This window comes from Lactuca virosa, chromosome 1 (genome assembly GCF_052849685.1).
Source record: "Lactuca virosa cultivar CGN04683 chromosome 1, Lactuca_virosa_CGN04683_v6, whole genome shotgun sequence".
In the NCBI taxonomy this organism is placed as follows: Eukaryota; Viridiplantae; Streptophyta; class Magnoliopsida; order Asterales; family Asteraceae; genus Lactuca; species Lactuca virosa.
In genome coordinates, this window is record NC_136426.1 from 124,195,137 (window position 1) to 124,267,225 (window position 72,089).

Below are 72,089 nucleotides of genomic sequence, written 5' to 3' on the forward strand. Positions count from 1 at the left end.
CTAAACTAATAATTAGTCGCAATAAATATTAGACTAATAATTAATAATAATGATACTAGGTTTCGTCAAAGGAAAAGACAATTGTTAGAAGCGAACTGCTGCCCGAATTTCGAGTCGTCACTTTAACAAGTGAGTGTATACTTACTTTCATATTACACATAGATATGAAGTATTTAATATTAATAGATGCTATATGTTCTTATTATCTGTGCTTATGATATCTATGCTAGATGAACGATTTATACAGGTCTTACTTGATTTAAACTATATATGTATTTTTATACATATAAATATATTGGGGAAAGATGGGTATATGAAAGATAATATGGATGAAAGATTATATAGATGATGAAAGGTGAAAGATGATGAAAAGCCTTGACTTTAAAGTTGATCCAGTCATCTAGTAGAGTATAGATGACGACCACAAACTATTTTAGACAGCGTAGTGGAATGTTAGCAGGCTCACAACCTGTAGGTGTTTTTAAACTACATGTTCACCAGATGTACTCTAAAAACCCTGGCAGCTATGGACTTAGTACCTTATAAATGAACATTGGCAGCTATGGACTTAGTGCCTAGTAGTTAATATTGGCAGTTGTACCTAATAGATAACATCGGCAACTATGGACTTAGTGTCTGTTAGATAAACCCTGGCAGCGATGGACTTCGTGCCTATTCCTTAGGAAAATCCTTAAGAATAACTATTGAAGAATATATGATTCTTAGGGTAGATCCTACAGAATAAAGAAGATAATGGGGATGGGTAATCGGGTTAATTGTTTGACATGAAGTATGTGAAGAAACGAATTAACTATATTATTGTGGGTTGAAAACCCTATGTACTCACCAGGTTTCCTAACCTGACTCACTCAGTTTATTTGTATCACATGTATCGATACGAATAGACATTACACTGAGAGATTAATGGAGATGTAAATCACTAGTGTAAATGAATGTAAGGTCTGTTTATGCTTATGTTTCTGTATTGACGATGACATCCCAATGTTTTAATATAAATAAAATACATTTCTTCGGAAATGCTTTGATAATATATTTATCATATTTTTGGGGACAAATTCCGCAATAATATTCTTCAAAAAGGATACTCTGATTTTAAAATAAACATAAATAATTTTTTTAAAACGACCATGAATTTGGGAATGCCAGAGTTACATCAATGCTATAATTTTGTATAATAAAGATAATATAGCAACAACATTCAAATAAAAGACCCTCAAAATCGATTACATCAAACAAGAAGTTGGTTCGGTTGAGAATTTCTCCTTAACCCAGAAGAGATCGATATTATCTTGATTGGAGAAAAGAAGAAGGCATCCAAACCATTAAACCAATGATATCGAGGTTCTTGGAAGGATAGAAATAACGGTGGGGTTAACCGAGTTGATTTTTTTCCAGGCAATTAAATGGAGCAACTTATCTTCTCAGCGGTTTTTAGAGAAAGAAGGGGAGAAATTGAGGTGAAGAAGAACCATCATGGGATAAAAGAGAGAGATTAGGTCAAAATTTTAATTTTGTTTTCTTAATTGCACAGATTTAATAAAATGATCCTATTAAATGAAAATGCAAAAATCTAAAAATACACTTAATGATTTAGTAAATTATTTAATTTTTGTTAATTTGTAATTGGTCCATTCATCTACACAATAATTATATAGAACATTTGAATCTAACTCTCTCTCTCTCTCTCTCTATATATATATATATATATATATATATATATATATATATATAGGGCTAGGTTATTTTGTTTCTTACATTTATTGTGTGCTAGAATGCACCAATAGAAATTTAGTAAATTAAATAATTATTTAATTAAATAAATATAGATATTAAATGATTTCCATAATTATATGTATATTAAATGATATCCATAATTATAATTCTCTTTTTATGGAAACTAATTAAATCCGTCATTAATGTCAGCAATAACATTCTTTCAAAATGAATTCGCATCTAGGTTTTTATATATGAGTTCGTATTTTGTTTCAGAACTCATTCACTTAAAATACAATAAAGTTGCATGGAATATGAAGAACGAGAGTGTATTCTACTCGAATACACTCTCATTCTGCTGGATTACACTCTCATTCTTCTAGATATAAATTCATTCTGAAAGAATATTATTGTTGACATTAATGACGAATTTAATTAGTTTCCATAAAAATGAGTTATAAGTATGGATAGCATTTAATATACATATAATTATTACTAAATTCTCATTGGTGCATTCTAGCAGACAATAGATGTGAGAAACAATTGAACCTACCTCTCTCTCTCTCTCTCTCTCTCTCTATATATATATATATATATATATATATATATATATATATATATATATATATATATATATATATAGAGAGAGAGAGAGAGTCAAGATCAAATAAGAAGGAAATTTTTGGTAGGAAGGTAAGAAGTTTTTTTTCTACATATTTTTTTCGCGAACAAACAAAATGAATCATTAGATGATTCGTTTGTAAGATGATTCACAAGAAACAATTCTCAAAAAAACATCTCGATGATTCATTTATACAATGATTTGGTTGTTATTCACTAAAATTGTCATAAAAGTGAATTTTTTCTTAATTTACTTAAAAATGAATCATAAAGATGTTTTTTTGGGAATTTTTTCTTGTAAATCATCTTACAAATGAATCATCTAGTGATTCATTTATTTTGTTCGTCAAAAAAATATGTAGAAAAAAAACTTCTTACCTTCCTACCAAAAAAAATTTCTTACCGGATCTATATCCTATATATATATATATATATATATATATATATATATATATATATATATATATATACATACTAGCCGTCTACCTGTGATAAGCGTCGGGTACAAATATTTTTTTCAAAAATAAGTTTCTAAAGACGATTAGTTCTTTTGCGCAAATAGCTTACTACATCTAAACAATTATCAATAAGAGTTATGCTAGAAGAAACGAAATCAATAAAAGTTAAAAATAAAAAGTTAGGATTCTTTACAAATACACATGAACACATGATTGGTTGTACATTATTAACCCTACAAAACTTCTTTATACACCATATTTTATGTATAGACTTCAGTGTCGTTGAATTGTTCGTCATGGTTCACTAATACTTTCGTATTAGCACGTGATATCCTTTTGGGTAATGCCACATAAAGTTGGCATTGCGGAAAAACCGATTTTGGAAGATAAATAAATACATTTGAAATTGTTTGCAATACTTCTTTATACACCTCGTTTGATGTATAGACTGCACTGTCGTTGAATTGTTTGTTAGGGTTCACTAATTCTTTTATATTGACACGTGATATCCCTTTGGATAATACCACATAAATTTGGCCTTGCAAGAAAACCGATTCTGGAAAATAAATACATACATTTGGAATTGTTTGTCCTAAGCTTTATTGATTGTCATCGCAAAACATTATCGAATTAGAAACTGTTTTCTCTGCCACATTAATGAGAACATGTCATCTTCAGACATACATAGAGAAATCTTTGGCAAAAATACTCTCTTTCCAGCATGCATGTTGACCAAGAACTATTTCAGCATCAATGACATTGTATCCTTAAAAATAGGTATATTAAGTAAAATAAAAATTATAAATGTGCTTTTTAAGGAAAATAACAATTTTTTTATTTTGTGATAAATGGTCATTTACTCGTAAATGCCTTATTCCGAATTTGATCCTCGAATTTCGGAGTTTTTTTTTCCTGCTTTTTTTCATATTTTTGTTTCCAAATAAACATCTTTACTTTACTTATGTCGAAATATCCATTTTAAAGTGTTTAATGTCACCATTTTTCCATCAAATGTCTAATTTCACTCCATAATATCATATATAGTTCGTATTTATTATGTTTGTTTAGGTTTTGTTTGACTTAAGTAAAAAACAATTTTTTCTCGATATTTAGAAATTGTTAATCGGATGTAAGACTCGTTTTGAAATTGTAACATGCACGTTCGGTTATCGTGTTATGTAATTTTAAAAGTGAATAATATTATGAAATATTATATAATTATGAGTATTGAGTTCTAACAGATAGTTTTTACTAGAAATGAAGTAAAACTATGTTTAGAATCACTCGGAAAATATTGGAAGACTTATGAGATTCCAATCTAATATTAAAATTTAACGAAGATATAAAATTTGAAATAAGTAAAATTTTATTATTGAAAGCTGTAGAGAATCTCGTTAGAAATATTTAGGCGAAAACCTCATCGAAATCCGAGTTATAACGATGAAGTTATGACCAATCGAAGATCCACGACAGAACCGGCACGGCACCGAATGACGTAAAAAGTGAGTTTTTGATAAACTACTTTTTAGCCTTGTTGATCTAAATGAAAGTCGTAGTATTTGTTAAACCGAGAATTTTGATAAAAAAAGACGCCAAAATCTGACTTCGTATGAGGAAGTTATGATTTTTCTAAGTTTCAGCTTAGCAGTAGACAACTAAAAACTCGAAGTTTAGATCAAGTGATTTATAGCCGACACAACCTAAACGAGAATCGAAGGTCTCTTCAATAATAGTACAACGGTAAAAAGACAGACGAAAACGGACATCGGATGAAGAAGTTATGAAATTTTAACGGATTTTCCTGTCCCGGTCTGTTAAAAATAATAATATTAAAAATAAAGTCAAATTTAGCCGACGAAGTCTAAACGAAAGTTGTAGAGCATAATTTTCCCTATGCGTGCATATAAAGAACGTCAAAAACGGAGGCCGTATGCAAAATTTATGGATTTTAGAAGTTCGGGGCACAAAAATCAAGAAAAATCTGAAATCCGAGGAATTTCGCATGGCTGGTGTTCGGCCACGTCACCCTCGTCCGGATCTCGTGTAACACCCCAAATTTCGAGGCCAAAAATTTCGTTTTTAAATTACTTAATTCACAAATCAGTTTACCAAAACATCATCAATCTCATATTACTTGTAAAAACATAATGTCATGTCTCAAAACCATATAATCAAGAACAGTGTAAATCAGAGTACAATCCCATAAATCTGGTGCAGAAACCATGTATGTGTGTGATGCGCTGCTACACCGCCGACTCCTTCCCCTTAGACGAAGAGGTACCTGAAACCAAAACTGAAACTGTAAGCACGAAGCTTAGTGAGTTCCCCCATCATACCCATAGCACATAATCTTTAGTATTTTTCAACCGGTAACCGGGAGCTACCCTCCCCTTCGGTATCTTTCAACCGGTAATTGGGAACTATCCTCCCTTTCGGTATCTTTCAACCGGTAACCAGGAGCTACCCTCCCCTTCGGTATCTTCCAACCGGTACCCAGGAGCTAACCCCCCCTTCGATATCTTCCAACCAGTATCTGGGGACTATTCCCCCCCCCCCCCCCTTATCCCTATCACATAATCCATAGCATAAACATATTGGTTTCATGATCATAACATAAGCATACTGAATCATACAATAACAACATATATGCATGCGTGGGTTTTGTCCACCCCTTCGGTATCTTTCAACCGGTAACTAGGGACTAGTGCGCCCTACTACTACTAGCACATATCTCAGCACGATCATATCAACCAGATAATTATCACAAAGATAATCATCTCAACCATAATCACCTACTGGTGGGTCGGCATTGGTGCCGTAGACCCACCCCTACTGGAAGGTAACTCACCTCGTAAGGCTGACTGCTGAAATGCTGATCGGGAAATGTCTGACTGCTGCTCCGGTAACTCCCGGGCTGCAATTCCCATAAAGACACTTAGTCAAACACTACTAACTAATCTTTGGGTAAAGTGACTAATTTACCCCTGATCAAGGTCAAAGCCTTGGTCAAAGTCAACTTCCAATTGACCTGACTCGCCAAGTTGGGCCGCCAACTCGTCGAGTCCCTTTCGTTTCATCTGACCCCCTCCCGACTCTACTCGTCGAGTTTAGCAAAGACTCGACGAGTACCCTTCTATAATATCATCGAATGAACCTTCATCCGACTTGCCGAGTTGTATGAACAACTCGTCGAGTTATCCTTCATCCTATGAACATGTCCAGTCTGCGACTCGCCGAGTTGTATGAACAACTCGTCAAGTTCATCTTCAAAAGTTGGGAGATTGCCTTGGACTCGCCGAGTCTGTTCATACACTCACCGAGTCCTATGATTCCCAGGTCCATGGTTAAGTCTAATATGTTGAGTCACTCCCCTGGACCCCTCTAAGACCCTTCTAACACTCAAATGGGTCCCTTTGAACCTCAACAGACTGGGGACTCAAGCCCTGGACTAGCCGAGTTCCAAGAACAACTCGCCGAGTCGATGTTGTTCAAGTCTTATTTCTCCATTTCTGATGTACAACACTTATCCAAAAGATAGATCTGGGCTTCTAAGATCGATCTAGCACGTAAAGTTACGAACTTTACGTGCATGCATGGGAGTATAAGCTTAATGGACCCAAAAATGAGGTCTAAAGGTGCATGTGGCTCTTTATGGCTACAAAGTTGGCCACTTTACTCCATGTAGTCCCCTAAGGACCCTGGATCTGGAGTCTTAACCCCCAACCATGCTTGCACTCATGATTGACCACCAAAAGTGGTTCCTAAAAGCCCTAATTCACTCCAAAAAGGGATCTAGAACATGAATGAACAAGGTATAAGCTTTATACCTCTAAGGAACTGTAGATGCTGCACAAACTCAAAATCTTCTGGTTTCCTCTGGGCTCCTCAAGCTTTTCCTTCTTCCTTGTGATCACAAACCACCAAAATCACCAAAAATGGCCTTAGATCTCACAAAACAATTAGGGTTTCAGTATGAGGTGTTCTGGGAGCATAAAGGGACGATGGAGGCTGCATTAAGACGTTTAAATAGGGTGCAATCCCTCAGATTTAGGGTTTTGTCCAAACAGCGCCTACTCACCGAGTCAGTCTCCGACTCGTCGAGTAGGTCACTTAAACTTTTCCGCGGATCCCGTCTCTACTCGACGAGTTGGGCTATCAACTCGTTGAGTCCCAGAGAAAATACATCCAATTCTTAAATAAAATACATACCAGAAACCCGGTGTTACATCTCGCCCCGTGTCTGCCTCGTGTCCGAAGCAGCTTAGTCCCCGATGCGCTGTGCAGCCGAGACTCCGATGCGTGTCCGGTGACTCCTCACATCCGAGGCGTTGGACCAGTCCGAAGCCGACGCGTGTTGCGCCGGTGTCCGAACCTCGCACTCTCCACCTGGCCTTCGCTGCTGCTGCCACCTGCCCTCCTCCGGATCCGACCTTCGCCTATAAAAGGGAGGCTACGAGATCTCCCGGGTAATTTTTAGGAAATTGCCACTTTTTACCCCAAAATCAATATTTTAGCTATTTCGACTTCCCCCGAAGCCCCATAATCATTTTCAATACCTGAAACACGCCCCGAAGTGCCCAAGAAGCCCGAGAAATTTATCTTTTCGGTTTGAAGCTCAACCCTCGCATGGCCCGGTTTTCAATAAAGCTCCCGGTTTTCATTGAAGAAAGTCAATTATAGTAACGAAGTGTTGCCCAAATTACTATTTTAACCCCCGATTAATTCACGGTGAGTTCAATATATAGGAACAATTGTATGTTATGTGTTATATGTGCTATGTGCTTTTCAGTGTTATTATTTCGGGTTATTTTCCCGTGTTATTTTTATTCGCTATTTTAATAGCAAAGTAATACCTTTGACCATGTGATCAGTGAAAGGACTTAGATTCACATTGGTACTGGTATGTAGCCTCTGGCCATGTAGAGCATGTCTCCGTAAGAGAATGACTTCTATTCTATGGCATTGGCAGAAGGTTAGACAGGGTGTGAAAACCTGAAATCTACCAAATTGTTTAATCAGAAATTGAATATGTTCTGTGCCATTTGGGCTGAAGTTTTATTGATGTATATCAAGTATTGAAATCGTTATGTCTCATTGATCGTATATTTTTGAATCAAGTCATTGATTGTTGTGGAAATCTTATCACATGATTCACATATGTCTTTGTTGTTCCTTGTTCCTCTTTGCTTCTGCCATATTGAAGTATATATATATGGCATAACGTTATATTGTATCTATTATTGAACTCACTAAGCGTCACCGCTTACCCCTCTCAATGTTTAACAATTGCAGGAGATAAGTAACCAGTATAGTCTTATACTGTTGCAAGATTTAGAATAGTTAAGACTACTTCTTTGTATTTAGTATTCATGTATGTATATGAATAATAGATTCATGGGTAGTTATGTAATATATTAAACTTAAATAGTCGGTTTGAATCCAGTCCTTTGTAATCAAATTATCAATGTAAAATATTATTTATGAATATGCATGTAGCATGTTTTTGGAGCAACAATATTGTGAAGTATGAAAGTTTGGGTCTTTTAGAAATATGAAAGTTTAGAAAGGGGTTCTTTCAGAAATTCTCGGGGGTTTTTTTTCAAACTCACAAATTTCAGAACATTGGTCTGGAATTTAGGTCCGTTCCAGAAATGTTAGTCTGATTTTTAAAAAAAAAAACAATTTTTTTGGTTATTTTTCTTTAAATACACATTACATTACATTTAGATTATTAAAATTCAGTTAAAAATAAGACACAATGTATTGACAACTATCACTAAACATTAATTCTAGTTTAATAATTCGTTATATTTTCGACGAACAATGTATTTAGTTGAAATCTATATAATTAATATTTACTTTATTATAATTATATAAACTTTTGTTAAATATTTAAATATATATCATACTAAAAAAATTAGTTTGAAAGTTTAAAAGAAACTACCATGATTTAATACTCTATCCGTCCCAAAATTATAGTCCATCATTCCTTTTTGGTTTGTCCCAAAATAATAGTCCACTTCTAAAAATAAATAATATTTTTACCAAAATACCTCCTCATTATTACTTAACCAACTAAGCATTTAATGGAAACCTTAAATGCAAAGTAAGGACAAAACTGTCATTTTATTATATAAAGTTAATGGTAATTAATATTTCATTAATTTGTGTGTTTTTTGTCTGTGGACAATAATTTTGGGACGGAGGGAGTATGAAAAATGTAAAAATAAAATATAATCATATATTATTTTGATGTTATAATGGAAATGCTATTATAAAAAATTGATTTATTCTATGTAAAAATTGTAAAATTTTCAACGAAAAATGTTTGAGAATTTTTAGTCGATTAATATTAAAAATAATAGCATGATAGCCATTAGATGATATATCTTTTTATGGACTTTATAGTAAAAATCCTAAGTAAGAAAAGTTCTTTTATCATTTATCTTAATATTGAAGGGTAAATAAGATACTTAAATATAAGAAAAAAAATTAATGAAAAACTTGGACTTTTAACATGCTCTTTTTGGCCAAAACAAAAAAAGAAAAAAAAAAAGAAAAAAGATAATGACTTTTCCATTGGAATTTCTAAGGTATAAGTATTTTTGTAACAGTTTATTCTTAAAGCAATAACAAATAATATATATTTTATTTGATGGCATTCCAACAATTTGATATATTTTTCAAATTTTTATAAATAGTACTAATCATATAAGATGTAATAAACAAAAATAATTCACCCCAAATCCCCAAAATATATAACAAATCGCAATAAAGTGATGTTGAAACATTTTTTCCACATCAACCCTTTGCTGCCATTTCATCTATATAACCTTTAAAATGTTAAATCACTTTAAAGAACAACAAAGCTAAGATGAAAAAGAATATAATCACAATACATAGTAATGTACTTTTTGCATGAAATAGCAATGCACTTTTATTTTCTGCATTAAACAACAATGTATTTTCTACATGAAATAACAATTAAATGAGAGTTTTTTAATTTATAAAATGGCGGATTTGTTAGCTTTCGAATGACATTTAAAATGGCAGCTTTACAAGCTTTAAATTGATAGTTTCTAAGCTTTAAAATGACAGTTTTGTAAGCATTAAAATGACGGATTTTTAGCTTAAAAATGACAGATTTTTAACCTTTCAGAATGACATCTTTATGAGCTTCAAATTGACAGGTTTTAAAGCTTGAAAATGACAGTTTTGTAAGCTTTAAACTGGCAGATTTTTAGCTTAAAAACGACATATTCTTACCATCTAAAATGACATTTTTTAAGCTTTAATATGGTAGTTTTTTGTGGTTTATAATACCAAAATTTTAGTTTTGTAGATATTTTACCTTAAAACTACTGTCTTTAAGCCTGAAAAATGGAAAAGACTTGATTTTGGTGCTGGAGAGTCTATATTAGTTAATGTCTGCTGGCCAATCAAGACACACATCACCATTTTTGAAAAAAAATCACAATTGTATCATTTCCCCCTTCTTTGATTTCCCCACAACCTATAATTACATCAATCAAGATCTTCCAAGTAACTAACTATTAACATTCGTACATATGTGGCTTAGATTTTTTGGGGTTTTCGACAATTTTGCCCCTTGCACTTTATATTGATTGGGGAATTGGTGTTCTCTGTATAATGTATTTGCCTTTCCAGACTGTTTCTCCTTTTGGTTGGTTGTCTTTTGCTAAGGTCTCTTATGGTGGTTTTCTATTTTTTTTTCCTGTTTTGGACGTTTTTGCCCCTGGTGCTCCTGTTCCCTTGGAGCTGCTCTCTTACAACTTAGTGGTTTGGTCATTTGACATAATCCCTTTAGCATACTTTCCTTAGCCATCACAAGTTGTATAGAGCTAAAAAAAGGGAACCAAGATCAAAGCAAGATTTAAGAAAAGAAAAGGAAAAGATACTATGCAAGATTAGAGTGAAAAACCCAAACCATCAACTTCAACTTTAGTTGATCATGCACAAGCCACACGCATGTAATTAGTAGTATCTAAAAAAAATCCTATAAACTGAAACTTGATGTACAAAGTTAAATTAACATAATTTCCCATATTGAAAAACAATTGTCATAATATCTCTTGATTTACAAACTTGTAAACCTGAGAAAGTATAGTACAAATGATACAGTTCAGTTTTGTTATATCATAAGACGTTTAGGACAAATGATGAAATTCCTACAAATATATCCACAAGAAGATGATATACCTGAGTTGTGAAATAACGAACAATCCAGGTAATGATTTTTGCTCAGTGACATCTCACATTCAATCTAAATAAAGAGTGAATGTGTCTAAAGTTGCTTAATCGAACTAATAAACATAAAAAAAAAAGATATCTAAAAAGGAATTCTTACCCGTTGCTGATGGTGGTTCTGGAGAAAGAAGCTTGTAACATACCTGATCAAAAATCACAAAATCAAAAAACAAAATACCTTTAATTTCTTAAATGTGGTATTTAAAAGGAGATAGACATACCATAACCATGACGAGGCTGAGAGTAGCATGTTACTAAAGGAGGTGGTGCAGTTTTTGTGGTGGTGAACATACGGTGGTCTAGAGAGTGATAGAGAAGAAGGGTAATGGTTTTAAAAAAAAGATAAAGAGGGAGGAAGAGAGATAGATGGTGCAGACCAATCATCAATTCAAAATCAAGTAATCATTCGAAAGCTGACGAAAATCTTGTGCAAAATCAGGTTGATAGCAGACCAACAATCAATTCAATAGCAGAACAAAATCAGTTCAATAAATTAAATTAAATGTTAAATCTTGTGCAAAATAGAAGTGTGTGTTTGTATGTGATTAAAAACCAGAAATAGGAGAGATACCTATTTCAAGTTTATATGTGATAGCAAACGGGAGAAGAAGAGAGGCTTGGAAGTGAACCATCCAATGGAGGTAGTACAACTTACAAAGGGTCGACATGACGGTAGGATTAAGTGGTGGCGGCAGTGGACTGTAGGGTTTATGGTGAACGGGGGAGCATAAGGGAGGCGAGACACGATATATAGGAAAAGGAGGCGAGATTGGATAGGAGAAGCTAGAACTCAAAATTCGATTATTATAACAAAATGGGCGAAATATTGGGGAATTATTGGAGGAACGTGATGAATGCCTCTTTGACCAATTCAATTGGCTGAATTTAGGGAATGTTTGTTTAATTTTAACTAAATAAGATTTCATTTTTCTGCAATGCATAAAATAGGTGTGGCTGATGTATTAAGGGTTATACCTTTTAAAATTTAGCATTTTAAAATTTAGCATTTGAGGCTAAATGCTTTTTTATATATATATATATATATATATATATATATATATATATATATATATATATATATATATATATATAAAAAAGTTAATCTAAACAATTTTTTTAAATGAGTTATTAGGTTATACCATTTTTCCACCACATAAATAATCCAAACATTTGAAAAAATGATGGTTCAACTTATAGGTTCTTTCCACCGCATACACGAATACAATTATTATTATTATTATTTTTTAAATTGGCACTACATAAAATAATAAACAATTTTATAAAAACAAAACTTAAATAAACAATCTCAAACACCCTTACCATGTCTATAATTTCAAAAAATATTAATCTCTTTACAAGATATTAATTATATTATTTAATTTGACCTGTCACTAAAGTAATTTTACTAATAAAAATTTTTGTAAACTATTTACGAAATCATTTCTTATGTAAAAATTCAGTTTCGTAAATTATATAATTTCAAAAAAATACATCTAGCTATTAAATATATTATTATTATTATCTTATAATAAATATATAAAATATGATCATTTTATATGGAACATCTCAACTTTTTGATATTTTTGTGTTCATCTTTTTCTCAAACATTCTGAAATTGCAAAACGTTTGTATTATTTTGAAAAATAACATCACATATGCACTATGCAAGAAAAGGTCATTGTTTAATTTTACGTCTTCTTTCCGGTTGGCTGATTGTATCATTGTATGTTTCCTGCCGTGTATGTGGGTTTCCTTTGATTGACATGATACCAAAGAAAAATCAAAGGAAATGGTCAACAATTGTCATTACAAGGAAAGGAACCATAAAGACCAATCTGTATTTTCTGCCCACATGAGACTTTTTGCATTATTTGTAGACTCAAAAAGTCTTTCTGTTGACCTTAAAGCAACATCTTATTATTCATTACATCCTCATTTCATCATTGTTGTCCATCATTCCACTAATTTCATATGGCTCCAGCCCAATTGCGACTCGTCTTCCTAACTATTGTCCTACGTTTAGTAGCTGCACAACAGAATGATGGTTCTGTATCTGTTGGTGCATCACTCACAGCCACATCCAATCTTAAACCATGGCTTTCATCTTCCGGTGAATTTGCCTTTGGGTTCCAACAAGTTCAAGGGACCGATAATTTCTTGTTATCCATATGGTACGAGAAGATACTTGACAAGACCATCGTCTGGTATCCAGAAGATGGTCGGATGGTGCCTACAGGATCCAAAGTTGAGCTACTTGGTGAAAGTGGACTCGTACTCACGGATCCTCAGGGCAGAGAGGTATGGAGATCTGGATCCATTTCCGGTGTTGCATCAGGTTTTATGAATGATACAGGTAACTTCGTGGTTTTTGGTAGCAATTCTCGCATCTTATGGGGTAGTTTTGATTTTCCAGCAAACACCCTGTTGCCTACTCAGGTTATGAAGACAGGTGGAGGGATGAATTCAACAATCAGTGCAACAAACTTCTCTGGTGGACGATTCCAGTTACGTCTGCTTCAAGATGGGAATCTTGTTCTTAACACTCGAGATACACTTTCCGGAAATGCTTACGGTGCTTACTATATCAGTGGCACTTACGATCCCTCCAATTCAACAAATTCCGGTGAACAAGTGATCTTCGATGCAGCGGGATACATGTATATATTGAGAAGAAATGGCCAACGATTTGATCTTACTCCAAGAGACTCATTTCCTTCTGGAGATTATTATCACAGAGCTACTCTAGACTCTGATGGGGTTTTTCGTCAATATTACATCCCCAAGAATCCCACCTCCAATACAAATTGGGAAGTTATATGGTTCGTGCCAGATAACATATGTGTGGATATAAATGATCCTTCGAACACTGGAGCTTGTGGGTTTAACAACGTTTGCGGTTTTGATGGTAACCGGCCAAACTGTGAATGCCCACAGGGTTTCTCATTGCTTGATCCAAATAGACCCAGTGGTGATTGCAAGCCTGATTTCACTCCAACATGTGATGAAGTTGACTCCAATAATGGGGGAGACATGTTTGATTTCATCGAGCTCCATAATATTGATTGGCCATTTTCAGACTACATGCACATGAACCCGAGTAATGAACAGACCTGTAAAAGTTCCTGCTTGGAAGATTGTTTCTGTGCTGTTGCAATATATAGGGACACCCAATGTTGGAAGAAGAAGCTTCCACTCTCTAACGGGAGGAAGGTTGCTTCAGCTAATGTTAAGGCGTTCATTAAATACCGTATAGGTGATCAACCTCTTAAAAACCCTCTAGTACCCTAGTATCCTAAGTGTACTCATAGTACGCCCCGCGTACTAGCCGGCGGATCCAAAGCAAACATTAACCGGGGTCATGATAAAAATATTGAAAATAAGAAAAATAAGAAAAAAAAATCTTAAATTTGAGGTCTTGTTAAGGTTTTTTAAGCAAAAACAATGGTGTCCAAGGTTTTTAAGTGGAGTGTCACTATATAATTCTATAAAAAAAATATATTTTTCTATTAAAAATTAGGATGGGCCCACCATCAAGTGGGGCCATGCACCCCACTTGTTATATATTGCCTCCGCCACTGGTACCAGCTAGGGACCAAAAGATAAAGATTTTGCATTAAAGGGCTAAAAGTGAAACATACCAAATTAGGAATGTTATATATATATATATATATATATATATATATATATATATATATATATATATATATATATATATATATATTATGTTATGGATGATGTTATTTTGGATTTATTAGATAGTTTATGTATTGTGGTATTTTATGTTTTATATAATGTGGTATGTATTGTTTTATGTTATTTGATGTTTTATGTAATGTGGTATGTATTGATTTTTGTATTTCTATTAAATATGTATTTTATAATATATAAACAAATATCATATATAAATCGTTTAAAAAAAAGTATTAGCAGCGACACATTTAACGACGTCGTGCACCAATTGCGACGAAGCCTGCCTCCGAGGAGCCTTGTCGAAAAAACTTCGACCGTGGCCAAAATATCAATAGAGACGATGCTAATAGCGACGTCTGAGGCTTTTAGCGACGACACTTATTAGAGACGACATTAAGTGCAACGACAATTGAGTATTAGGTATGAGGTAATAGCGATGACTTTAGCCATCAATTGCGATGTTTTTTGTCGTCGCCAAAGGTAAGTTTTTTTTGTTATGAATGTTAAATGGTGAATAGTACCAAACCTCGATTGTGACCGAGGTGACACGCAATATACATGCAAGCATACAATACACCACAATATACATGCAAGCATACAAACATTGTCTTTCAGTCCACGACTGGTTCGCCCTATTGTCTTTAGCATAAAGCTAGTCTGCACCTAGCTTTTAGCATAGCGTTGGCCCGCATGAGTATCTTGGCCTACCGCACAAAAGATAACCACCATCAACTCGCTATGAAATATGTCGACAAATATAACAAATAGACACACAAACAATCCGACAACACATGCAACTGACTAAACTGTAACGACCTGAAAATTCATTCGTCAATGAGGTTAGTTTTCCGTTACATAGATAGTTCTGCTTAAATTTATTTATGTTATAATAAAGTTTTAAAATGAAATAAACAAAATAAAATAAGGATTTATGTGCCACTTAAGTGAATTATAAAGTTTTAATTAAACCATAAAGAGAAAAATACAATTAAGTTAGTGATGGAATTTATGTGATAGTTAATTTAAACTAAAGTGGTTAAGATGTTATAAAGGGAGCTACAATACAATGTAAGTCTTAAATCTACTTTAATAAATGAATATTCATTTTGTCACATGTCAATCTCTTATAAATTTTGACATTTGTCATTTTATGGTATTTTAAAAATAAATAATATTCACATGTCAATTTGTATGTTTTTTAATTTTTAAATTTAAAAAGCCAAATAATACATATAGTTATATAAGTAAAGTATTAAATATAATAAATATGTTTTTTCCTTTCTTATTTTAAAATTTAATTTTAAAAAATACTTAATGTTTACATTTTGATATTTAATTTTTTATTTAACTCATGTAATACATGAGTCTGACACCTAGTTAATTAAAATAAAACACATGAAATTATAGGAGTTCGGGGGGGGGGGGGGGGGGAATGGAACTAAGAGTATAACACATATAAAAAGAAATGTTGTTGGAGTGATAATGGAGCAATCAGTATAACACAGAGACCAAAGTTGTAACTTTGTGTTATAAACGTCGATGGGACAGAAGTTTGGTTTATCTTCCGTTTCTCGCATATTTACGTAACGTATACGACTTTGTAATCATCGTATATAGGTATCATTAGGGTTAGGAAGGAATAGTATCTTTGTGTGACAGTGTGAGTGCGGCTGTAACCGGGAGAGAAATTAGAGAACGGCGAGAGATAGACTAGATGAAGATTTCGTGAATCGACACCAATGAAACCACAAATATTGGAAAAGATGTTAGCCGGATTCGCGCCTTGCTGGTTTTCTAGCACAAGGGTTGCACAATAGCAAGAGATCACACAAGTCGGTGGTTCAAACCCTGGCCTCTCCGTTAGCCACAACCGTTGTGTGAGCCATTAAGCGCCCGTCCAATTCGCCCCTTGGAGGCTGGGGTTAGGAGGGCCCAGTTAGAGTTGCCGGTATCAACCTTTTTTCAAGATGTAAAAATTCACTTTTGTAGATTATGTAATTTCGAAAAGATACTTTTATAAAATACTTTATTATCGTATACAATAGTAAATATATAAAATATGATCATTATATATATATATATATATATATATATATATATATATATATATATAGAGAGAGAGAGAGAGAGAGAGAGAGAGTGGTAGGTTCAAATGTTTCTCACATCTATTGTGTGTTAGAATGCACCAATAGGAATTTAGTATTAATTATATGTATATTAAATGCTATCCATACTTATAACTCATTTTTATGGAAACTAATTAAATTCGTCATTAATGTCAACAATAATATTCTTTCAGAATTAATTCATATCTAGAAGAATGAGAGTGTATTCCAGCAAAATGAGAGTGTATTCTAGTAGAATACACTCTCGTTCTTCATATTCCATTCAACTTTATTGTATTTTAAGTGAGTGAGTCCTTAAACAAAATATGAACTCATATATAAAAACCTAGATGCGAATTCATTCTGAAAGAATGTTATTGCTGACATTAATGACGGATTTAATTAGTTTTCATAAAAAGAGAATTATATTTATGGATATCATTTAATATACATATAATTATGGAAATCATTTAATATTTATATTTATTTAATTAAATAATTATTTAATTTACTAAATTTCTATTGGTGCATTCTAGCACACAATAAATGTAAGAAACAAAATAACCTAGCTTATATATATATATATATATATATATATATATATATATATATATATATATATATAACATCTCGGTTTTTTTATGTTTTTGTGGTTATCCTTTTTCCCTTTTCCCTTTTTTTAAACATTATGAAATCAAAACGCCTTTCAAGTTTGCTGATTGTATGTATCCTGCCGTGTATTTTTTTTTTTTTTAGATTTTTTGTTGTTCCGTTGTTGACATGACACCAAAGAAAAATCAAAGGAAATGGTCAACAATTGTCATTACGAGGAAAGGATCCACAAGAGACTTGTTGCAGTCTTTCTATTGACCTTAAAACAACGATCTTATTATTCATTAAATCCTCATTTCTTCATTGTTGTCCATCATTTTTCTATTGACCTTTAAGCAATGATTTTATTATTTATTACATCCTAATTTCCTCAATGTTGCCTATCATTCCACTAATTACATATGGCTCTAATCCTACTGCGTCTCGTCTTGCTAACTATTTTCCCACGTTTCATAGCTGCACAGCAGAAAACGAGTTCTGTATCTGTTGGTGCATCACTCACCGCCACAACCGATGTCAAACCATGGCTTTCATCTTCTGGTGAATTTGCCTTTGGGTTCCATCAAGTTCAAGGGAGCGATAATTTCTTATTATCCATATGGTATGACAAGATACCTGACAAGTGACAAGACGATCATTTGGTATCCAAAAGAAGGTCGAATGGTGCCTAGAGGATCCAAAGTTGAGCTACTTCGTGAAAGTGGACTCGTACTCACTGATCCTCAGGGTACACAAGTATGGAGATCTGGGTCCATTTCCGCTGTTGCATCAGGTTTTATGAATGATACAGGTAACTTGGTAATTTTTGGTAGCAATTCTCGCAAGATATGGGATAGTTTTGATTATCCGGCAGACACACTGTTGCCTAGTCAGGTTATAGAGAGAGGTGGAGGGATGAATTCAATAATCAGTGCAACAAACTTCTCTGGTGGACGATTCCAGTTACGTCTGCTTCAAGATGGAAATCTTCTTCTTAATACTCAAAATATACTTTCAGGTAATCCTTTAGTTGATTACTATCGTAGTGGTACTAGTGATGACTCCAACTCAACAAATTCTGGCGAACGAGTGATCTTTGATGCAATGAGATACATGTATATTTTGAGAAGAAATGGCGAAAGGTTGTATGTTAAATGCCATTTTATGCATCTTATAGGGTAGTTTTTATCATCATTTTAGCATCATATTTTGTACATTTGCATGTCATTTAGATAAATAATGTTCAGCTCATGTCTTTCGTTAGAATTCTCATACTGCTCATGTTTTTATGTCACTTTCAGATAGTTCGAGTGGAGCAGTGCTTTGGGAGCAGTTGGATGCGTGTTTGGAGCTTAAAATGGAGCTTGGGACTTATGGAGTATGTTGAGGAATGTTTGGAAGATGCTTTGGTCAAGAAACATTCGATCGAATTGATCACACAAAGAAAGAATCTACAATCTACGGTTAAAAGGATGTTTCTGGCAGCTTTGACCCCCTGTCAGTATTTTGACCATATCTCGAGAACCGTAACTCCGATTGACGCGATTCAAAATGATCTGAAAAGTAGATGAAATTTCGGACGTCATAGGCACAACCTGTGATCGCAGGTTGTCTCCTTGCGATCGTAGGTGACCATTTTTGCGATCGCAGGTTTGGTTGCAGGTTGCCTTCGAGGTTCTTTTGTGCCCAAAATTCATCTGGGAGTGAAAACTCAATACCTGCGATCGCAGGTTGTGTACATGTGATCTTAGGTTGGCCAAAAAGTGTCAAAATAGCATCCTACTTCATTAAAAAGGCACCAGACGCGTTTTCTTCAAAACCTGCGATCACAGCTTTGATACATGCGATCGCAGGTGCGTCGTTTTTGCTGCTGGACGTATAAATATACCCTGATAACCTTCCAGTAACCTAAGTTGGCGATTCCAGAGGTACCAGACGACGAAAATACGATTTTGGAGGTGTTTCTTCTCCGATTTCATCAATTTCTGGAGATCTGAAGACTGTGGATCATCTCCTACGTTTAGTTTAGTAAGATTTAGTAGTTTAATGTTTCTTTTTATTGTTTTAGATCAGATTTTAGCCATGTCTGGCTAAACCCTAGTTTTCAGTTCTGCAAAGACAAGTACTTTTCATGTGATTGATCATTAGATCTGGTTTTTGATTTGTGTTTCTATCTAGATTCTTCAGTTTTGAGCTTAATGAATGTTTGATTTGAATTCTTGTTAGTCTGATCACCTAGCTAGGGTTTTATCATTCCAGTTAATCAGTTAATAGAATCTGTAATTGTTCTAATTAATTGGTAATAAGTAACAAGTAATAAATCGGTTCCGTGTTTGGGATTTGACTTTATTATAAACTGTAAAAATCATACCTTTACGCTTCCGAGCTTGTGAGAAGTATTGGGTATTGCTGGGAATTTTACAAAGAACTTAATGCAACTTTTCTGATCTTAATTAAGAGCTTGTTTGATTAGACAGTAAAAAGTTAGGGTTAATTGAAGAGCTTGTTTTGGTTAACTAAATAAGGTAAAAGATAAATTACTAGAGCTTGTTAGTTTTTCTCAGTACCAGCTTAGATAGAACGCATTTCAAATAACCAGGTCAATGTTGATTGCATGACTAGGAAAGTCACAGCAGAGCCGAAACCATTTTTATTATTGATTTTCGTTTACTTTATTATCACTGCATTTCTAGTTATTAGTTTTAATCAAAAACCCCCCTTTTATATTCTGTTTCTTGACTAGATGTGTCTGATGCGAAAAGACATTGACTTTTAGGCTGTGTCCCTGAGGATTCGACCCTGCTTCCCTGTGCTATATTTTTAGTGCAACCAGCAGTAATAAATTTATTTGTTTAATACGTGCGCGACAGCGTGTTAACATTGTATCTTACTCGAAGAGGCTCAGTTCCTTCTGGAGATTATTATCACAGGGCTACTCTCGATTCTGATGGGGTCCTTAGACAATAACTACCCTCAGAATTCTACTGGCAATGCAAGCTGGGAAGTTGTATTGTATATACCAGATAACATATGTGAGGACATCCGTGGGCTTATAGATAGTGGAGCTTGTGGGTTTAACAATGTTTGCAACCTCCAAGATGGGCGGCCAAACTATAAATGTCCACAGGGGTTCTCAGTTGTTAATCCAGATGATCCAAATGGTGATTGCAAGCCAGATTTTACTCCAAGCTGTTATCATGAAGGTAAGTCTGATAATGGAGGAGACGTACTTGGTTTCATCGAGCTGAATAATACTGATTGGGTATTTTCAGACTATGGAAACTTGGATCCAAGTAGTGAACAGACCTGCAAAAGTATCTGCTTGGAAGATTGTTTTTGTGCTGTTGCAATATACAGGGACGCCAAATGCTGGAAGAAGAGACTTCCACTCTCTAATGAGATTATGGGTGCTACAGATAACGTGAAGGCGTTCGTGAAATACCGGATAGCTGATGGTCCTTTTCAAAACCCTCATCGGCTTCCCAGAGAAAGAAAAGATAAAAGAAGTTTGATACTTGTGGTATCGGTCCTTTTAGGTACGTCTGTGTTTGTAATCTTTGTATTGATTGGTGTGATTTGTGTGGGTTTTTTTTGTAATCTACAAAAAGAAGCCCAGAAACACATATCCAATTAGTAAAGCAGTTGAAACCAATCTGCCTCATTTTACATATCAAGAACTAGTTGAAGCTACCTATGGGTTCAAGGATGAATTGGGAAAGGGGGCTTTCGGGATAGTCTATAAAGGTGTGATAGGGAAAAAGATGGTGGCAGTGAAGAAGTTGAATACAGTGGTTCATGATGGTGAAAAGGAATTCAAAACCGAGGTTGACAGCATTGCGAAAACTCATCATAAAAATTTAGTGCAACTTCTTGGGTATTGCGATGATGGTGATCAGCGGCTATTGATTTATGAGTACATGAGAAATGGCACTTTGGCGATGTTCCTTTTTGGGGACACAAGACCTACATGGAGACAGAGGAGTTATATTGCTGTTGGGATTGGTAAGGGACTTGTATACCTTCATGAAGAATGTAGCACCCAAATCATTCACTGTGACATAAAGCCTCAGAATATACTTCTTGATGACTACTTCAATGCTAAGATTTCTGACTTTGGATTGGCAAAACTTTTGATGATTAATCAAAGTCATACGAACACTGGAATAAGAGGAACAAAAGGATATGTTGCTCCTGAATGGTTTAGGAACATGCCTGTTACAGTAAAGGTTGATGTCTATAGCTTTGGTGTGTTGCTGCTAGAGATCGTTTCATGCCGAAAGAGCTTGGCTTTTGAGAGTGATAATGAAGGGATGGCGGTTTTAACTGATCTTGCATGGGATTGCTATCAAGAAGGTTGACTGGATACATTTATTGAGAACGATCTGGAGGCATTAGATGGCTACGAAAAACTTGCAACTTTTGTAATGGTTGGCCTGTGGTGTGTACAAGAGAACTCATCCTTGAGGCCAACCATGAGGAAGGTCATCCAGATGCTTGAAGGAGTAATTGACGTGGCCGAACCTCCATGTCCATGCTCTTTCTCTGTTACCAGTTATTGATCTCTAGTTACTCTGCTATATATGTAGGTTGATGTTGAGAAATATGTTTATTTCTTAATACGATTCAATCATAAACTTGGAATTTTATGAAGTAGACTACCTAATTTGGTGTGTTTCGTTGTAGGTTGAAGTAATCAAAAAATGTTGCTGTTGGAGTCATATCTAGTAAAGTTGAAGGATAGCTGTGAAGATTAAATAAAGTTCAAGGGCAAAAATGAATAGGTTGAAACTATGGATGATGCTGTTGCTGGCTGTACTATTGCAGTTACTGATTGTACTCTTTCCTAGATACAAATATACTAGTAATACAAATGTGTTGTATATATTAGTTTATGTCTTTGAGTCTCACATCGGGTACTTCATAGAATTGGTGAAATAAGTATTCTCTATATAAGTTGGTCCTATGTACTTAATAGGATTGGTGAAGTAAGTATGCACTCTATATAAGTTGGTCCTATGAGAGTAAAAAGCATATAAAATAACTTTCTTGTTTCTTTTTATATATTTTTTCCTTCTTAGTACACTAGGTTCTTTTTGTATGTTTTGAGTGTTGACGGAAGTGTAGGAAAATATAGTGAGATTTCTATATGTTAGTATTAGTTGTGTTTAATAAATGTCTAGTTTTGTTTTTAATAGTTGATTATGTCAAATATATGAATATGTTATTTAACCAAAGGGAATAATTTATTGGGATGATAAATAAAATAGTCGAAAAGATTTGGTTATATATCGGGTCGGGTTATCAATAATATCATATAAATCAATTATAATTTTAACTTTTAATACCAAATATCAAACATAAGTTAAAAAAAATAAAACACAATTTAAAAACTATCAATCTAAAATAAATATAATTCAAAAGTGATGGTCCATATAATTTGCCTATCATTATTTTTTTCAATATTTTTTTCATGAGCCCTGATTAAAATTATTGTATCCATATATGAATTACTTAGTTAAGGTGATTGAAATTAGATATATCAAATTGTTTTACGGAAAATCAGAATGGATTTATTTTGGGAAAATGAAAGGGAAAATGAAACTCACCATTCTTTTATATATATATATATATATATATATATATATATATATATATATATATATATATTAAAGATGACCATCTTTATGAATAGTGAACATTCTGATTTTTTTTTAAAAATGGTCCATAAGTTTTTATATTTTGAGTGGTTCAGATTTTTGGCACTAAAGTTTGTGGTATTGACAATTTGGTCTTTAAATTATTAAGCAGTAACTGAACATTCCACGTCTCCCCCACCGGTTCTGCCTTATCTTCCACTTTCACCGCCTTATCAATACAGGATCTCTCCCAAATCCGAAATCGCGACGGATCTTCGTTGAATGGTCGAAACGGCCTCAGGACGGAGGCGTATTACCGGTGGCGGGGGGGGGGGAGGCGTTGCCGAGGTCAGCTTCTGCTCTCTCTCACCGGTCAGCTTCTGCTCGCGACGGATCTTCGTTGAATGGTCGAAACGGCCTCAGGACGGAGGCGTATTACCGGTGGCGGGGGGGGGGGAGGCGTTGCCGAGGTCAGCTTCTGCTCTCTCTCACCGGATCATGAAGCATCAGTTACTGCTTCCGGCGGTACAATAATACTTGCAATCGACTGAGAGAGGGGCGAAAAATGATGCACCGGTACCACCGGTCAGCTTGCTGATTGTCGACCGTCGCCGCTAAGGTTACGACTTTCAAAATCCATCGAATATCTTTAGTTATTTTTGTTTTTTTTTGAAAGATATTTTCTCTTCTTCTGTGACATAGGGTGATTAAGCAACAGCGTACACCGGCGACGCTGCTACTGGTGGCACAAATTATCAGGTTCTTTTTATCAAAGCCTGACGCCTGGCCCTAAAATTATGCAGAAGAACACTGTGATTCTGGAAATAAGTTAATTTCATAATTATGTTCTTCGATGCTGCAGCTAATACACTAATAGAAGAAGATGATTTCTTTTAAATTGCATCCACATCTGGTTTAATTCTAGAAATTTTAGGCACCAAAACCAATACGCCATTATCTAAAAAAACCCTATCACATTACTTCTAGCACCACCATAACTGACGATGGTTTATGACAGCTGAGTTGCAGAGCATCACCGGTGAACCACTACCGATTTTGGGTCGGTTCTTCTCCTCCGACTCCTCCGAAATTTCTGTGTACATGAGGAACGTTGGGTCCTACTTCAAACTCATCAGGTTAATGTTCAGTTCCATCTGGGCTTTCTTGAAATTGCAAAATTTGACTTTAAGTTCTTTCATTTTTGTGGGTTATGCAGCGTTTCGCGATGTGAAGTCTTGATTTCTCCCATCAGCTTTGTTTATGTGTTTTTTTTTTTTTTTTAATTATTGTATTTGGGTTTTTTAGGGTTTGTTGTTTCACTTCTTTGCTTTGTTTGTTTCTGCTGAGAGAAAGGTGGAATAAGATAGGGATAAACAACAGATGGCATTGAGATGGAGTATAAGACATGGTATGTTGCATCAAAGCCGGTCATGGACCGTTTTGTTTACCTCTTTGATTCTGTATCCTATCTCCATAATGTTCAGAGATGTCAAATTCTCCTCCTGTATAATCGATCTTCTTATTAGTAGGTTAGTATTTACTGTTTGTTGTTCAACACTTATTTCGCGCACGCTGCTTTAATGTTTCTTACATTTTTTTGGTTTAGGATTGATTTTCTTGGTGAGCCTGAATCGAATCAAGAAGAGGATGGTCAGGGTTAGTGTGTTGAATAATCCTCTAAAGGTTTTCTCTTATCACCTTTTATTTCAACAATTACAACATCTTCTTCACTCTCTATATCAATCTTGATGATTGTTTTATGAACCTCTATTTTTGTTAATGCAGATAATGCTGGTGTTATCGTCAATCCCAAGTGAGAAATTAGTAGGAGGAAATGATTTCTATAGCTGGTAATTAATCTAATTTGTTGTTGGTTGGGTTGTGCAGGAATTAAACCGAAAACTCAAATCCTATGAAAGGTGACTGTACCTGTATTAGCAGCTAAACAAACATTTCAGGTTCTGCAGTTTTAAAACTCAAAACTTGATGTTTTTTTTGTTCATTATTAATTGAAAGTAGATACTTAATTGCAACATTTGAATGTGGAATTCTTTGTGCTGATTTTAAAGAGTTGTTTCTTCTTGATGTCACTCTTCTTTCTCTTCATATTGAGACACTTGGTGGGATCTTCACTAAGATCATTGGTAGAAACACCACAATTCCAACAAAGAAAAGTCAGGTAAAATCATCATATCATTTATCTGAGATTGTGTTTTGTTGGTGGATTCCGATTCCGATGGAATCCTTTGAAATTGGAATTCAATATTCCATCACGGGCATGTTGTGTTAGATTCTTTTGGATTTGTCACCCCGTTCTTATAAATGTGTAGAAGGAATTTTAATTCCATTCATCGTTTATTATTAAAAGACAAAAACACCCTCCTTATATATTAAAAAATGATTTACAAGTAAAGGCATTCTCAATTATTAAAAAACTAGAAGTAGTAACTGTTCGAAAAAAAAAATAAACAGAATAGAGGTAGTACGCCATGTTCTGCAAAAATTGTGTCACTATAATATAGCATACATAATTTATAGTAATTAATATTATATTTAATTATATAAAAGAATGTATTTCTGGGTTTTGAAAACTAATATTATCCACTCTTATGTAAAAAAAATAATAATAAGGTTTTTTGCGTGTGACTATAATTCTAGCATGAAAAATGAAAATGTATACAAATAAAAAAAATAAAAAACTTATTTATGAAAATGGAAAAATATTTAAAAAAAAAATCATGCAGAGGATGTAAAAATTATGTTTTGAAAAAATTATAAAAAATTGGAAAACAATTGTTGAATATTTGTGATTTTTTTTTATAAAATTGGTTAAAATAAAAAGTTTGGCCAAGATTATACATATGGGAAAAATATTATGGTGAGGGATCTATGTCAACCGACGTGTTAACCTGATGACCAGACAAAAATAGAGGGATGAAGTGTCGAAGAGGATCCATAGTTTACTTTTAAAACCATTTTGAAATGCTCATATGGATTGTTTGCTTGTGGGATCACACACACATGCATACAGACTCGAAATTTATGCACCATTATTGACAAATTCAATTGTGTCTTCTTTTGATATTGATGAACATGTATACATATAGGTTGGATAAGTAAATTCTTTGGCATATGCGAAATCAGGGAATTTTTTTTTGCTGGAGTTGAATAACAAAAAATGACCATTTTACCATTTGTTTGAAATTACAGTGAAAAATAAATGACAATAGCTAAAAATAGCCCGTAATTGAACATTTATGGATAGATCATGTTGTTGAACCAAATGAACTGTGTGAGCAAACAATTAATGCCCATTTTACCCTTTTCTCTGGAATTAAACTTAAATACAACTGACAATAAAACTGACCCATAAAGTGCATATATGACATCCGTCCCGAGCAAGTCTTGAATAAACGAACACAGTTACCTTTTGTATTTGAATAATAGTATATGCCCATTTTACCCTTTGTCTGGATTTATTGCAACAATAGCTAAACTTAACCAATGTTTCCATATTTATTTCAGCCTGCTTTGATTGATCTTGCTGCTCATGCTACTGATCACACAGAATCCAAACGACTCAAATTTCTTGCATCTCCAGCTGACAAGGTTTGGAAATTTCTTTCATAATCTCATTAAATCAAACTTTATATTAAAATTAATCTCATTCTTATTCCTTCAGGATGAATACTCTCAGTGGATTGTTTCAAGTCAAAGAAGTCTTCTACAAGTCATGGAAAAGCTTTCCTTGCATACTTTTTCTATACTTAAAAGAAATTTGATTTTAAGTTTTTTGGAACAAACTGCCCCTGCATACTGTTTTTAAGCTTAAAAAAAAAAATCCATTTTAACAATTTTGGACCAAACTGCCCCTGCATACTATTTTATAGCTAAATTTTTTTTTTGATTTTAACAGTTTTGGATTGAAATGCCCCTGCATAATGTTTTTATACATAAAAACAATTTGAATTTAACAATTTTGGATGAAACTATCCTTACATACTGTTTTTATAGTTAATTTTTTTTTAACAGTTCTGGACAAAACTATCCCTACATACTGTTAATTTGGTTAGGACCAAAATTTTTTTTACAAATCCGGACCCCGCAACGCGGGGTTACCTATCTAGTTAATATTAATTAAAGTGCGAGACAATTTATTCATAAATAATTAATAAGTGGTAACATGTGTCCATTTTATGTGCTTAGTTAGAGGAGCTTTTTCCATATGTAGAGTAACCTTATATCTCTTTTCTATTAGACAAAATTGCAAGAATGGTCCATGTGGTTAGGTGGAAATTGTCACTTTGAGCCAAAAAGGTTTGAGCTAACACTCATGGTTCAAAGGTTTACATTTTGTTGTCACTTTCGTTCAAAACCTTAACTGCAGTTACTTTTCCCCCGTTACCATCCATTTGACTTGTCAAAGGGAGGGTATTTTCATCATTCCCTGTTTTACTCATTTTATTCAATTAATAAAACCCTCTTATAAGATCGATGGTACTATGGTCTTCAAGCTTTTATCCCCTTGTTGTCTTCTTCACAAGCCCTAACACAATCACTATTCACGCTTTCATCCGAAGAAATTGATAGTGGTGTTGTGTTTATGTGGTAAAATGGCTATTGTCCACACTTCATGGACCAACAAAAACCCAAGTCGACGTTTCTGGGGATGACCTACTGAAATAAACAAATGGATTTTGTATTTTCATCATTATTCTCCTATTGCATGTTAAGATCTGTATTAGCCTTTTTTTTTTATTTTTGAAGGGATCCAAGTGTCGCTTTAGTGGGTGGTATGATGGTTTAATGTGTGTGTAACGCCCTGTTCCGAATCGATTCCTAATTTGAGGTTGCGGCCTGAAGAGCGATCATCATAAGGATTAGGGCCTTTAAAAATGTAAGATTTAGGCCCATTTGGATGTGGGTAATGTAGATATGTGACCTAATAGTTTGGTTTGCACTTTGGAGTCAAAGGGTAAAATGAGAATGTAGTGTTTCAGACTTCTTTTATGAATTATGGATTTTAGTTCGATGTGTTTTAAGTTAAAATTAATTAGATAAGGTTGTAGAGCTCCTCAATACCTTTCCGTGAATATAAAGAACGTCGAAAACGGAGTTATAACGAAGAAGTTATGACCGTTTGAAGTTTGGGTGGTTTTGGGCCAAGCTGAGTACGTTGGGCGTAAAAAAAGGTGTACGCTGGGCGTAATAATGGAATCCTGAGTACGCTGAGCATACCAGGAGTACACGTACGCAATCAGTGCTCAAACCCTATTTTCGTGGTTTAAGCCCTATTTAAGCTCCTTAATTCCCCCAAACCCACTCCATTCTCAGCCTCCACCCCTCCAACACCCCTTTCATGAAATACTAACCTTAGATGTGTTGGGTTTTGAGCATTCTAACACTCCTATGGTGTACATGCAACCCTATAAACATTGGATCTATGTTTTCTCTATTATACATGCAAATATTAACTATTCCAAGGTTTCATCCTAACTAGCATATTATGAAGCACCTATACTACAAAGTTCTAGTTAGATGACATACCTTTTGATGTAGCTTGATGTCTTCAAGCTTTAAGAGCTTAGCCCAAATAGTGTGGAAGCCTCAAATGGAATCACAAATCACCAAAACACCTTGGAAGAACTTGAGAGAATATGTATGCACACTAAAATCGGCCCACTCTTATTTTCACACACTTGTGCCAATTTTGTGAGCCAAGGACCCCTTTATATATTATGGAGGATTAGGGTTACATCCATGTAAACCCTAATACCCATGACCTTTCATTTACATAGGATCCATGGGTTAAAAGCTCCATGGACCATCCATGAAAGCTTAGCCCAACCTAAATGAACTTGGCCCATTCCATATATATAAGAGTCCATATTTAATTAGTTCTTTTTGATCACTTAATTAATTCTAAATTAATTCTTGATCAATACTAATTAAATAATATGATTCCATATTAGTATATTAGAACTTATAATATATTAATATAAATCATAAATATACTATTCTCAAAAGACTATCCATATAAATTATGCCGGTGAAGTGCAACCCAAATGGACCATGTCGGGTCGGGTCAAGTACATACCAAATATAGTTATGGACTTAGACATTAATCCAACAAGATGAACCTTGTGAGCTAAAAGAAGGTGATTTTGAGTGCTTTGGAGTATGAAGGGTGCACCTTGGAAAAGAAGGAACTTCTTGTAGAAGTGTTGGTTGCATTGGAGCTTGTAGATCTGGACTTTGTTCACCTTGATCTATCTTCTAGAGGTATAAAGTTTGAATCTTGATGATGCATTTGTTAGATCTAGCTAGTTTTGGATGTTATGAGCTTTTGGTCATTTTAGTGCATAAAGTTTAGATCTTGAAAGTTTGTGACCTTGTTATGAATAAAGTTGGAAACTTTATCCATGTAAACATCATTGTGATTCAGATCTGAGGGTTTGAGACTTGGACTTAATGGATTAAGTTGAAAAAGATGCACTTTTGGTCCCATTTGATGCTTAAATGCTAGATCTTGGTGATTTGGACCATTCTAATGGATAAAGTTGGAAACTTTATCCATTATGGAGCTTTTAGGATCCATAATAATATAATCTTGATCCTTCTATACCTTCCATGAGAGTATCATGATGTCTTAATGGATTAACAAATTAAGGTTTTTTGCTTTTGGACCTTTTCTAGACATGGAAAGTCATAAAGGTGGAAACTTTATGACTTAGAATGATGTTGTGGGACTAGCTCTAAGTGTTGGATGAAAGGACTTAAGAGATTAAGCACTTAATGGAAAAGTGCCATTTGGCCGGGTACATCGGGCGTACCTTCGAGTACGCTGCGCGTACTCGTATGGGGTCCCGATTCTGGTTGGTAAGTACGCCATGCGTACGAGCTGAGTACGCCGGGCGTATTCAACCTGAAGTTTGATTTGTTGACTTTGACTTCCGTTGACCATTGACTTTTAACCAAGTTTAACCTTGGGCCAAACTTGAGGGTTTTGGCCTATTAACTAAGATTTTATATGGTTCTGGTATTGATAGTTTGAGGAGTTGCCAAGGCAGCAGCTGAGGATTTCTTACAGTGAACTCCAACAGTGTGAGGTGAGTTACCTTCTTAGTATAAGTGGGTCGAAGGCACCGATGTCGATCCACTAGTAGTTGTTTACAGTAGAGATGATTGTCTTTGTGATAATTGTCTGGTTTGCCCCTATCTGTTGAGATTTATGTGCTTGTATGTTATACTATTACGTGGTAGTGGTAGGGGTGAAGTAGACCCCGTAACCGGTTGAAAGAGACCGAAGGGGTAGGCCAGCACCCAAATATGCTAGGCAGTTACCGGTTGAAAGAGACAGAAGGGGTAGGCTAGCACCCTGATATGCTAGGCGGTTACCGGTTGAAAGAGACCGAAGGGGTAGGCCAACACCCGAATATGCTAGGTAGTATGTTTATCGTATGGTATGTGGTATGATGGGGGAACTCACTAAACTCCGTGCTTACGGTTTTCAGTTTTGGTTTCAGGTACTTCTTCTTCAAAAGGAAAGGAGCTGACATGATCGCAGTGCATCACACTATGATTTCCGCATTATGAGATCTTTGGGAGTTGTACAATGATATTACTTTTCTATGACATGTTTTGGGTTATTTGAAATACTGGTTTTTGATTATGAAATGAGTTGACACTATTGATGTTTCATACTACTGGCTTTTATAATTACTTATTCAAAAATGAAATTTTTGGCTCTAAATTTTGGGATGTTACAGTGTGAACGTTCAAAAGCCATCATGCCTGGATTGCTGAGGACAATCATCAAATTGGCCTACTGCACATAGCAGGACCTGCCTCAACCCTTTCCCCAAACCAATAACATGTGCACATATAACAGATAATCACATAACAGTCTATAGGCAAACAAACCGATCTAACAGATCATATAGCATAGCAACATCCTATAACCAGGATACCGACCTAACCGGTCACTAACATAGCATCATCCTATATACCAGGATATCGACCTAAACCAGGTCACTAAACATAATACCGTCCTAACTACCAGGACGCAGATCTACAGATCAGTAAGCATATCATGCAAATACCCGGATACAAATCCGATAAAGGGCCGGCCTTGGTGCCGTAGACCCTGTTGATATAGTGAGGATAACTCACATTGCAATGCCGGACTGAACCACGAAATCACGCTCCCGAAACACTTCCCCAAACTCCAACACCTATAACCATCAATGATCCAATTCATAAATACCCGCTTACCAATTATCCTCAAAAGTCAAAACGGTCAACCCTTGGTCAAAGTCAAAGTCAACTATCAAGGTCAACAGTCCATGTTGACCTCAACTAGTCGAGTACCCTCAGCTACTCGCCGAGTTCCTTGCATAAATTGCCAACTCGCCGAGTCACAATGCCACTCGCCGAGTCCAAGGCAATCTTCATCGGACTCGCCGAGTTGTTCATCCAACGCGTCGAGTTCATGACCATCTTCATATGACTCGCCGAGTCTACCATGCGACTCGCCGAGTCCCTTCAGTCCTTCATCCATACAAATGCTTTTCAAGCCATGCTAAGGCTCCACACTGCAGATCCAACTTCCCAATGCATGCTTATCACGTAAAGTTGCAAACTTCACGTGCATGCAAGGCTCTAATGACTCAAAATGCCAAAACCAAGCTTGAAATTTGGTTTTACACTTAAGGAGGGGTTCATACTTGCCAATGCTGATAGCTTTATGGACTTACAAATCAAAGAGAGTTCAAATCTGAAGTTACAACTTCAGATCTGAGCTCATACCTAAGAATAGCTTCATAACCAAGCCAAGAAGCCCTAAACTTCATCCAAATAGACCTAGAAAGGAATGAGGCCAAGATTATGAATTGATACCTCAAATGAAGGTAGTTGAGATAGACTTCAGATCCACAAACGTTCTTGCCTCCAACTTCTTGATCTTCAAGCTTCTTGCATCAAGGTCTTCTTTCCAAGCTTGAAATTTACACTAATATGGAGCACACACACGAATTAGGGTTTCTGGACTCTCAAGAGGCTGTAAAGGAACTAAGGGAGGCCAATGATCCCTTAAATAGGGTGCACCAAACCACGGAAATTAGGGTTTCACCCTCCAGCTCCAACTCGTCGAGTCACTCTTCCGACTCGGCGAGTTGGTCACTTAAACATGTGGCCCAAACCCGCTACTACTCGATGAGTCAGGCAACCAACTCGTCGAGCAGATCTTGAATTCGTGAGAATTTATAACCATAATTTGGTATTCGAGAATCGGGGCGTTACACCAAAAGCCCAAGACATTCATTCAGCATGCGTACGCGCGACGTACTTGGCACGTACGCCCAGCGTACGCTGGTCTTGACCAGAACGGGGAGTTGACCCAGTACACGCGGCGTACAAGGGAGTACGCCCAGCGTACTAGCCAACTTCTTTGGGACTTCGTTCATGATTTAATCCGTTAAGTCCTTACGTCTAAAACGCAGATCCAGGTCCTTTAAGACCTCCTAAACCATAAAGTCACGAACTTTATGTGCTTGCATGCATGGTTGGGGTCAAAACATGATTTTGGTCCTTTTAACAAACTTTAAGACCCACTAACACTTGCATGGTTGTGGCTTAACCACCAAGGGACAGCTATTATGGTATGAAATTATTAAGATGCAAGAAGCCTCAACAATGGAGTCCAAAAGTAACCTTAAACACCCCCATAAACAAATCTAAGAATATAATGGCCAAGGTTGGAACTTGATACGTCAAATAAGTCAGAAATGGTGCTAATCTTCTGGATCTACAAGCTCTTGGTGGAACCTTGCTCCTTCTTCAAGTTCCTTTCTCTTCCAAAGCACCAAAACTACACCAAAATACTCTCAAATGGCTTCCAAATCACAAGGACACACAAAAGTAGGCTAGGGTTTTCGTGGAGGTTGTATAAGGGTGAAGGGAGGCTGAACAAACAGGAGTAATGTTCTTTATCTAGGGAGTAAACCCTAAATTTTAGGGTTTAAGGAGCTGCACACGTATGCTGGGCGTACTCCTGGTACGCTGGGCGTACGTGCATGGCCTCCGCGGTTCACTCTCACGAGTACGCTGGGCGTACATGGCAATGTACGCCCCACGTACGAAGCTTTCTCAGACCTCTAATAAAGCCCAAGGGTCAAATCCCAAACCAAACCATCCCATACTTCAATTAAGATGATCAATAATAATACCTGGAAAATCCCGGATGCTACAAATCTCCTCCACTTGAATTAGACTTCGTCCTTGAAGTCCGTTGCCGCTGCTGAAAATAACTCGGGGTAGTGCTCTCTAATCTCATCCTCCGGCTCCCAAGTCCATTCCGAGCCTTTGCGGTGCTGCCACTGCGCCTTCACCAGCTCTACTTCCTTGTTCCTCAGCACCTTCGTCTTCCTATCTAGAATGGCTATCGGTCGTTCGATGTAATTCAGGCTATCATCCACCTGAATTTCCTCGAGAGGTTTCACTGCAGAGTCGTCTACCAAGCATTTCCGCATCTGGGAGACGTGAAAGGTGCTAAAGTGCAGACGGTACCCAACTCGTTGTGGAATTTCTTCCAGAATCTGGAAGTGAACCGCACATCTCTGTCAGAAATCACAGAGACTGGCACTCCGTGTCGGGCTACAACCTCTCGAATATAAATATCGGCCAGCTTCTCGGGCGAAATGCTCTCCTGGATTGGTATGAAATAGGCACTCTTGGTCAACCGATCCACGATGACCCATATGGAATCCACTCCCCACGCAGTCCTGGGAAGTTTGGTGATGAAATCCATGGTAATATCTTCCCATTTCCACATGGGAATATCTAGCGGCTGCATCTTTCCGTGTGGCCTCTGGTGCTCGGCCTTGACCTTCCTGCAGGTCAAGAACCGCTCTACATACCATGCTACATCCCGCTTCATGCAGGGCCACCAGTAATCAGGGCTCTGATCCCTATACATCTTCGTCGCCCCAGGATGAATAGAAAACCTGGATTTGTGCGCCTCCTCCATCAGAACCTGACGCACACCCCCATGATAAGGAACCCACACCCTACGATGTAGCGTCAACAACCCACGACTATCGTAGTCGAAGGAGGAAACCTGTCCTACAATACGCTCGATCTTCCGATGTTCCTCCTTCATAGCCTCCTGCTGGGCCTCTCGGATCTGCTCTAGAAGCGGCGTCACCACTGTCATCCGCAAGCAAACGTCTCTGATCGGGGCAGCCTTGCGCCTAAGAGCATCGGCCACCACATTGGCCTTCCCCGGGTGGTAGAGGATCTGACAATCGTAATCCTTCACCACATCTAGCCACCGACGCTGCCTCATGTTCAGATTCGGCTGGTCCATGAGGTACCTCAGACTCTTGTGATCCGTGTAAATGGTACAACGGACCCCATAGAGGTAGTGTAGCCAAATCTTGAGGGCGAAGACAACCGCCCCCAACTCCAAATCATGAGTCGGGTAGTTCGCCTCGTGAGGCTTCAGTTGCCTCGAAGCGTAAGCGATAACATGCCCTCTCTGCATCAATACCGCACCCAACCCTGAGATGGACGCATCGAAATATAGCACAAAATCCTCCACGCCCTCTGGCAGGGCGAGGATCGGCGCCTCACATTGTAACATCCCAAGTTCAGAAGCAAGAGTCCGGGGGTGTAAAGTGTAACTTGGAAAGGGTGGACTCGGCGAGTTGGAGCTGTAACTCATCGAGTCGGAGCGTGTGTGGATCACGTGATTAAGTGGTCTAAGTCGCCGACTCGGTGGCTGGACTCGACGAGTCAGTGCTAGAAGAGGAAAACCCTAATCTTAGGGTTTGCACCCTATTTAAAGGACCTTATGTCCTCATTTCGGCCCCCTATTCCCCCAGAGAGTTCCAGAAAGCCCTAATTTCGTGTGAGGCTTCATTATTGAGGAGATTAGAGCTTGGAAGAGGAATTTGGTGTAAGGAGCTTGAGGAATTAGAGGCTAGCATCAAGGGGCTTGTGTAGATCTGGGATCTACATCAGTTTGGGCACATCTCAGAGGTAAGAAGCCATTATCTTAAGCTATTTCCTTTTTGATTCATCCTTGGTGGTTGATTTGGAGTTCCTTAGCTTGTTTGAGATCCATTTCGGGTTTAGAGGCTAGATCTGAGGTTGCAACTTCAGATCTAGGTTAGTTTTGAGCTATGAAAGCATAAAGCATCGTCCATGGGGCTTGATGGAGAGTATCCTTGTCCTAAAACCTTCTTCTAGCTTGTTTGGAGCCCATTGTGCCTTGCATGCACGTAAAGTTGGAAACTTTACGTGTGAATCCAGCCGTAGAAGTCCAGATCTATGAGTTGGAAGCAGTGAAATGGCCTGGAATCTTCTGAATAGGGATGTCATGAATGGACTCAGCGAGTCTGTTCTTGGACTCGACGAGTTGGGTCGCAAACCCTAACTCATCAGGTTGTGATGCGGATCAGTGAGTCGAGTGGACTCAGTGAGTTGGACAGGATAAGACTCGGATGGAAGGACTCGACGAGTCATGGGGTGACTCGGCGAGTTGAGTCGGGAATGATGGGATTCTTAGTGCAGGAACTCGGCGAGTCACTAGGCTGACTCGGCGAGTAGGATCAACCAGGAAGGTTGACTTTGATTAAGGACTTTGACTTTGACCAAGAGTTGACCAGTTTGACTTCCGAGGGTATTTTGGTAATATTGGTATTTATGAAATTGGTTCTTTGGTAGTGTTCTGTGGTGAAGTTCGTGTCGGTGGTCGGAGCAGCTTGGTCTTATCTCTTTAGTCGACAATTGCAGGTGAGTTATCCTCACTATATCAACAGGGTCTAAGGCACCAAGGCCGGCCCTTTATCGGATGGGAATCCGGGTATTTGTTTGATATGTATTGATTTGCTATGTCTGCATCCTGGTAATTAGGATGGTATTATGTTAGTGACCTGGTTGAGGTCGGTATCCTGGTATATAGGGTAATGTTATGTTAGTGACTTGGTTAAGGTCTGTATCCTGGTACATAGGGTAATGTTATGTTAGTGACCGGTTAGGTCGGTATCCTGGTTAGGATGATATTATGCTGTTTGATCTGATAGATCGGTTTGTCTGGGGATTATTATGTGATTGACTGTTTTATGTGCACATGGTGGTTTGACTGAGGTTGGGTTGAGGCGGGTCCTGCTTTGTGTTGTAGGCCAGCACCCAAATATGCTAGGCAGTTACCGGTTGAAAGAGACAGAAGGGGTAGGCTAGCACCCTGATATGCTAGGCGGTTACCGGTTGAAAGAGACCGAAGGGGTAGGCCAACACCCGAATATGCTAGGTAGTATGTTTATCGTATGGTATGTGGTATGATGGGGGAACTCACTAAACTCCGTGCTTACGGTTTTCAGTTTTGGTTTCAGGTACTTCTTCTTCAAAAGGAAAGGAGCTGACATGATCGCAGTGCATCACACTATGATTTCCGCATTATGAGATCTTTGGGAGTTGTACAATGATATTACTTTTCTATGACATGTTTTGGGTTATTTGAAATACTGGTTTTTGATTATGAAATGAGTTGACACTATTGATGTTTCATACTACTGGCTTTTATAATTACTTATTCAAAAATGAAATTTTTGGCTCTAAATTTTGGGATGTTACAGTGTGAACGTTCAAAAGCCATCATGCCTGGATTGCTGAGGACAATCATCAAATTGGCCTACTGCACATAGCAGGACCTGCCTCAACCCTTTCCCCAAACCAATAACATGTGCACATATAACAGATAATCACATAACAGTCTATAGGCAAACAAACCGATCTAACAGATCATATAGCATAGCAACATCCTATAACCAGGATACCGACCTAACCGGTCACTAACATAGCATCATCCTATATACCAGGATATCGACCTAAACCAGGTCACTAAACATAATACCGTCCTAACTACCAGGACGCAGATCTACAGATCAGTAAGCATATCATGCAAATACCCGGATACAAATCCGATAAAGGGCCGGCCTTGGTGCCGTAGACCCTGTTGATATAGTGAGGATAACTCACCTTGCAATGCCGGACTGAACCACGAAATCACGCTCCCGAAACACTTCCCCAAACTCCAACACCTATAACCATCAATGATCCAATTCATAAATACCCGCTTACCAATTATCCTCAAAAGTCAAAACGGTCAACCCTTGGTCAAAGTCAAAGTCAACTATCAAGGTCAACAGTCCATGTTGACCTCAACTAGTCGAGTACCCTCAGCTACTCGCCGAGTTCCTTGCATAAATTGCCAACTCGCCGAGTCACAATGCCACTCGCCGAGTCCAAGGCAATCTTCATCGGACTCGCCGAGTTGTTCATCCAACGCGTCGAGTTCATGACCATCTTCATATGACTCGCCGAGTCTACCATGCGACTCGCCGAGTCCCTTCAGTCCTTCATCCATACAAATGCTTTTCAAGCCATGCTAAGGCTCCACACTGCAGATCCAACTTCCCAATGCATGCTTATCACGTAAAGTTGCAAACTTCACGTGCATGCAAGGCTCTAATGACTCAAAATGCCAAAACCAAGCTTGAAATTTGGTTTTACACTTAAGGAGGGGTTCATACTTGCCAATGCTGATAGCTTTATGGACTTACAAATCAAAGAGAGTTCAAATCTGAAGTTACAACTTCAGATCTGAGCTCATACCTAAGAATAGCTTCATAACCAAGCCAAGAAGCCCTAAACTTCATCCAAATAGACCTAGAAAGGAATGAGGCCAAGATTATGAATTGATACCTCAAATGAAGGTAGTTGAGATAGACTTCAGATCCACAAACGTTCTTGCCTCCAACTTCTTGATCTTCAAGCTTCTTGCATCAAGGTCTTCTTTCCAAGCTTGAAATTTACACTAATATGGAGCACACACACGAATTAGGATTTCTGGACTCTCAAGAGGCTGTAAAGGAACTAAGGGAGGCCAATGATCCCTTAAATAGGGTGCACCAAACCACGGAAATTAGGGTTTCACCCTCCAGCTCCAACTCGTCGAGTCACTCTTCCGACTCGGCGAGTTGGTCACTTAAACATGTGGCCCAAACCCGCTACTACTCGATGAGTCAGGCAACCAACTCGTCGAGCAGATCTTGAATTCGTGAGAATTTATAACCATAATTTGGTATTCGAGAATCGGGGCGTTACACCAAAAGCCCAAGACATTCATTCAGCATGCGTACGCGCGACGTACTTGGCACGTACGCCCAGCGTACGCTGGTCTTGACCAGAACGGGGAGTTGACCCAGTACACGCGGCGTACAAGGGAGTACGCCCAGCGTACTAGCCAACTTCTTTGGGACTTCGTTCATGATTTAATCCGTTAAGTCCTTACGTCTAAAACGCAGATCCAGGTCCTTTAAGACCTCCTAAACCATAAAGTCACGAACTTTATGTGCTTGCATGCATGGTTGGGGTCAAAACATGATTTTGGTCCTTTTAACAAACTTTAAGACCCACTAACACTTGCATGGTTGTGGCTTAACCACCAAGGGACAGCTATTATGGTATGAAATTATTAAGATGCAAGAAGCCTCAACAATGGAGTCCAAAAGTAACCTTAAACACCCCCATAAACAAATCTAAGAATATAATGGCCAAGGTTGGAACTTGATACGTCAAATAAGTCAGAAATGGTGCTAATCTTCTGGATCTACAAGCTCTTGGTGGAACCTTGCTCCTTCTTCAAGTTCCTTTCTCTTCCAAAGCACCAAAACTACACCAAAATACTCTCAAATGGCTTCCAAATCACAAGGACACACAAAAGTAGGCTAGGGTTTTCGTGGAGGTTGTATAAGGGTGAAGGGAGGCTGAACAAACAGGAGTAATGTTCTTTATCTAGGGAGTAAACCCTAAATTTTAGGGTTTAAGGAGCTGCACACGTATGCTGGGCGTACTCCTGGTACGCTGGGCGTACGTGCATGGCCTCCGCGGTTCACTCTCACGAGTACGCTGGGCGTACATGGCAATGTACGCCCCACGTACGAAGCTTTCTCAGACCTCTAATAAAGCCCAAGGGTCAAATCCCAAACCAAACCATCCCATACTTCAATTAAGATGATCAATAATAATACCTGGAAAATCCCGGATGCTACAAATCTCCTCCACTTGAATTAGACTTCGTCCTTGAAGTCCGTTGCCGCTGCTGAAAATAACTCGGGGTAGTGCTCTCTAATCTCATCCTCCGGCTCCCAAGTCCATTCCGAGCCTTTGCGGTGCTGCCACTGCGCCTTCACCAGCTCTACTTCCTTGTTCCTCAGCACCTTCGTCTTCCTATCTAGAATGGCTATCGGTCGTTCGATGTAATTCAGGCTATCATCCACCTGAATTTCCTCGAGAGGTTTCACTGCAGAGTCGTCTACCAAGCATTTCCGCATCTGGGAGACGTGAAAGGTGCTAAAGTGCAGACGGTACCCAACTCGTTGTGGAATTTCTTCCAGAATCTGGAAGTGAACCGCACATCTCTGTCAGAAATCACAGAGACTGGCACTCCGTGTCGGGCTACAACCTCTCGAATATAAATATCGGCCAGCTTCTCGGGCGAAATGCTCTCCTGGATTGGTATGAAATAGGCACTCTTGGTCAACCGATCCACGATGACCCATATGGAATCCACTCCCCACGCAGTCCTGGGAAGTTTGGTGATGAAATCCATGGTAATATCTTCCCATTTCCACATGGGAATATCTAGCGGCTGCATCTTTCCGTGTGGCCTCTGGTGCTCGGCCTTGACCTTCCTGCAGGTCAAGAACCGCTCTACATACCATGCTACATCCCGCTTCATGCAGGGCCACCAGTAATCAGGGCTCTGATCCCTATACATCTTCGTCGCCCCAGGATGAATAGAAAACCTGGATTTGTGCGCCTCCTCCATCAGAACCTGACGCACACCCCCATGATAAGGAACCCACACCCTACGATGTAGCGTCAACAACCCACGACTATCGTAGTCGAAGGAGGAAACCTGTCCTACAATACGCTCGATCTTCCGATGTTCCTCCTTCATAGCCTCCTGCTGGGCCTCTTGGATCTGCTCTAGAAGCGGCGTCACCACTGTCATCCGCAAGCAAACGTCTCTGATCGGGGCAGCCTTGCGCCTAAGAGCATCGGCCACCACATTGGCCTTCCCCGGGTGGTAGAGGATCTGACAATCGTAATCCTTCACCACATCTAGCCACCGACGCTGCCTCATGTTCAGATTCGGCTGGTCCATGAGGTACCTCAGACTCTTGTGATCCGTGTAAATGGTACAACGGACCCCATAGAGGTAGTGTAGCCAAATCTTGAGGGCGAAGACAACCGCCCCCAACTCCAAATAATGAGTCGGGTAGTTCGCCTCGTGAGGCTTCAGTTGCCTCGAAGCGTAAGCGATAACATGCCCTCTCTGCATCAATACCGCACCCAACCCTGAGATGGACGCATCGAAATATAGCACAAAATCCTCCACGCCCTCTGGCAGGGCGAGGATCGGCGCCTCACATTGTAACATCCCAAGTTCAGAAGCAAGAGTCCGGGGGTGTAAAGTGTAACTTGGAAAGGGTGGACTCGGCGAGTTGGAGCTGTAACTCATCGAGTCGGAGCGTGTGTGGATCACGTGATTAAGTGGTCTAAGTCGCCGACTCGGTGGCTGGACTCGACGAGTCAGTGCTAGAAGAGGAAAACCCTAATCTTAGGGTTTGCACCCTATTTAAAGGACCTTATGTCCTCATTTCGGCCCCCTATTCCCCCAGAGAGTTCCAGAAAGCCCTAATTTTGTGTGAGGCTTCATTATTGAGGAGATTAGAGCTTGGAAGAGGAATTTGGTGTAAGGAGCTTGAGGAATTAGAGGCTAGCATCAAGGGGCTTGTGTAGATCTGGGATCTACATCAGTTTGGGCACATCTCAGAGGTAAGAAACCATTATCTTAAGCTATTTCCTTTTTGATTCATCCTTGGTGGTTGATTTGGAGTTCCTTAGCTTGTTTGAGATCCATTTCGGGTTTAGAGGCTAGATCTGAGGTTGCAACTTCAGATCTAGGTTAGTTTTGAGCTATGAAAGCATAAAGCATCGTCCATGGGGCTTGATGGAGAGTATCCTTGTCCTAAAACCTTCTTCTAGCTTGTTTGGAGCCCATTGTGCCTTGCATGCACGTAAAGTTGGAAACTTTACGTGTGAATCCAGCCGTAGAAGTCCAGATCTATGAGTTGGAAGCAGTGAAATGGCCTGGAATCTTCTGAATAGGGATGTCATGAATGGACTCAGCGAGTCTGTTCTTGGACTCGACGAGTTGGGTCGCAAACCCTAACTCATCAGGTTGTGATGCGGATCAGTGAGTCGAGTGGACTCAGTGAGTTGGACAGGATAAGACTCGGATGGAAGGACTCGACGAGTCATGGGGTGACTCGGCGAGTTGAGTCGGGAATGATGGGATTCTTAGTGCAGGAACTCGGCGAGTCACTAGGCTGACTCGGCGAGTAGGATCAACCAGGAAGGTTGACTTTGATTAAGGACTTTGACTTTGACCAAGAGTTGACCAGTTTGACTTCCGAGGGTATTTTGGTAATATTGGTATTTATGAAATTGGTTCTTTGGTAGTGTTCTGTGGTGAAGTTCGTGTCGGTGGTCGGAGCAGCTTGGTCTTATCTCTTTAGTCGACAATTGCAGGTGAGTTATCCTCACTATATCAACAGGGTCTAAGGCACCAAGGCCGGCCCTTTATCGGATGGGAATCCGGGTATTTGTTTGATATGTATTGATTTGCTATGTCTGCATCCTGGTAATTAGGATGGTATTATGTTAGTGACCTGGTTGAGGTCGGTATCCTGGTATATAGGGTAATGTTATGTTAGTGACTTGGTTAAGGTCTGTATCCTGGTACATAGGGTAATGTTATGTTAGTGACCGGTTAGGTCGGTATCCTGGTTAGGATGATATTATGTTGTTTGATCTGATAGATCGGTTTGTCTGGGGATTATTATGTGATTGACTGTTTTATGTGCACATGGTGGTTTGACTGAGGTTGGGTTGAGGCGGGTCCTGCTTTGTGTTGTAGGCCAACATACCCAGGGCGAACCGGATAGACCGTAGGCCCAGCGAGCGGTCCGGATAGGCTGAAGGCCCCAGGAGGGAGGTCCAGATGTGCCGAGGCTCGGGGAGTGGACCAGACCGACTGAAGGCCCGGTGCGGGCGGAGCAGTCATACTGTAGACTCAGAGAGTGGACCAATCACACTGTAGACTCGATATGCATGGCTGTTCTGTATTATGATATGATTTGATATGTGTATGGTTATGTGGTTGGTATTTTGGGGGTAACTCACTAAGCTTCCGGGCTTACAGTTTCAGTGTATTGTTTCAGGTACTTCAGGAGATCGTGGCAAGGCGAAGGCGTGATCGTACCGCTCCTCATTTTTATGCTGATGTTTCTGGGATACTCTGATAATAAACTAAGTGAAAACCTTTTTGTAATAATTAATGGATTTGTGTTGTTTTTGAAAAGTTTAAATTGGTTGGAAAATTTTGGTTGTTACAAGTTGGTATCAGAGCCTTGGTTTGAGTGAATTGGAGGAACATTCGTGTGAATCCAGTCTCAAATCAAGGAGGGATTTTCAAAATGATTTTAAAAAGGTTTTCAAAATAAGTAAAGGAGGATGCAGAGGGTACGATCAGCCAGAGCCAGTAAGTAGACCCCAAAATACCATACAAGTTATTTTGATTATGTGATTTGTTAGAACAACATGCTAGTACTAGGCTAGGGATCTTTAGGAATTGCATGATAGAATTGCCTGATTATGTGATGCCTACTAGCCTAGGGTTTTCCTTATATGAGATATTCAACCTTCCTCTAGGAGTGAGGATTGAGCGCTCGCCGTGTGTGTGTATATGGTTAGAGTTTTGTGGTGACACTTGAGACAAATATGGGTAGGCATGGAAGGTAGTATGGGCCCGTACTACTGAAAGCACATGACCCATATGCGTAGCAAGGAAGTCACAACTCTCTAGGGTGTCGGTTATGAGATAGTTCCTCGGGCGGGTATGTGATGTGTCTAAGGGTCTTGTTGGTGTATTGCAGTATGGCGATTACGAGACGTTTCGGGGCAGGATCCGGTTCGGGATCGGGATCAGGAGAGGGTGGTCAGGATGGACCAGTACCACCCGAGGTCATGGGTCAGAGGAGTACGGATGAGTTGGATGCTAGGATTCGTGAGATCCTGCATGATGAGGTTGCTGCTATGTTCCGGGCTCAGTTGCCGGAGATGTTTGGGTCGATCAAGACTGCCATGGTTGAGTACTTTGATGAGCGCTATACAGCTCTTGCGGAGACAGCTGCCGCGGCGGCTGCAGCGGCTGTAGCAGCGGCAGGAGGAGGAGCCGGTCGAGGTTTTCAGTATCGGGACTTCGATAATACGAAGCCCCCTACCTTTGATGGAGTTCAGGATCCGATCATTGCTATGAGATGGTTGTCAGATGTGGTGGGTTGTTTCTTCACGTGTTCATGCCCTGCGGATCAGAGGGTGAGGTGTGCTCTGAACCTTTTGAGGCTCGCGGCGAAGGATTGGTGGAGGTTGACTACGAGATCTTATTCTGATGCGCAGCGGGCTGCAGTTACATGGGATCAGTTCCGGGAGTTGTTCAGTACTCGTTATGTTCCGCGGGTTGAGAGAGAGAGAGGTTGGCTCAGGAGTTTTTGGAGCTAAAGCAGGACTCAGAGTCGGTGACGAAGATCACCAGGATGTTCACTGAGAGGGCGATGTTTTGCCTGGAGTTTGCTTCGGAGCAGGCTCAGATGTCCCGATATCTGAGTATGCTCAAGAGGGATATCCGACAGTTTGTGTCCACGCAGAGATGTGATACTTTGTTAGAGTTGCAAGAGGCCGCCAGGCGGCGCGAGTTGGAGATTGAGTTGCAGTTGCGAGGGCAGAGGCAGGCCCCGGTGCAGTTGCAGCCGGAGCCGAAACGGTCAAAGACCGTTGACTCTAGGATTGGGGGTCAGAGCAGCCGCACTTGTGATAAGTGTGGGAAGGATCATGCCGGAGTTTGCAGATCCGATGGTGCGTGCCCCAAGTGCGGGAGAGAGGGGCATTATGCAAGGGATTGCCGTCAGTCGGCCCCGGTTCAGGATATGAGGATTTGTTATCACTACCATCAGGTTGGACACTTGAGGGTCAACTGTCCACAGCTTGTTGCAAGACCGGTGCAGGCTCCATCACCGGCCAATTTGATTACGGGCAGGGGTCAGGGTGGAGCGGAGCCTCCGAGGGCTCAGGGATGCGCTTTCCAGCTTACAGCAGAGGAGGTCAGGGCAGAGGCGGATGCGGCTGCGGGTATGTTTCCATGTTGATATCTTGTTATCTTGTTATTTAAGTAGCATTGTATATTCGCCTTTTTCGCATGATTCATGGTATGATTGAGGATCTTAGTAGTTATGGGTTGTAGTCGGTTAGCATCCAAGAGGATAGGTGATTGGAAGATAGGATATATGATCTCTTCGCTTGGTATAGCATCTGCGATGTGAGAAGTGTTCAACTGAGATTCAAACTTCCTTGGAGTTCGGGTGTGCGATGTTGGGAGAGTCATTCTGTGAAGGTTGCTCGCTCCAGAGGGGTTCAGTTCATGGATAATGGAGAATATATCAAGTAGGGACGATTGAGCTATGCCGATTTTGTCATCGGTGGTTGGTAGTTGGTTCACTAAGTGGGGAGAATTGGAAAATTCTCAGGTGGGACAGCAAGCAATCAATGATTGGGTAGCTGTTTGGATCCAACAGTGTTTTAGCTGAGAATGTGGTGATAGACACGTGGGGCAGGGAACAGACCATGGTTTTCAGAGAAAGTGATTGATTGTTGTGAGGCCTAAGGTTAGGCCGGAATGTGAGTATATGGAATGGAGCTGGAGTTCGAAATCCCAAGAGGGCGAGAACAGTATGCACGGGAGAGATTCCTAGGAAGAATGGTTCAGGGTGATGTACATTAGTTTTGAGCGGTCCGGATAGACTGAGGGCCGATGGGCGTACCAGTCAGGCCGAAGGCTCGGAGAACGGTCCAGACAGGCTGAAGGCCCAGGAGGGCGGACCAGACATGCTGAAGGTTCTGAGAGTGGTCCAGATAGGCTGAAGGCCTGGTAAGGCGGTCCAGTCATGCTGAAGACTCTGTATGTGTTAGTAGACCTGTATGCGGAGAATGAGTGAGTATGTCGTCGTGTAATAGCAATCGATAAGGTTTGGCCCCAAGTATTGATCATGATGATGGACTTAGCTAAAGGCCGTGTATGAGCTTTTTAGTTATGTGATCAGGTTATGAGCATATGGGAATTTTGGAGTAGCAGTTGCTCTACAATGGATGATGTAGAGTGGAGTGTTAGCACCGTGACACTTGTTGATGTGGCAAGGTCGTCAAGTAGACTTCCTTGAATAATGGAAGGGAAAGGTGTGTAGCCCCGGGAAGGAGTATTGGTCAACTGAAGTGAAAGCAGTAGTGTGAATGAATGATTGAAAGTGTTTCAGTTATGGATAGTGAGCCTTGGGGTTGTACCAATATATGGAAGTACATCCGGGTTGCGTGTCTGCTGAGGTTGTGTAATGATTATCGGTGGTGTCGAATCAGAATGGTTCGGAAGAGATACAAGGATAGATCCTTTGTTCCCGGGTATGGTTGTAGTCCTGGGTTAGGAAGGTAGTGGTATTCCCTCCTAGGGATGTCTGAACCCATCGGAGGTGTGCCTAGTATTCCAGACCGAGGCTGATTGGGCCAGGTACGGTGTGTATGTGCGTATAGACGGGTGTCCATGGGAGTTGCTCAAAAGCTGAAGGATGCATTATCTTGTTAGCGCGGAAGGGGATTGGGTTCGGGAAGGGAACGGAAGGAGTTCCTAGTAGGGTGATTTGACAGAAGTAGCGCCAGTTTGGGCAAGGGATAACAGAATTGTATTGGGGCAGGGCCCGGTGGTTTGTATGGTATCCAGTTTCGCAAGCCGAGAATGAATATGTAATTCGGAAATATGGTAGTATCATCGAGTGGTACTTAATTGATGAGTATTGTCATCAGATAAAAGAAGTAGGTGGCTGACTTGAATCAGTTGTCAGGATTCTGCAGGAGAAGAGTGGGATCTTATAGGGGTGAATAGTAGTATTTGGAGGAACCTGGGTCGGTTCGAGATCGGAAATCGTATTGTAGGAGTATTGTCCGAAATTGAGTGTTGCGGCTGGCTTCGAGGACGAAGCCTAATTTAAGTGGGGGAGAATTCTAACATCCCAAGTTCAGAAGCAAGAGTCCAGGGGTGTAAAGTGTAACTTGGAAAGGATGGACTCGACGAGTTGGAGCTGTAACTCGTCGAGTCGGAGCGTGTGTGGATCACGTGATTAAGTGGTCTGACTCGCCGAGTCGGTGGCTGGACTCGACGAGTCAGTGCTGGAAGAGGAAAACCCTAATCTTAGGGTTTGCACCCTATTTAAAGGACCTTATGTCCTCATTTCGGCCCCCTATTCCCCCAGAGAGTTCCAGAAAGCCCTAATTTCGTGTGAGGCTTCATTGTTGAGGAGATTGGAGCTTGGAAGAGGAATTTGGTGTAAGGAGCTTGAGGAATTAGAGGCTAGCATCAAGGGGCTTGTGTAGATCTGGGATCTACATCAGTTTGGGCACATCTCAGAGGTAAGAAGCCATTATCTTAAGCTATTTCCTTTTTGATTCATCCTTGGTGGTTGATTTGGAGTTCCTTAGCTTGTTTGAGATCCATTTCGGGTTTAGAGGCTAGATTTGAGGTTGCAACTTCAGATCTAGGTTAGTTTTGAGCTATGAAAGCATAAAGCATCGTCCATGGGGCTTGATGGAGAGTATCCTTGTCCTAAAACCTTCTTCTAGCTTGTTTGGAGCCCATTGTGCCTTGCATGCACGTAAAGTTGGAAACTTTACGTGTGAATCCAGCCGTAGAAGTCCAGATCTATGAGTTGGAAGCAGTGAAATGGCCTGGAATCTTCTGAATAGGGATGTCATGAATGGACTCGGCGAGTCTGTTCTTGGACTCGACGAGTTGGGTCGCAAACCCTAACTCATCAGGTTGTGATGCGGATCAGTGAGTCGCGTGGACTCAGTGAGTTAGACATGATAAGACGCGGATGGAAGGACTTGATGAGTCATGGGGTGACTCGGCGAGTAGGTTCAACCAGGAAGGTTGACTTTGACTGAGGACTTTGACTTTGACCAAGAGTTGACCAGTTTGACTTCCGTGGGTATTTTGGTAATATTGGTATTTATAGAATTGGTTCTTTGGTAGTGTTCTGTGGTGAAGTTCGTGTCGGTGGTCGGAGCATCTTGGTCTTATCTCTTTAGTCGGCAATTGCAGGTGAGTTATCCTCACTATATCAACAGGGTCTAAGGCACCAAGGCCGGCCCTTTATCGGATGGGAATCCGGGTATTTGTTTGATATGTATTGATTTACTATGTCTGCATCCTGGTAATTAGGATGGTATTATGTTAGTGACCTGTTTGAGGTCGGTATCCTGGTACATAGGGTAATGTTATGTTAGTGACCTGGTTAAGGTCGGTATCCTGGTATATAGGGTAATGTTATGTTAGTGACCGGTTAGGTCGGTATCCTGGTTAGGATGATGTTATGCTGTTTAATCTGATAGATCGGTTTGTCTGGGGATTATTATGTGATTGACTGTTTTATGTGCACATGGTGGTTTGACTGAGGTTGGGTTGAGGCGGGTCGTGCTTTGTGCTGTAGGCCAACATACCCAGGGCGGACCAGATAGACCGTAGGCCCAGCGAGCGGTCCGGATAGGCTGAAGGCCCCAGGAGGGCGGTCCAGACGTGCCGAGGCTTGGGGAGTGGACCAGACCGACTGAAGGCCCGGTGCGGGCGGAGCAGTCATACTGTAGACTCAGAGAGTGGACCAGTCACACTGTAGACTCGATATGCATGGCTGTTCTGTATTATGATATGATTTGATATGTGTATGGTTATGTGGTTGGTATTTTGGGGGTAACTCACTAAGCTTCCGGGCTTACAGTTTCAGTGTATTGTTTCAGGTACTTCAGAAGATCGTGGCAAGGCGAAGGCGTGATCGTACCGCTCCTCATTTTTATGCTGATGTTTCTGGGATACTCTGATAATAAACTAAGTGAAAACCTTTTTGTAATAATTAATGGATTTGTGTTGTTTTTAAAAAGTTTAAATTGGTTGGAAAATTTTGGTTGTTATACACATAGTCTCTGTCTCAATGTCTCAAATGCCGTCTGCTGCTCAGGCCCCCAACGAAAAACAACAGCTTTCTTCGTCAGCCGGGTCAGGGGTACGACTATCTTGGAGAAATCCTGAATGAATCTCCGGTAATAGCTCGCCAATCCCAGGAAACTCCGAATCTCAGATGGAGACTTCGGAATCTCCCATCTCATCACGGCCTCTACTTTGGCCGGGTCAACCAAAATACCGTTCTGGTTGACAAGGTGCCCAAGAAACTGCACCTCGCGCAACTAGAATTCACACTTGGAGAACTTGGCATACAAGCTCTCCCTCCTCAAGGTATCCAACACCTCTCGCAAGTGCTTCTCGTGCTGCTCCTGTGTCTTGGAGTAAACCAAGATGTCATCGATGAAAACTATCATAGACCAATCCAGCATCGGTCTGCATACGCGGTTCATGAGGTCCATAGTGGCCATAGAGAGTCCGGAACGCAGTCTTCTGTACATCCTCGTCTCTGACCCTCATCTGATGGTAGCCTGAACGTAAATCTATCTTGGAAAACCAAGATGCCCCCTGTAGCTGGTCGAAAAGATCATCAATCCTCGGGAGTGGATAACGGTTCTTCATCGCGACCTTGTTTAGCTCCCGATAATCTATACACATCCGATGCGACCCATCCTTCTTCTTCACGAACAAAATCGGGGCTCCCCAGGGTGAACTGCTCAGTCTGATGAATCCTTTGTCTAACAGCTCCTGTAACTTTGTAGAAAACTCCTGCATCTCGGGAGGAGCCAACCGATACGGTGCCTTGGCTATCGGGGCCGCACCAGGGACCAGGTCGATCCTAAACTCCACCTGTCTCTCCGGAGGTATTCCAGGCAACTCCTCTGGAAATACATCCGGGTACTCTCGGACCACCGACACATCACTCACATTCGCCTTACGCTCCTCTCGGGTATCCATGATGTAGGCGACATATCCAGCGCAACCCTGTTGAAGGTAGCGCCTAGCCCTCACTGCTGAGCATAGGCTGGTCCATGCTATGGCCTCTCGCCCTGAATCACCAGCTCTCCTCCACTTGGGGTCCTGACGCGTACCAACTGCTGCGTGCAGTCAATCACAACCCCATTATGTCTCAACCAGTCCATACCAACGATGACATTGTTCCCTCGCAATGGTATGGGAACCAAGTCTACCAGATAGCGCTCCTCGAACAACCTCAAAACAGAATCTTTGAAAACCTCCGATGCTCGAACTGATCGGTTGTCAGCAATCTCGACCTCTAGAGGGCAATCTAACATGCCCGAAGACTCAGGGAACCTCTTGCTAAGTGCAAGAGAAACAAATGATCGGGTAGCACCCGAATCAAACAACACCTGAACTGGAATATCGTTCACATGGAACGATCCTAAACAAAACACATGTAACACCCGATCCCTGGTATGCTTTCCTTTCAAGTATTTCTTATGTTTTTCTCTGGGACTCGACGAGTTGGTGGCCCAACTCGTCGAGTAGAGTCGTGATCCGCGAGGAGTTTAAGTGACCTACTCGACGAGTCGGGAGACTGACTCGGCGAGTAGGTGCTGTTTGGGTGAAACCCTAAATTTGAGGGTTTGCAACCTATTTAAACAACTTATCTCAGCCTCTATAGTCCCTATTACACCCAGAAAGCATTATCTCGAAACCCTAGCCTTGTGTGAGTGTTCTAAGGCCATTTTGATGCATTTTGGTGGATCGTGAAGCTTGAAAAGAGGAAAGTAGCTTGAAAGTCGAGTTGGGGCTTGGAGATCCAGTGATTTTGTTCCATTTCCAAATCATTTAAGGTAAAATGCCTCTGTCTTGGTCTTCCATGTGTTTATTCATCCTTAGGGCTTGGATTTTGAGTATATTTAGGGCTTTCTAAGCCATTTTCGGATTTGTGAAGGGTTATTTGGAGTTTTGACTTCAGATCTGGGTCATTGGAGGGGTCTCATGGCATAAAGGTGCCAACTCTATGGCCATGAGAGCCCCATGCATCTTGTAGAACATATTTTATGGCTGTTTGAGCAAAATACCCCATGCATGTGCACCAAGCTTGGAACTTTACGTGTAAAATGGACATTAGGAGGACAGATCTATGGTTTTGATGTGTTAAGACCCATTTAAATCGACTGTATAGTGATGGTCAAGGTTGGACTCGGCGGGTTGTTCTTGGGACTCGGCGATTCAGGGTGTAATGACCACCAAATCCTTTCTGTTGATGGACCAGATGATAGGGTGGAAAGTCCCTCAGTTGTTTAGGCTCTTAAGGGGCCTGGCAATCATGGGACTCAGTGAGTGTTTGAGCAAACTCGGCGAGTCCAAGGCAATCTCCCAATCTTTGAAGATGGACTCGACGAGTTGTTTATACAACTCGACGAGTCATAGACTGGACACATTCTTATGAGGGAGATGAACTCGACGAGTACAAGGATGAACTCGACGAGTCGGATGAAGATGGTCCCGATGGTATGATTGAAGGAGAACCCGTTGAGTTCTTGCTAGACTCGACGAGTAGAGTCGGGGATTGGTTTGGGTAGAAGAGTATGGACTCGACGAGTTGGTAGACCAACTCGGGGAGTCAGGTCAACTGGATGTTGACTTTGACCAAAGTTAACTTTGACTGAATTGGGTTGACCCTGGTTGGGGTTGCGTATTCGAGTTGATAACTTAGAAGGGTTGTCGTGTAGGGATTGAGGAGTCGAGGAGAGTCGAATTACACGCCGAGGACGGTTCAGACACTGCACGACATTGAGGTGGGTTACCTTTCAGTAGAAGTGGGTCTAAGGCACCAAGGCCGACCCACTAGTAGTTGTTTAAGTTGGGATGATTGTCTTTGTGATAATTGTCTGGTCTGCTATTGCTTGATACGTGTGTATGCTAGTATGCTATGTTATGTGAGATAGTATCAGTAGGAGGGGACTAGTCCCCGATTCGTTCGCTATGACCAACGGGGAGGTCGGACACCCCAGATATGTCTGACAACATGATTATGATATGATATTATATGCTAGCGGTAGGGGGTGAAATAGTCCCCGTGTTCGGTTGAGATAGACCGGAGGGTAGGTCGGCACCCTAGAATAGCCTGACATGGGTAGGCCAGCACCCCAGAACGGCTTGACATGGGTAGGTCAGCACCCCAGAATGGCTTGACATGGGTAGGTCGGGCACCCCAGAATCGCCCGGAAATATGTATGTTAATTGGTATGTGGTATGATGGGGGAACTCACTAAGCTTTGTGCTTACAGTTTTAGTTTTGGTTTCAGGTACCTCTTCGTCTAAGGGGAAGGAGCCGGCGGTGTAGCAGCGCATCACACACACACATATGGTTTCCGCATTGAGTTTCTGGGATTGTACTCTGATTTATATTACTTATGTTGAGATGGTTTTCGAACACGCTGTTATAGTTTTATAAAATGACATGACCTTGGTAATGTTTTGGTAAACTATGTTGTGAAGTATTTATTTAAAATGAAATTTTTGGCCTCGAAAATTGGGATTTACAAGTTGGTATCAGAGCCTTGGTTTGAGGGATTCGGACACACCCTCGGGGGTGTCTGAACTCAAACCGAGGGCTTGAAAGATTTTTACAAGTAAATAGTTTTTCTAAAATCTAAGTTAAAGAGTTCTGAGAAAGAACGAGGTGTGTGATGCGTGCGACCTACCGAGCCCAAGTAAGTTTTCCCCAATTTTCCCATACTTTGTTATGTTATATGATATGATTATGAGAACTGCATGCTAGATTAGGGCTAAGGATCTAGGAGGATACCTTGTATGCCTGTTATGTGTTTATGAGAACTGCATGCTAGAATAGGGCTAAGGATCTAGGAAGGATTCCTTGTATGCCTATTATAGGAGCTCATCGAGCCGTATGTTAGAGCTGTAGTTAGCAGTGAGATATCATGATTAGGTTATGCTTAATTCGGTTACTCAATGCACGAATGCTGCTTGCTTTGTACTATAGGGGTTCTGGCTAACTTTAACTAACTAGTAAGTGAATATGTAACAGTATTCGCAAGCTAGTTAGGGAAAGATGGTAGTGACCCCTAAGTACAGCTGATGGCGGAGAGTAGGTCAGAGGGTGCCCTAGGAAAGCCTAGGATGAGATAAGTTGGAAAGGGATATTGGTAAGGGGACTTGGTGAAGTTGAGGCAATCCTTGAGGAAAGTACGGATAGATGTGGAAGGTAGTATGGGCCTGTACTACTGAAAGCGGAGGATCCGTACTCGAGTCAAGGAGGGTCGATACGGAACCAGGAAACTGGGAGAGTGTGTGAGACCTCTCGGGAGTATGTATGATCCTGACGTTTACATGTTTATTTTCAGTATGGTGGTCACACGACATGGAGCAGGAGGTTCAGGATCTGGATCAGGATCAGGATCAGGCTCGGGTGCAAGGTCCGAGCAGGTCGATGACAGGTTACGCGAGTTCATCGCGTCTGAGATCACGTGAGGTATCCTTGAGGCGACCCCGGTTAATTTCGAGTCGATCAAGGAAGGGATTGTTGAGCTGATGGAGGATCGCTTCCGAGCATTCAGAAGTGACTTGGCGTCCAGCCAGTCGGGTACGCGCACACTGTCCTTTAAGGACTTTCAAGGGAGTGGTGCACCAGACTTTCATGGGGCGAAGGACCCCATTGCAGCCAGGAGATGGATCGCGGACATCGAGTCTGCGCAGTTGACGAGCTTCTGCCCGGAGGGGTCAAAGGTCCGCTTTGCTACGGGATGTTTGAGGGATAGATTTAGGGATTGGTGGGAGTCAGTTGGTGACTCGTTGGAAGCCCCAACCATCGAGGCTATGACTTGGTCAAATTTTGTGACCAGGTTCAGGGCTGAGTTTGCGCCAGCTGTGGAGCTTCAGCAGCTGGCCAGGGAGTTTCTGGATATGAGACAGACTACGGAGTCAGTGGTGGAGATCACCGCCAAGTTCAGGGAGAAGGCCTTGTTGGTACCTCAGTATGCGGGGGACGAAGAGATGCGGAATACCCGCTACCATGATATGTTGAGGGCTGATATCCGGGAGCATGTCAGCTTTCCCTACCCTGGAGTCCATGATTTCCAGGGCGCGGGAGAGGGAGATCGTTTTGGAGCACCTCAGGAAGAGGAAGGCAGAGACTGAGCAGGTTACGGGGGTTTCAGGGAAGAAACCCAAGGGATCCGACGTTAGGTCGAAGGGCCAGCCAGTCCAGAGCCGCTGCAGGAAATGCGGAAGGCCGCATGAGGGAGCTTGTAGGGCAGGATCGTTGGGCTGCTTCAAGTGCGGCAAGACGGGGCACTTTGGCAGGGATTGTACTGCCCCCGCCCCCACGGTTCAGACATCAGACCTGATTTGCTTACATTGCAATCAGAGGGACCATACGAAGGCCAACTGCCCTAGATTGTCAGCAGTATCAGCAGCAGCGCCAGTGGTGGCGCCTACTCCAACGACAACATGAGTTGTGGATGGCTGGAAGGTCAAGGCAGAGGCTCCAGTGGTGCGGAGCCGAGCGTTTCAGTTGACAGCCGAGGAGGCACGCGCCGCACCCGATGTGGTGACGGGTATGATTTCTTCTCTCAAATCTTTTATGTTATGTCACTGTGATTTTGATATGTGATGTGTATGCTCTGTTTAGGATCGTTCCATGTGAACGGTATCCCAGTTCAGGTGTTGTTTGGTTCGGGTGCTACCCGATCGTTTGTCTCTCTTGCGCTTAGCAAGAAGTTTCCTGAGTCCTCGGGCATGTTGGATTGCCCTCTAGAGGTCGAGATTGCGGACGACCGGTCAGTGCGAGCATCAGAGGTTTACAGAGATTGTGTTTTGAGGTTGTTCGAGGAGCGTTACCTGGTAGACTTGGTTCCCATACCTTTACGGGGGAACAAGGTGTAGAGACCCATTTTTATAACGAACGGTGAATGCGGAAGTAAGATATCTCAAGATTAATCGTGTTTTTGGAAGTATGAACACGAAGAACATATTATGAGTTCATGAAAAAGACTAAGAACAAGAGAGAATAATAATAATATTGCATGAAGAACATGGTGGGAGAGAAACTCTCCCTGGGTGGGAGAACCCACCAACTTTTTCTCTCTCTAGATTACATTGTTAGAAAAGTAATATCTCAGAAAAGTAAAATGAGCTAGCTTAAGTAAGAAATGACCAACTCTCCCTTTATATAGGAGGGAGAGTATTTACACTATAAATACAATAAAGGGAAAATACAACCTAATAAACACTGATTATTTGTGGAGCATTTCCATGCACCAACATTCTCTCCCCAAATGCTTACAAATGATGAGAGATCCAATAAGTGATACAAGGCTATAATACAGTAATCCGACTAGCAAGTATGGTAATAAAATGAAATCAAGTGCTGAAATGTCTCTGAAGCTCTGAAGTGTCTGTGAAGTCTAAAACTGGCCATGAATCTCTAACAATGAAGGTCTTCGGCTTCAAAGCACAACCAATGAAGCAGAAAAAATAAGATCCGAATCTTCAAACCAGTCGTAATCACCCGAAGAAGGAGGTCACCATGAGCAAGTAGAAGATCCAATAAAAGAAACACTTCGGCTTCAAAAAGTCTGAAAAACATCTTGAGTTCTCGAATCATAATACACCGAAATTCTGCAAAGAATAACCTACTAAAAATGTGAAGCTTCCATAAAATGAAGTCCGGATAAAAATAATATGAGTCCAAAAACATGGTCTAGCAATGCCAAAAATTTGATCCAAGGATCAAAATAAGTGCCACGTCACATAGCCAAAATAATCTTCGTCTTCAACATATCACAAATCCAAACTCGTGAAACCATAATATCTGAACCGGATGCGAACACAAAATCATCCTGTGGTAGAGTCCGAATAATAAATAATCTGAATCGGAAAACATCGAGTAATGCCAAAAATTTGATCCGTAAAGACCAAAAATAAGTGTCACATCGCATCACTAAATAAATAATCGTCTTCAGAAGTCTTCAAAATCCAAACTCAAACAATCATAATAACCAAATCCGGATGATATTCTCTCCCTATTTTTGATAACCAATGACCGGATATCAAAAATCAACAAATCATCGGATGGAGAGTGTCGGATACCAAGAGCTAATAGAGAAGCTCTCCCTAGATGTATGAAGGGTCTCGATAAGAAACGAGACAGAGTAAAAGAGATACTCTTGCGGTCATGAGGAGGCGGATGACATAGTTGCTGAAGCTGTGCTGAGAATACTCTGTTGTGCCACAAATATATATCCAAATATCCAAACTGCGGTGCCGGAACACTTGAAGTGGTCTTCAATAGAGAATAAAGTCCACATGCTCAAGATACATGATTCGTCAACCAAAAATCAAGAGCGACAAGTCATAAAATCCTATAAAGTGAAGAATGCGAAACAACTTTGTTGATCAATCGCCGTTACGGTGCAAGTATCACAAAAATAATATGAAGTCCGATTGCGGTAGGAATATTCTTCCAATAATAACCGGCATGAAATGAACCAATGTGACAATTCAAGGTTCGGTTGTGGCAAAAATTGGTGTTAAAAAAATAATTGGCGTAATAAAAAAAATTGGTTTTAATAAAAAAAAATTGGCTAAATAAAAATAATTGGCGTTAAAAAAAATAATTGGCTAAATAAAAAAATTGGCTGAAAAAAAAAATTAATTGAAGAAAAATAAATAAATAAATAAATAATGCAGAAAAAAAAAATGAATAAAAAAAAATAAAGTCTTGAAAAAAGAGGGTTTTAAAAAAAAGGAGGGGAAAAAGGAGGGGAGGGGAGGAAAAAGAGGAGGAAAGGAGGAGGGAGGAGGGAGGAGGAGAAGGAAGGAGGCTGAAGAGCTGAAGGAGAAGGAGGGGAGGGACTGAAGTCAGGAGGGTTGCGGGTGTATGGTGGTTGCGGTAGGAGGTGATTATGGGTGGAGGTGATTGCGGATTAGAGGGGAAGGTGGGGGTCTTGGGTGCGGACGAGGGAGCTGGGCTGCTGATGGAAGGGCTGGGTACCGAAGTCGGTGGGGTGAAGTAGCTGCGGTTCGGAAGGAAGGCGAGGCGGCTGCGGATGCGAAAGAAGCTGGTTGCGGTAGGCGCGCCTGCGGTCCGAGCCAAGAAGGAATCCGAACCGAGGTTGCGGTATAGCTGATGGACTTCGGTCAGCAGGGACTGCGGTCCGAGACTTTTGACTTCGGTTCAGCAGTCAGGAAGAGTTGGTTGCGGTCTCTTGGTTGCTGACCTCGGCTGCGGATGGGACCTGAGAGGACCTCAGATCAAGGCTAAGAAGTGGCTGCGGGTAGGCTTCTAAGGGGACTCCGGTAGGCAGATTTTGGTTGCGGTCCGGGGGGCTGAGAGGGGCTGAACAGATGACGAAAAATGCTATTTTTTCATGAAAAATGGTACCGCAAAGGCCATTTATTCATATTTTAATAAGGAAATCTTTTTATAAATCATTCTAAGTCAAAGGTGGGTCTTGGGAAGGCAAAAAGAGGAGTGTGCAAGGGGTTTTTAGGGGACAAAAGGTGATGGGAAAGGACAATGTCACATGATTTTTGTCTTTTTGAGGGAGCAAATAGTGGAATACTCTTTACCCAAAAGAGTAACAAGGACAAGGTGCTTTATACAAACACATATTACGTCCATATTTCTTCAAATTAAGATTCACAACAAGAATAAAGAGGAATAAAAGCTTCATACCTCCAGAAGATTTTCAAGCTGCTGGGTAAAAAAAAAAGACCACCACTTCAAAGAAAATAAGCCCATTAATTGTGTCTTCTCATCCAAGAATAAAAGAACTTCTGGAGCAAATTCTTCAACAATTTGGAGACCACAAAATTAATTTCTTCTCCCATTTCTTCATTTCTTCAACAACAAAAATAATAAACTTTTAAGAACATCTTCTTCCAGCAATAAATAGAACGAGCAGCAGCAACAACAATTTATTTAAGAGTAAGATTTGAGTCAACCGGAAGAATAAACTAAGAACGAACTTCATAAAAAAAATTCCGGTAAGAAAACCGAAAATATTTCTTGCAGAAACACGGAAAAATCACAAGATAATCACCGAATGGGAGTCGTTCCCTTGAACTAATCGTGAGATCTTCAAGGTACGGCTCTGATACCAATTGTAGAGACCCATTAACGAATGGTGAATGCGGAAGTAAGATATCTCGAGATTAATCGTGTTTTTGGAAGTATGAACACGAAGAACATATTATGAGTTCATGAAAAAGACTAAGAACAAGATAGAATAATAATAATATTGCATGAAGAACATAGTGGGAGAGAAACTCTCCCTGGGTGGGAGAACCCACCAACTTTTTCTCTCTCTAGATTACATTGTTAGAAAAGTAATATCTCAGAAAAGTAAAATGAGCTAGCTTAAGTAAGAAATGACCAACTCTCCCTTTATATAGGAGGGAGAGTATTTACACTCTAAATACAATAAAGGGAAAATACAACCTAATAAACACTCATTATTTGTGGAGCATTTCCATGCACCAACACAAGGTCATTATTGGTATGGATTGGCTAACCCCCAATGGGGCGGTGATCGACTGCGCGCAGCAGTTGGTGCGGATCAGAACCCCAAGTGGGGGAGAGCTGGTGATTCAGGGCGAGAGACCACAGTGACGACCAGCTTTGTGTTCAGCGGCGAGAGCTAGGCGCTACCTTCATCAGGGTTGCGCCGGATATGTCGCCTATGTTATGGATACCCGAGAGGCGGGTAAGGCGACAGTGGGCGATGTGCCAGTAGTGTGAGAGTTCACGGATGTATTCCCAGAGGAGCTGCCTGGGATACCTCCGGAGCGACAGGTGGAGTTCAGGATCGACCTAGTCCCTGGTGCGGCTCCGATAGCCAAGGCACCGTATCGGTTGGCTCCCCCTGAGATGCAGGAGCTGTCTACACAGCTGCAGGAGCTGTTAGACAAGGGATTCATCAGACCGAGCACTTCACCCTAGGGAGCCCGATTTTATTTGTGAAGAAGAAGGACGGGTCGCATCGGATATGTATCGATTATCGGGAGCTGAATAAGGTAACGGTGAAGAACCGTTACCCACTCCCGATGATTGATGACCTCTTTAACCAGCTACAGGGAGCATCTTGGTTCTCCAGGATTGATTTGCGTTCAGGTTATCATCAGACGAGGGTCAGAGAGGAAGATGTGCAGAAGACTGCCTTTCGGACGCGTTATGGTCACTATGAGTTTGTGGTGATGCCCTTCGGGCTCACCAATGCTCCTGCCGCGTTCATGGATCTCATGAATCACGTGTGTGGACAGATGTTGGATCGGTCTGTGATAGTTTTCATCGATGACATCTTGGTTTATTCCAAGACGCGAGAGCAGCATGAGGAGCACTTGCGTGAGGTTCTGGATACATTGAGGAGGGAGAGCTTGTATGCTAAATTCTCCAAGTGTGAGTTTTGGTTGCGCGAGGTGCAGTTTCTTGGGAACCTTGTCAACCAGAACAGGATTTCAGTAGACCCGGCCAAGGTGGAGGCCGTGATGAGATGGGAGGTTCCGAGGTCTCCATCTGAGATTCGAAGCTTTCTGGGACTGGCGGGCTACTATCGGAGATTTATTCGGGATTTCTCCAAGATAGCCGTGCCCCTGACCCAGTTGACAAGGAAGGCCGTGGTTTTTTGCTGGGGGCTTGAGCAACAGGCCGCGTTCGAGACGTTGAGACAAAGATTGTGTGAGGCGCCAATCTTAGCCCTGCCGGAGGGCATGGATGATTTTGTAGTATATTGTGATGCGTCCATCTCAGGTTTGGGCGCGGTAGTGATGCAGAGAGGGCATATTATCGCTTACGCTTCAAGGCAGCTGAAGCCTCATAACGCGAACATTCCGACGCATGATTTGGAGCTGGGGGCCATTGTTTTCGCCCTCAAGATTTGGCGTCATTACCTCTATGGGGTCCGTTGTGCTATTTACACGGACCACAAGAGCCTGAGGTATCTAATGGACCAGCCAAATCTGAATATGAGGCAACGTCGGCGGCTTGATGTAGTAAAGGATTATGATTGTGAGATCCTCTACCACCCGGGGAAGGCCAAGGTCGTGGCCGACACGCTTAGCCGCAAGGCAGCGCCGATCAGGGACATCTGTATGAGGATGACAGTTGTGACCCCACTGTTGGAGCAGATTCGGGAGGCCCAGCAGGAGGCCATGAAGGAGGAACATCGGAAGAGCGAGCGAATTATGGGTCAGGTTTCCTCCTTCGACTATGATAGCCGGGGATTGTTGACTCTTCATCGTGGGGTGTGGGTCCCGTATCATGGAGGTGTGCGCCAGGTATTGATGGAGGAGGCACACAAATCCAGGTTCTCTATCCATCCCGGCGCGACGAAGATGTACATGGATCTTCGTCTCGATTATTGGTGGCCCTGTATGAAGAGGGATGTAGCTTGGTTCGTGGAGAGGTGCCTGACCTGCAGGAAGGTCAAGGCTGAGCACCAGAGACCTCACGGCAAGGTCCAGCCGGTGGATATCCCACTGTGGAAATGGGGGGATATTACTATGGATTTTATCACGAAGCTTCCCAGGACCGCGCGAGGGGTGGATTCGATTTGGGTCATCGTTGATCGATTGACCAAGAGCGCCCATTTCATTCCGATTCAGGAGAGCATTTCGGCCGAGAATTTGGCCGACATCTATATGAGGGAGGTAGTGGCGCCGCACGGGATGCCAGTTTCAGTGATTTCTGACAGGGATGTGCGGTTCACTTCCAGGTTTTGGAAGAAGTTTCATGACGAGCTAGGTACTCGTCTGCACTTTAGCACCGCCTTTCACCCGCAGACGGATGGTAAGAGCGAGCGGACCATCCAGACTCTGGAGGATATGATGCGGGCGTGTGTTTTAGACTTTGGAGGTAGTTGGGATACTTACCTTCCGTTGGCGGAGTTCTCCTATAATAATAGCTATCACGCGAGTATCGATCGTCCTCCTTTCGAGATGTTGTATGGGAGGAAGTGCAGGACCCCGATATTCTGGGGTGAGGTTGGTTAGAGGGTCATGGGAAGTACCGAGGTGGTACTCAAGACTATGGAGAGGATCCAGCAGGTGCGGAGTAGGCTTCAGACTGCTTAGAGTCGGCAGAAAAGTTATGCCGACAAGCGTCGATCGGACCTGGAGTTCCGGGTCGGGGATATGGTGCTCCTGAAGGTGTCGCCTTGGAAAGGCGTCATACGATTCAGGAAACGGGGCAAGCTGGGCCCCAGGTATATTGGACCCTTCAGGATTATAGCCCGGGTGGGCAAGGTGGCATATAGGCTGGATCTGCCAGCCGAACTCAGTCAGATTCATAGCACCTTTCACGTCTCACAGTTGCGGAAGTGTCTGGTTGACGAATCGGCAGTCGTGCCTTTAGAAGATATTCAGGTTGATGACAGCCTGAATTACATCGAGCGGCTAGTGGCGATCCTTGACAGGAAGTCAAGGGATCTGAGGAACAAGAGAGTGGGGCTGGTAAAGGTGCAATGGCAGTACCGCAAGGGCTCGGAATGGACCTGGGAGCCGGAGAACGAGATGAGGGAGCATTACCCCGAGATTTTTCAGGACCCAGTAGCAGACTTCGAGGACGAAGTCTAAAATGAGTGGGGGAGATTTGTAACACCTGATCCCTGGTATGCTTTCATTTCAAGTATTTCTTATGTTTTTCTCTGGGACTCGACGAGTTGGTGGCCCAATTCGTCGAGTAGAGTCGTGATCTGCGAGGAGTTTAAGTGACCTACTCGACGAGTCAAGAGACTGACTCGGCGAGTAGGTGCTGTTTAGGTGAAACCCTAAATTTGAGGGTTTGCACCCTATTTAAACAACTTATCTCAGCCTCCATAGTCCCTATTACTCCCATAAAGCATTATCTCGAAACCCTAGCCTTGTGTGAGTGTTCTAAGGCCATTTTGGTGCATTTTGGTGGATTGTGAAGCTTGAAAAGAGGAAAGAAGCTTGAGAGTCGAGTTGGGGCTTGGAGATCCAGTGATTTTGTTCCATTTCCAGCTCATTTAAGGTAAAATGCCCCTGTCTTGGTCTTCCATGTGTTTATTCATCCTTAGGGCTTGGATTTGGAGTATATTTAGGGCTTTCTAAGCCATTTTCGGATTTGTGAAGGGTTATATGGAGTTTTGACTTCAGATCTGGGTCATTGGAGGGGTCTCATGGCATAAAGGTTCCAACTCTATGGCCATGAGATCCCCATGCATCTTGTAGAACATCTTTTATGGCTTTTTGAGCCAAAGACCCCATGCATGTGCACCAAGCTTGGAACTTTACGTGTAAAATGGACATTAGGAGGCCAGATCTATGGTTTTGATGTGTTAAGACCCATTTAAATCGACTGTATAGTGATGGTCAAGGTTGGACTCGGCGGGTCGTTCTTGGGACTCGGCGAGTCAGGGTGTAATGACCACCAAATCCTTTCTGTTGATGGACCAGATGATAGGGTGGAAAGTCCCTCAGTTGTTTAGGCTCTTAAGGGGCCTGGCAATCATGGGACTCAGTGAGTGTTTGAGCAAACTCGGCGAGTCCAAGGCAATCTCCCAATCTTTGAAGATGGACTCGACGAGTTGTTCATACAACTCGGCGAGTCATAAACTGGACACATTCTTATGAGGGAGATGGACTCGACGAGTTCAAGGATGAAATCGACGAGTCGGATGAAGATGGTCCCGATGGTATGATTGAAGGAGAACCCGTCGAGTTATTGCTAGACTCGACGAGTAGAGTCGGGGATTGGTTTGGGTAGAAGAGTATGGACTTGACGAGTTGGTAGACCAACTCGACGAGTCAGGTCAACTGGATGTTGACTTTGACCAAAGTTGACTTTGACTGAATTGGGTCGACCCTGGTTGGGGTTGCATATTCGAGTTGAAAACTTAGAAGGGTTTTCTTGTAGGGATTGAGGAGTCGAGGAGGGTCGATTTACACATCGAGGACGGTTCAGACACTGCATGACATCGAGGTGAGTTACCTTCCAGTAGAAGTGGGTCTAAGGCACCAAGGCCGACTCACTAGTAGTTGTTTAAGTTGGGATGATTTTCATTGTGATAATTGTTTGGTTTGCTATTGCTTGATACGTGTGTATGCTAGTATGCTATGTATGTGAGATAATATCAGTAGGCTTATCCTAGAAGCTTTAAAACTGTCTATCTCTAGAAGCTTCAAGTCGCTCCCGAATTTGTATGATTTTGTCGGTGGTTTCTCGAATGATTTCCGGACCAGTGAGAGCACTGTCAGGAGTTTGACCTCTAGCTAGCTGCGTGTCACCCACTTCAGCCCAGCACAGAGGGGATCTGCACTTGCGGCCATAGAGGGTTTCGAATGGAGCAACCTTTATGCTAGTGTAATAACTATTGTTATAAGAGAATTCAACAAGGGGTAAATGAATATCCCATGCCTTTCCAAAGTCTATCACGCAAGCTCGCAACATGTCTTCTAGTGTTTGAATTGTTCTCTCACTTTGTCCGTCGGTTTGTGGATGGTAGGCTGTACTCATGTCCAGCCTAGTTCCCAAAGAGTTTTGTAAAGACTGCCAGAAACGAGAGGTGAATCTACTATCTCGGTCCGAAATAGTAGATATCGGTACACCATGCAGTCTAACAATATCTCTGAGGTAAGTTCGGGTTAGTTTCTCCATCTTGTCGGTTTCTTTTATTGGCAAGAAGTGTGCAGATTTGGTTAATCTGTCGACGATTACCCAAATAGTATCATAACCACCTGAAGTCTTGGGTAATTTGGTTATGAAATCCATTGTAATCCGCTCCCACTTCCATTCAGGGATTTCAGGTTGTTGTAACAAACCTGAAGGTTTCTGGTACTCTACCTTGACTTTGGCACAAGTAAGGCACTTGCTCACAAAGGTAGCGATTTCGGCCTTCATGTTAGGCCACCAGTATAGTTTCTTAAGGTCCATATACATCTTGTCTGAACCTGGATGAATAGAGTATCGGGTTTTGTGTGCTTCATTCATAACCAAGTCTCTGTAACCACCGAACTTTGGTGTCCAGATTCGGTTCATGAAATAATAGACTCCATCATCCCTGACTTCGAAGTTCTTATCCATTCCTCTCAGAGTTTCACCTGCCACGTTTTCGGGTTTCAAGGCTTCAAGTTGAGCTTCTTTGATCTGTGTGGACATATGTGAATGGATTGTCATGGTCAACGACTTTACTCGGCGACCCGAGTATTCTTTTCTGCTAAGGGCGTCAGCTACTACGTTTGCTTTACCTGGGTGATAAAGAATTTCACATTCGTAGTCGTTCAGTAGCTCCACCCATCGATGTTGTCTCATGTTCAGCTCTTTCTGATTGAAGATGTGCTGGAGACTTTTATGGTCCGTGAATATTATGCATTTCGTGCCATATAAGTAATGTCTCCAAATCTTCAGAGCAAATACCACCGCTCCTAGTTCAAGGTCGTGTGTTGTATCGTTGACTTCATGTGTCTTAAGTTGTCGTGAGGCGTAGGAGATAACCTTTCCTCTTTGTATAAGTACACACCCAAGCCCTTGATTTGAAGCATCGCAGTACACTACAAAGTCTTCTGTCCCTTTCGGGTAGAGACAAGATCGGTGCACTGCACAAGGCTAGTTTGAGCGTTTAAAATGCTGCTTCTTGCTTCTCTTCCTAACTGAAAGTTACACCTTTTTGCGTCAGGGTGGTAAGCGGTTTAGCGATTCGGGAGAAATTTTGGATGAATCTGCGATAGTAGCAAGCAAGACCTAAGAATTGACAGATTTCTGTAGGTGTTTTGGGTGCTGGCCAGTTTTCAATTGCTTTGATTTTGGAAGGGTCCACGTGTATTCCTTCTGAACTGACCACGTGACATAGGAATTCAACTTTCCTAATCCAAAACTCGCACTTTGAAAACTTTGCATAGATTTTTTCTGTCCTAAGGGTTTGTAATATTTGACGAAGATGTAGGCCATGTTCCTCCTTGCTCCTTGAGTAGATAAGGATGTCGTCGATGAAGACTATGACGAATTTGTCCAGGAATGGACGACACACTCTGTTCATTAGATCCATGAACACAGCCGGTGCATTCGTCAATCCGAATGGCATCACTATAAACTCGTAATGACCATAACGAGTTCTAAATGCGGTATTGGGAATGTCTTCCTCCAAAATCCGTAACTGGTGATACCCGGATCTTAAGTCTATTTTCGAGAAATATTTCGCACCTTGAAGTTGGTCGAACAGATCGTCAATGCGAGGTAAAGGATATCGATTTTTGATGGTAAGTTTGTTCAGCTCGCGGTAGTCTATGCACATGCGGAATGATCCATCCTTCTTCTTTACGAACAAAACCGGTGCTCCCCATGGTGAGAAGCTTGGTCTTATGAAACCTTTACTAAGGAGTTCATTAAGTTGGCTGGATAATTCTTGCATTTCAGAAGGTGCAAGACGATAGGGGGATTTGGCTACAGGGATTAAGTCGATTCGAAATTCGAATTGTCGTTCGGGAGGTACTCCTGGAAGATCATCGGGAAAGATATCGGGAAAGTTGCAAACCTCTGGAATGCTCGCGATATCTTTCACTTCTTGCTTTTTGTCTACGACGTGGGCTAAGAAAGCACAGTACTCTTTGCGAAGGTACTTATGTGCCTTGATGCAAGAAATGATCCAAAGGTTCGTTCCGGGTTTGTTGCCATAGATAATAAGAGTTTCATTTGTTGGCAAGTTCAAACGAACAGCTATTTCATAACATAGGATGTTGGCATGGTTGGGGCACAACCGATCTATACCTATTATGATGTCAAAACTTTTGATAGAGACCGGCATAAGGTCTATTGGGAAAGACAAGTCATTCAAGGTAAGGGTACATCCTATGTATATATCATTGGTGGATTCAGATTTCCCGTTAGCCATTTCTACTGTAAACGTTTCATTTAGTGGTTGGGAGTTTTGATTTAGTAGATGTTTAAAATTATGGCTCACGAAGCTCCTCTCAGCACCACAATCAAATAGAATGCATGCATAAGTATTGTTGAGAAGGAACGTACCCGTGACCACAACAGGGTCTGTCACCGCTTCTTCATGACCCAGTGCTAAAATTCTCCCAACTCCACCGACATTTCCAGCTTTTGGGCAATCTTTAATGAAGTGCCCCATATCACCGCATTGGTAGCATGCTCGGCCTACTCCAACGGCAGGTGCTTGGTTAAGTGGTTGGGGTGGCATTCTACAGAATCGGGCAGTATGCCCTTTCCTGTTGCAGTTACGGCACTGCATTTCTCGGCAATTTCCGTTGTGGTGAAAATTGCACTTGTTGCATTTAAGGAAGGTACCAGCATAGGGCTTAGCTGGTGCAAGGTTAGTAGGTACAGCAGCAGGTATAGCAGCGGGTATGGTAGCAGGTACAGTAGTAGCATGGACTGCCACTACTTGTTGCTTCTTTGCAGGCTCCAGAGGAGATTTGCCCTTCCTCTTGTTCCAAACCCTCTTCTTGCTGTTGTTGTTGTTCTCCTTGGGTTGTTCTGGAGCAGAAACTACAGAATTTTGACGGGCTCCGTGGTCGATAAGAGATTGTGCCAGCTCTTTGGCACTGTCAAAAGTAATAGGCTTTGAAGCTAAAACACTTGACTGAATTTGGGGCGACATACCCCAAATATATCTCTCAATCTTCTTGCTCTCTATAGGAACCATATCCGGACAAAGTATTGCCAGATCACAGAACCTACTGGTATAGGTTGATATGTCAGAACCAACCATGGTAAGAGCCCATAGTTCTTGCTCCAGTTTCTGTATCTCCCCTCGTGGACAGTAATCTCGCATTAACATGGCTTTTAGGCTCTCCCAGCTGATGGAGTTAGCCACTACTAGAGTAAGTGACTTAATGTGGCCATTCCACCACGTTAGAGCCCTATCAGAAAAAGTACAGGCAGCAAATTTAACTTTGCTACCCTCAGGACAGGTGCAAATTTCAAAGATTACTTCCGTCTTCTCAATCCATTGTCTTAGTGCCATAACTCCCCTAGTCCCGTTAAAGGTCCTGGGTTTGGCATTAGAAAAATCCTTATAAGTGCACTCTCACGAATGCCCATGACTTTCGCCATGGTTAGAAGGATGTGCAACGACTCCCGACCCACTAACACCAGGAGTATGGATATGAGACATGGCAGCCGCTAAAGCTGCCGTGACCACTGCTTGAAACATAGCGGGGTCGAATTGAGGAGGTGGTGGTGGGGGTGGCGTCGGTGCTTCATTGATATTGATATGTCTTGGATTTCTACGAGGAGGCATCTCTTGCTATAAAAGTCAATAGATAAAAAGATAGTGAGATATCAAGAATGAATATGAATTTGATATCTCTGAGCTAAACATTTAATTCAACATGAATTTCACAAAGAACTGGAAATAGAAATCCATTGCAAGTACAACTTGCAACAGGATAATATGAAATTGAATGGTTATTTTTCAATGTGTATGAATGTACATGTCGACTGCATTGGTATATTAAGTGTATGCAATCTGGAACACTTGACCTTAAAGCAGGTATATAATATACCACAATACTGAGGAAGTGTCGACATCAAACCGACCTACCGAAAATAACATTTTCGTGGTCGTAGTGAAAGCATGAAAAATAACACTGGAATATCTCTGTGATCCAAAACTTTGGAATAGGATGTTTATGAGAATTGTACTAACTCTTGTTGAAGTAAAGTGTTTATTGTTTTATTGATACTCGGTTTCGTACATATCGTGAAAAGTAGTATATACATTCGATATAGAAAGTAGAAAGTAGAAGTAGTGCGAGCACTACTTGCGACGGTTTCTGCGACGATTGCTAAGTTCCGCTTCGTCTTGCGCTTTCCAGCGCCTTTCTTGGGCAGCTTGATGCTCCCTCAGTTCTCTGATCTCTGATTCAGCAGCATTCAGTTGCCTTTGAAGGGCTTCAGTATGGTGCTGGGTGTCATCTTGCATCTCGTTAAGACGAATGATATCTGCAGTGTTAGCCTGCGCAGCCGCATTCACCTCTAGGATTCGATTGATCGACATCCTTGATTGATCGAACTGTCGGGCTATTCGGTTTACTATAACTGGAAGAGCTCTGTCAGCGGTTCCTCCTCTAGAGATGTTATAGAAACCTTGTGCCATTCCGTACGGAGGGCGTTGGCCGTCTTGTCGACTCCAATGGTTTATGTATTGGCCCCGCTCAGGTATTGGTTCTGATTCCTCTTGCCTCAGGGGACGCTCCCCAGGGTTGTAGACTTGTGGCTCTGTATCCGTACCACTTGATTCGCTGTCCTCAAAGGGTTCTTCGTCTGAGTCTGTGATCCAGCCTGCATTCTGTGGATTGTAGGGGTCTCTCGGTAAATTAGGTGCAACCATAGGTTCTGTATTAGAAGTAAGGTTAGTAAAATACTCTCTGTAGTATTTTAGTCTGTGTTTTCTGTTCTATAGTTCTTCTGTAGGTGTATGGTAAGTTTTAGACATGTCGCAACACCACTATCACTCCCAAACACATGTTGGTCATATCTCAAATCAATATAGTTGATCAGGCTATATTAATTCCAGATATGATTATATAACTGCCCAGGTTTGACTATAGTGTTCAACATCCAAATACTTTTAAGTTCTAATGATTGTGTTATTGTACTTGTAAGTATGAGTGTGTTCTTATGACTGTGATACTATACTTGTAGGTATGAGTGTTAGTATACTTCTTATAAAAATACTTAAATCTTTAAAAGTATACTTGTAGTCAGAGCTCCTTGCCCCGATGTATTTATAGTTTGTATATCTTTTATGGATTGATATACTGAGTTCACTATAAACAATGCTCTGATACCAATCTGTCACACCCCCAAACCAGACGGAGGAAACGTCTGGGGGTGGAGGACTTCAATTGTAGTATCACAACACATGCATCATAGTAATCAAAGTATAAACAAACATTGTATTTAAAAGGTATAAGTATTTACATGTGTTCAATAATTGTATATTGAACCAAAATATAGTTATACAAAAGAAGATATAACTCAACATAGCTCCATCTTCTCAAAAAGCTCGGGGAGTACCTGTGTATTATTTTCCTGAGAATACAAGTAATTTGAAAAGAGAGTATCAACATCAAGTTGAGTGAGTGCATAAGTGTTTATGTTTAAAGGATGTCTTTGTATCTTGTATATGTAACTTGTTCCAGAAAATCCTATATTTTCTGTTGTATATGAAAAGTAGTTTTATTCCCATAAAACCGTTCTCTGTGTATTAATGTTTTGTATTTGTATTACTTTATGAAAAATTGTAACTGAGAGTGTGCCTGGCTCCACTAGCTGTTATTGAAAACTGTATTGAACCATTGTATTTTGTATTCTGTAAACTGGTACTTTGAAGGTGTACTTTCGTTTAGTTGTTTATACACTAACATATTGTTAATATCTTTTTAATGAGTTATTATAACCATACTATGACTGATGGCCTAAAACAAACGCTTTGTGGGCGTTTAAACTGGTGATAACAATTGCCACTCATCGGCTTGTAAGCCTGACTGTAGCTAGCAGCCTGAGTGCGGGGTTGTCAATCCCGATATAGATCTACACACACTTGTTTCTATCCCTGGCTGGAGATTCTGGTTATAATGTCAGGACATTTCCTATGTTGTCTAAAATGAATTAAACAACCTGAATTTAATGTCTCATAAAAAGCATATAAAAGTTACATGTATATTAGTTTTGAAAACCCAATCATTCTGAAATAAATGATTGACAGTATGTTCTTGAATCAAAACCCAATCATTCTGAAATAATGATTGACAGTATGTTCTTGAATCAAAACCCAATCATTCTGAAATAATGATTGACAATATGTTCTTGAATTAGAATTTCTAACATGTATTTGATAAGTGTAAACCCTAGATTTGTTCTGTATCAAAACCCTTGTTTCTTGTAACACTGTCTATTCTAGTATGCTTGAATCATGAATTATTGTTCTATGTATAAATTATACCTATTATAATTTATATGTACTTTCTGAATGTGTATTTAACCATGTTTTCATGTAATCCCTTGCTCAGCATGTTACAAAGGTAGTTAAACTGATGAAATAACTATTATATTTATATACATATACAATTTTATATATAAGTAAAACTTAAACGACACTCGGACAAATAACCGGTACTATAAGCCCACATCCAAACAAGGAAAAGGACCCGGAATGAGTTATCAGTCCTAAGCCTTTTAAATCTTATATATATATATATATATATATATATATATATATATATATATATATATATATATATATATATATACAAACATAACTTTTGGGGAAAAATATAAGATGATAAAAGAGTTTAATGTTTTGAGTATTTTTAATGATTTAATGTTGTTTTATCATGATTTGAAATCATGATTTTATAACACAAAGTTCTTGTGTTATGCTTGTATTCCCCACTTAAAACAGTAGAAATTATGAAAATACGGGGGTATGAACTCACTTGATAGATGGTGAATCGGACAGAGTTTCGTTTCACGAAAAGGAGTTTATTTGTCGAGAAACCTGCTCAAATCGGGCAGAGTTTCGACAGGAGAGAGGTTACTTCTCGGGAATCTCGGGGCTTCGAGGCTTGCTTAGGGTTCAAGACTTGATATCGGGGCTTTAGGGGTTGTGTATAAGTTTATGGAAGTGGAAAATGTGAAAAAGTGTGAATTTTAGGGTAAAAAGTGTAAATAAATCGGAAGCTCTCGCATGCCTTATATAGGCCGAAGTCTCGGATCCGAGGCTATGCGAGGCTGACACACGTCGGATAGGTGGCGAAGGAATGGCTTACTTCGGACAGCAGGCTCGCAAGGTGGGAGGCTCGGATTGGATCAGACTTCGGTCCAGTAGGAAGGAGGCACGTGCGAAGGGGGGTGTCCGAGGGGCATCTCCGGGGTGTCTCCTGTGAATGTGTCCGAGGATGACTGGACCGCGGAGTTGGTCGAATCAGAAGGTGCCACGCAAGGCTTCGGTCCAATCAGCAGCCGACACGTGCGAGGGTGACGTGTCATGCGAAATTGCCCGGTTTTTCTATTTTTCTTTATTTTTGTGCCAAAAACTTGCGAAATTGCCCGGTTTTTCTATTTTTCTTTATTTTCGCATACGAGCTCCGTTTTTGGCGTTCTTTGTATGCACGCGTAGGTAAAATCATACTCTACGACTTTCGTTTAGACTTCGTCGGCTAATCTTGACTTTATTTTTAATATTATTATTTTAAACAGACCGGGACGGGAATCCGTTAAAAATTCATAACTTCTTCATCCGACGTCCGTTTTTGTCTGTCTTTTTACCGTTATACTACTACCGACGAGACCTTCAATTCTCGTTTAGGTTGTGTCGGCTAAAAATCGCTCAATCTTTATTTCGAGTTTTTAGCTGTACACTGCTATACTGAAACTTAGAAAAATCATAACTTCCTCATACGAAGTCAGATTTTTCCGTTCTTTTTATGAAAGTTCTCGGTTTAACATAAACTACAACTTTCATTTAGATTGTTAAAGATAAAAAGACTTTTATTGAAAATTCATTTTTTACACTGAACAGTGTTTTGCCGGTTTTGTCGCAGATTTTCGATTGGTCATAACTTCTTTGTTATAACTCGGATTTTAGTGTTCTTTATGTTTTTGGAAACCTTGTTACAATCTCTATCACTTGGTTCATCCAAATCGAGATTGTTAAATAATTTATTTTTGAGGGTCAATTATGTAAATATACACATTATGCTAAAAATTCTCTTTATTATTATAAAAAGAAATACACATTGACCTATACTATTACATAGGTTTGAAATAACGATTTGTTACACCATGCGACTCGCAGAGTCCCTTCAGTCCTTCATCCATACAGATGCTTTTCAAGCCATGCTAAGGCTCCACACTGTAGATCCAACTTCCCAAGGCATGCTTATCACGTAAAGTTGCAAACTTCACGTGCATGCAAGGCTCTAATGACTCAAAATGCCAAAACCAAGCTTGAAATGGGGTTTTACACTTAAGGATGGGTTCATACTTGCCAATGCTGATAGCTTTATGGACTTACAAATCAAAGAGAGTTCAGATCTGAAGTTACAACTTCAGATCTGAGCTCATACCTAAGAATAGCTTCATAACCAAGCCAAGAAGCCCTAAACATCATCCAAATAGATCTAGAAAGGAATGAGGCCAAGATTATGAATTGATACCTCAAATGAAGGTAGCTAAGATAGACTTCAGACCTACAAACGTTCTTGCCTCCAACTTCTTGATCTTCAAGCTTCTTGCATCAAGGTCTTCTTTCCAAGCTTGAAATTTACACTAATATGGAGCACACACATGAATTAGGGTTTCTGGACTCTCAAGAGGCTGCAAAGGAACTAAGGGAGGCCAATGATCCCTTAAATAGCGTGTCAAACCCCGGAAATTAGGGTTTCACCCTCCAGCTCCAACTCGCCGAGTCACTCTTCCGACTCGGCGAGTTGGTCACTTAAATACGTTGCCCAAACCCGCTGCTACTCGACGAGTCAGGCAACCAACTCGTCGAGCAGATCTTGAATTCGTGAGAATTTATAACCATAAATTGGTATTCGAGAATCGGGGCGTTACACCAAAAGCCCAAGACATTCATTCTGCATGCGTACGCGCGACGTACTTGGCACGTACGCCCAGCGTACGCTGGCCTTGACCAGAACGGGGAGTTGACCCAGTACGCGCGGCGTACCAAGGAGTACGCCCAACGTACTCGCCAGCTTCTTTGGGACTTCGTTCATGACTTAATCCGTTAAGTCGTTACGTCCAAAATGCTGATCCAGGTCCTTTAAGACCTCCTAAACCATAAAGTCACGAACTTTATGTGCTTGCATGCAT

General features: G+C 40.8%; 1 protein-coding gene, 2 long non-coding RNA genes and 1 pseudogene across 7 annotated transcripts; 3 read left to right on the plus strand and 1 right to left on the minus strand.

Annotated features, from left to right (window-relative positions):
- Positions 1-10,270: 10,270 nt before the first annotated feature.
- LOC145157649 (uncharacterized) lies at positions 10,271-11,893 on the minus strand. Of its 3 annotated transcripts, XR_013737197.1 has the most exons (5): positions 11,653-11,893; positions 11,303-11,505; positions 11,182-11,224; positions 11,034-11,097; positions 10,271-10,675 (listed from the first exon to the last, which is right to left on the minus strand). It is a non-coding gene; the product is annotated as an uncharacterized LOC145157649 (long non-coding RNA). The 3 variants fall into 3 exon arrangements; XR_013737196.1 differs by having other exon boundaries at positions 11,303-11,893; XR_013737198.1 differs by having other exon boundaries at positions 10,271-10,927; positions 11,303-11,893.
- Positions 11,894-12,949: 1,056 nt separating this feature from the next.
- Positions 12,950-14,633, plus strand: LOC145157658 (G-type lectin S-receptor-like serine/threonine-protein kinase LECRK3). The gene has a single exon (XM_079076670.1). The coding sequence runs from the start codon at positions 13,053-13,055 to the stop codon at positions 14,367-14,369; it is 1,317 nt and encodes a 438-aa protein (XP_078932796.1). The 5' UTR covers positions 12,950-13,052; the 3' UTR covers positions 14,370-14,633.
- Positions 14,634-17,889: 3,256 nt separating this feature from the next.
- LOC145120006 (G-type lectin S-receptor-like serine/threonine-protein kinase RLK1) lies at positions 17,890-22,026 on the plus strand (annotated as a pseudogene).
- Positions 22,027-23,310: 1,284 nt separating this feature from the next.
- Positions 23,311-26,957, plus strand: LOC145157666 (uncharacterized). 3 transcript variants are annotated; one of them, XR_013737200.1, is made up of 10 exons: positions 23,311-23,722; positions 23,806-23,862; positions 24,122-24,239; positions 24,320-24,632; positions 24,710-24,786; positions 24,889-24,916; positions 24,991-25,061; positions 25,173-25,282; positions 26,629-26,712; positions 26,786-26,957. It is a non-coding gene; the product is annotated as an uncharacterized LOC145157666 (long non-coding RNA). The 3 variants fall into 3 exon arrangements; XR_013737201.1 differs by having other exon boundaries at positions 25,217-25,282; XR_013737199.1 differs by having other exon boundaries at positions 24,991-25,282.
- The last annotated feature ends 45,132 nt before the right edge of the window (positions 26,958-72,089 follow it).

Excerpts from the sequence above, each read along its gene's own strand:
- LOC145157658 (XM_079076670.1), top strand. The coding sequence starts at position 13,053 with ATGGCTCCAGCCCAATTGCGACTCGTCTTCCTAACTATTGTCCTACGT.